Raw genomic sequence first — 72,089 nt, forward strand, 5'->3', positions numbered from 1 at the left:
TGAATTTATACTTATCTTGTATACACTTATTTATTTGGGGCATTTTATATGCATTATCTCAATGCAAATTGCTGTAAATACCTTCCAAATATTGTCAGGTCCTACAAATTTGCATTATAACCTCCTTTTTTTTTTGGAAACTCCCTTTTCCTTTCTACTTTTTCCATTTCCTATTTATTTCCACCAATGCCTTAAAATACTTGTATACTCAACAGAATGAATCTAGTTTTTAAAGCTCCCCTGATATGGGCTGAAGGTCTTTTCTTGGCACATTTTGATCATTGAATACTTCAAGTGAGTCCATTAATCTTTCATTTAAAATAAAGAACTCACACCTTCTATGATACTGCATTAGTGTGGTTACTAACAAGTTCATTGTTTTAAAAGCAGAGATCTAGTTCCCAGAAAGAGGAAACTTTTTATGTTTTCAGTCCATGCTATGTGTAGGCCACAGTGAGGATATCACATTAGTTACCTAACAATCACAACAATCTTGTGATCTAAGTGGCCGTATTCAGCATTATGAGAAACTTAGCTATTTAATGATGTAGCCAAAACCATGCATCTAGAAAAAATGTACTGGACTAGAACCAGGGGTGAATGAATCCAAGGCTAGAATATAAATATACATGCATATCTAGTGTTTACAACAAAACATACAAAAGAATTAAATGCTTCATCATCTATAATGATGATTCATGTCTGCTGGACAAGAATATGTTACTCTGGATAAGGTAATTCACTGAATACTACTCTGTGCTAGGCCATGTGCTAGGTGTTATTATTCATCATGAATATGATAAATAGAAAGGGTTGCATAGAAACACAATAGACATAATACAAAGAGACAAAAGCACAAGCACAAGCAGATATCTAGTTGTAAGGGTAGCACTGAAGATGGAATAATTGGCCTTGGGTAGAATGTCAGGGAAAGCTTTTCAGATGAGGACCATCTAAGCAGCTTCCCCCCAGAGAAAAATAACAACTAAAATTTACTGAGAACTCACTTTGTGTAGCACATTTTGCTAAGTGCTTTAATCCTCACAAGTCATTTAATCCTTAGGACTACCAGAATATGGTAGGTGTTCTTAATCCATTTATCAGTGATGGAACAAAGGCTTAGGTAGGTTGAATAGCCTTCCCATGGTCAGACAGCCACTGCGTCAGTCAGAGTTCAATGAGACCATGTTCATTATTCTCTATTATTTTATATTTCACATAAATATTTCAACTAGGTATTGAAGAACTGGAGGGCAGAAAGAGAACACTAAAATATAAAATACAGAACTGCAGAAAGCAGCTGACACTCCTAGGACTTGGGAAAGTAATAGAAATCAGAAGCTTGGAGAAGTAAACCCCCATGGAAGTAAAACTCTGTCCCATGAGGAGGAGGCACCAAGCAGTTGATGTTGGTTTCTTAGCCTGGGGTAGCCACCATGGAGCTGGGATCTAGACCTCTGAGGAAGGAATATAGCTGATGCTGTGCTCTGAGTTTTGTGATGACACTGGTTCTATGAGTACTAGATAAATGGCAAACTGGAAATACTACTGAAACTGGAACGAGCTCCCAATGGCAGGCTGAAGAAGCATTGCTGGTTGACACAGATCAGGAGAAAGTCAAGCAGAACACTGACAAGAAGAAAGTCTTCTTTTCTTCCATATAGCCTTCTGGTTTCCCTCCAGGGCTCTGACCAGGGAGCGGCCAGCAAAGGAGAATTGCAATGAACACTGTCCCTACCCCCTACCCCAGCATCATGAAGCCAAGTACAGAGAACTGGGAACTGAGAGGCAAGCGCTTAGCACAGCCACCTGGTCACGCTCTCATCATTGCCCTTCTACTATCCCCTCTACTGGGTGACTCTTTCACTCTTTTTCCTCTTGCTTTAAATCCCCAATACCTCTTCCTCCATTGTCACACTCTGATGATAACCTTGCTTCCTCTTTCACTTAGAAAAATGAAGCAAGCAGAAGAGCATGTCAGGCTGCCACCATTGAACTCGCCCACCAACCCACAGGGTTCTGTTCTTGTAGAATCTCAGGTTTATAGATAAATTACCCAGTCCCAAACTTGCACAATAGTATCCTTCCCCTCCTGCTTATCCATGCATACCATTCTAGCAATCCTGTCCTCTCTCTGATTTAGTGACTCTTGGTACCAATAATCCATGTGCTTACCTCTATTTCCCAGATTCCTTTCAGTTAGGCTGGACTTAATTCTGGCCAGTGGACTCTGAGAAGAAGTGAGATGTGTTTGTTTAAAGGTGTTGCAAATGACAAGTTTAAGAAGTGGTTCAAAGCCAGCATGTCTCTCCCCTCTCTCTCCTCCTTTACAGCAGAGGCTAAATGTTCCAAGTGCCATAATACGGCCTTCATTACCATAGACACCTGTATAACCGTGTGGAGCCTACCAAACCACTACTTTTGCAACCCCAGCCCAGATTTCTCTCCTGAACTGTAGACTCATAAACACTGCCTGTTTGACATCTTCACTTTTTTTTTGTTTGTTGAATAACTTGTCTAATTCCAGATTCCCAATCCTGCCCCATCCCATCCTCTCACCTTCCCCCGCTCTCTTTTTCTTTTTTTTCCCCAGATTTATTGAGGGATGATTGACAAATAATAATTGTCCATAAGATGTACAACTTGACTTTTTTGACTATGTGAAATGATAATGACGATCAAGCTAATTAACATCTCCATCGCTTCAGTAGTTACCATGTGTTTATGTGTATGTGTATGTGTGATGAGAACACTTCAGGCCCGCTCTCTTAGCAAATTTAAAGTATATAAGACAGTATTCTTTTTAAGACTTATTTACTGGGGCGCCTGGGTGGCTCAGTTGGTTGGACGACTGCCTTCGGCTCAGGTCATGATCCTGGAGTCCCGGGATCGAGTCCCATATCAGGCTCCCAGCTCCTCGAGGAGTCTGCTTCTCCCTCTGACTTTCTCCTCGCTCATGTTCTCTCTCATTGTCTCTCTCTTAAATAAATAAATAAAATCTTAAAAAAAAAAAAAAGACTTATTTACTTATTTATTGACACAGAGAGAGAGAAACAGCAAGAGAGGGAACCCAAGCAGGCTCCCTGCTGGGGAGCCCGGGGCTCAATGCGGAGCTCAATCCTAGGACCCCAGGATCATGACCTGAGCAGAAGGCAAATGCTTAACGCGTAAGCTACCCAGAGACCCCATATAATACAGTATTTTTAACCATAGTTACCATGTTGTAAGTTAGATCTCCAGAACTTATTTATCCTGCAGAAACAGAGACTTTGTACCCTCTAACATCTCCCCATTAACCCACTCCTCAGCCCCTGGCAATCATCACTTGACTCTCTGCTTTATGAGTTCAGCTTTTTTAGATCCCCATGTAAGTGGCATCATGTGGTAGTTGTCCTTCTATGTCCGGTGTATTTCACTCAGCGTAATGCTCTCAAGGTTCATCCCTGTTGTTGCAAAGGGCAAGATTTCCTTTTGTTAAGGTTGAATGATATTCCTGGGTCTGTTTGTACGTGTGCATGCAGCATATTTTATTTATCCATTTATCTATGAACAGGCAACTCAGTTTGTTTCCATATCTTAGCTCTTGATCATGCTGTAGTAAACACAGGAGTGCAGATGTCCCTTCAAGATATGAATTTCATTTCCTTTGGTTATATATCCAGAAGTGGGATTGGGATTCCTGGATCATATATACTTATTCTATTTTTAACTTTCTGAGGCTCTTCCATACTGCTTTCCACAATGGCCTCAGCTGTTTGCATTCATACCAACAGTGTGCAAGGGCTGCCTTTCCCCCACGTCCTCACCAACACATGTTCTCTCTTGTCTTTTCGATAATAGTCATCAAACAGGTGTGAGGTGATACCTCATTATGGTTTTGATTTCATTTCCCTGATGATTAGTGGAGCTGAACACCTTCTTGAATACCTGTTGGCTATTTGTGTGTGTGTTTTTTTTTAATTTTATTTTATTTAAACTCAGTTAATTAACATATAGTGTATGTTACATCATTACATCATGGACCCTCCTTAATCCCCATCACCTAGTTCCCCCATCCCCCCACCTCCCCTCCAGCAACCCTCAGTTTTGTTTTGTTTTTTCCTATAGTTACGTGTCTTCTTTTAAGGACTGCCTATTTAGGCCTTGTCATTTTTAAATCATGTTATTTGATTTTTGCTATTGAGCTATTTTAGTACCTTATATATTTTAGATATTAACCCTTTATCAGATGTATGATTCGCATATGTTTTCTTTTATTCCATGGGTTGTCTCTTCATTCTACTGATTGTTTCCTTTGCTGCACAGGAGTTTTTAATTTGATGTAATCCCACTTGTCTATTTTGCTATTACTGCCTGTGCTTTGGAGGGAATATCTAAAAAATATCGCCCAGGCCAATGTCAAGAAGCTCTTTCCCTATCTTTTCATTGAGTAGTTTTGGTGTTTCAGGTCTTACCTTTATGTCTTTAATCCATTCTGAGTTGATTTTTATACATAGTGTGAGATAGGGGTCCAGTTTCATTCTTCTGCATGTAGATCTCCAGTTTTCCCAACACTGCTCACTGAAGAGACTGTTCTTTTCCAATTGTGTGTTCTTGGCACCCTTGTCAAAGATCAGTTCCTTATAAATGCATGGATTTATTTTTGAGATCTCCATTGGTCTGCACAACCATTCTTATGCCAGTACCATACTGTTTCAATTACTGTAGCTTTATGATATGTATTTGAAGTCAGGGAGTGTGAAGTCTGTGTTCTTGCTGTTCTTGCTCAAGATTGCTTTGGCTTTTTGGTTCTTTTGTGGTTCGGATCTTTGAGGATTGTTTTTCTATTTCTGTGAAAAATGCCATTGGAAATCTGGTAGGTATTTCATTGAATCTGTAGTTAACATTAGGTAGTATAACCATTTTAACAATATTAATGTTTGCAATCTCTGAACAGATGGTGTCTTTCTATTTATGTGTGTGTACTTCAGATTCTTTCATCAGTGTCATATCACTTTCAGTGTGCAAATGTTTCCCCCTTCTTGGTTAATTCTTTTTCCTAAGTATTTAATCGTACCTGTTCCAGCACTAACATTCCAAGCTCATCTAATCCTCAAGTCACTGCCCAATATTTGCTATTGTATTAGAGACACTGATAGCTCAGTAACTGGAGAAAGAAGGGAAGTGAAATACTTCAAGTTCTGAAACAATCAGTAAGATTGCTTCAGGAAATGTGACTAATTTAATGATTGGACTGCACCTGAGCAATACCTTTATGAAATGTATTTTTCAAGGGAGAAGCAATGCAGGTGTGTTTATACTTCTCAGAGTTGATGCCTAGCATTTGAGTATTAATTTTTTTTCAGGATCTCCAGGGTTTAGTTATGCAGCCATTTCTCAATCCATGATAGAAGTAGAAGTCTTCTAGACTAATATAAACATACAAAAGCAATACTGTACTTCCTGACCTTGTGTCTGACATGTAGTTGATCAATAAATATTAGTAAAATGAGTTGAAAAATGAATTACGTGAGTTACCAAATTAATGAGAAGTCTCAGGGTAGGGGATTAGTAGTATTCTTCAAAATCTGTATGTTGAAGTGTCTCTACTTTGTGCAAATGTTTATATCCAGGTAAAACATTCTCCATCACTGTAGTATAAGGGGTAAATTCCAGAGTATTTAAAAGCTATCAAAATAATAATTATGATAAGAGGAAGGAGGAGGAAAGGAAGAAGAGAGGAGAAAATAAGGGGAGAAAAGAGGGAGAACAGTAGAGGAGATGGAGGAAAACAGTTATGTATCCTCATCAACTGTATTTGATCATAGTGCCTCCCTCAGAATTTTCTCTTTAGTCAACATTAAAAGTGATCTAATCTAAGACCCTGAAGAATCTTCTTTATGGCTTTGTGTTTGTAGGAGATTGAATGGAAAGAGAATCTGCTTCTGTTTATGAATTCAGAACTTACTGAGCCAAGGAAATCTGAAGTGTCCTTTCCCATTCCAAATTCATACAAGGTGCTGAACTCTGTAGGAAAGTGGAAACTAGAAAAGGACACTTCATCTTTCTAGGCCATTAATTATTCATAGAAAATATTGCTCTAAAGAAATGTCAACACAGGGTACTCATATTTTTTTGACTGTAAGCTTCTGCCACGTCAAAGACAAATGTGGAGTGGAGAATGGGGCAGCAACAGAAATTCTTGTTCATCATTTGCATGTATATGCCAGATAAAACCCATTCTTCATCTTTGAAAAAAATAAAAGACGGGATGGAAAAGAAACAGGGTATTAGCTTAGTAAGTGCCTACAGATTGCCATGTGAAGAATGCAGTTCAACTTCAAACAAGACCCCAGAGTCACATCTGATTCTGATTCTTTTGTACAGGTTAACTCACCGTGGTTTATAATATCTTCAGTACAACTGGTGCCCTTTCTTCTTCCGTAATACCCCAAAACCTCCTAAATTCTACAATCTAGGGAAATAACACTTGAAGGGCCCATTGGACTGTGTACAACAACCACATGGCTTCAATGACTTCAAATAGGATAATTATGTTTTTAGCAAATGGGTATCCCTTTGAAGGAAGGAAATATAGGGCAATTATGCTGAAACGTTGTCTCCTAGGGCTTGACTGACACACCTGAAAAGGGTGCAATTCAGCGTGACATCTCTCTTCACTTCCTGATCTTTATGGGTGACAAAGCACAAGTGTGTTTGTTTTTTACGACTGTCAAGGGGTATGACTGCCTCTGACCCCCATCCTTTCCTCACTGGGGTTTCATTGCAATGACCAAGATGATTTGAGAAGTGCCCCTGATTCTTAGATTATCTTCCATCTCCTTTAGCCCAGTCTGCTCCCTCAGGCTCTTTCCTTCAATAAAAGATTGAGAGTGGAGGAGGATTTTCTCATTAGAGTCCTGATTGTGTTATGAGAAATATTTTCTGCCATGATTTTAGTGATAAAAGATGATGACTTAACCCAAACTCTCTCTTTTTCCTGGTTTCATTCTAAACAAAATGCATTAACATTTTAAAAATAGAATTTAAACAGGTGTCCAGTAACAGAATGACAAACGTTAAGTGTGAAATCTGAAAGTTAGGAAACTGAGCCACATATGGTCACCTTTTTTTTTTTTTTTTAAATATCCGCCTGCGCTGGACTATTAAATGGTTTCATCACTGTCACATCAAGCAGGACTTGTAAAACTTGGGAGGTGGGTATTCAAAGACATTTGCTTAGTGCCTTTAATGATTTCTGTAATTAGTCTTTTAAACAGATTGCCCTGTGATCCAAAACAGGGAATACAGGGAGATGAGCTCAGAAAATCATTTCCTGAAGGTACTTCAAAGCTAACTGCAGAAAATGAGTCTTTGTGCAGGCTTCTCTGGCCCATAGTTCAGCGGGTGGGGCTGGAGCTGGAGAGCCACCTTCTCTAAGAATCTATCAGATGTATATGCCAGGTGGTGGGGTTTTTTTTTTGTTTTTGTTTTTGTTTTTGTTTTTTTTATGGACATATGAATGCTAAAGGTCTTTGTTGGCCCTGCAAAATTTAACAGATAAGAAAATGGTGCCTCCATGCCAATGACAATCTAGAAGCCAGAAGAAGGAACCACATCTGGTCAGGACAAACTGTGGCTAGGAGAAAGAAACCAAGGAAGGGACCCTCGCAGGAGCAGGGGAAAGGGTCCAGGAGATCCGTGACTCTGTCTTCTTGAGCTGAACAGCTGTACTTTGTTAATAAATGTACTTGAAGTGACTAACTCAGCATTTGCTTTAAAAAGTGGAAGTGTTCAGAGTGCATCAGAACGGGACTTCACTGTTTTAATGAATCCATGCCTCGCCCACTAGGCGATGCCCTCAGTAGACGTCTTTATCTCAGCAAGCCTCAATTGCTCCGTGAGAAAAAGAGCTGTTCACTTCTCACCAGTAATTCTGCCACTCTGCTGTGGGAGTTGTGCTGAAGACTCAAAACCTTTTAAAAGTGGGGATGAAATAAATGTCTGTGTTGGTGCCCACATAAATACGCACTCACTTCGTATATAATAATCAATAAAAGTGAAGATTTACTGAGTGCCAACCACATGCTATGTACAAACCTGACATCTTTAAATGTCCTAATGTATTAAATTCTCACACATCTGAATAGGGAGCTTTTACTGGTCAGGAAACAGAGGGACAGGGCATTAAAGTAACTCGCTCGAGGTCACAGAGCTAATAAAGGCAAGAGCTAAGATTCAAACTCAGGCAATCCAACTACAAACGCGATGTTCAAAGTACATACGTTCTCTCCTTCATGTCCTTCAACATTCCCATTTCCCATCTGTAACCGAACATATGGAAAGCATCAATTTCTTTTATGGGCCCTAACATCACCATAGAGTCCTAGATAAATCTTGACTGGGTGCTGGATGACAGAGAAGCATATTAAGGATGGAGGGTGGCAATGAAGTTGGCCTGATTTCCATACTGTGAAGAATAAACTGTGTTTCTTTGAATGATGTGAAAGATGTTTTGACAGCCAGAGAGAAGGCAAAGCCATAAAATAAAGAACTCTACTACACTACTCCAGGAATGTCAATGGCCTGGCATTCACAATCCCGGACTCCAGGGAAGAGGCAAAGGGAGAAGCTGACTTTCAAACTTGATGCATGGTTCCTAAAGTCTCTTGGTGTCATCTGCTCTTTCATCTTCAAATATTTAAAGTTCCCATGGCAGATTGCCTTACATTTTGACATCTACCATCTAGAGTTTTCAATCTAGCTGACGAAAGAGGCCGAATTTCAGGGAAATAGCAGGAGTTGTTAGGGGCCATAGAGCAATTCCTTTGGGGCAATCCCCCTACTTTATGATTCCTTGGCATTCAGTGTGTTTGGTGTGTTCCTGACATAAAAGATAAATGTGATCTCAAAAAGAAAGAAGAGCAAACAATTACACGAGAACCTGTGTGTTTGCCAGGTCTTAAGGGCTCTGGCCTATGCAGAACATGGAAAAGCAAAACCATTCAATGGCCTTTGAGACAGGAGAGATGAGTTGGCATGAACTATCCCTTCCATTTTGAGAGCCAGCTGAGGCAGGACCCATTAGAAACCTGAGTGGTTCTAATTCTGGTTGCCTAAACGTGCTTACTGAGGTGGGGGACAAGTCTATTTGTCTCCACCGAGCAGGGTGGATCGTCAGCAGAATGCTAAGTAGCTACTTCAGCAGAGCTGATTGATTTGCAGAGATGGCACAGATGTGACCTGCTCCGTCAAAGTCAACGTTTTTTTGGCCCTCAAAATTTCAGAAAAATACAGATGTAAATGAAAAATAATGACAAGGCTCACACAAAGCCCCACAGTCATTGCCTCGATTAATTATTTAATGGCTGCTAGGTCTCCAGCGCCCTGCTAGATGCTGACGATGACATAAAAATCATCAAAGGCGTAACTTTTGTTCTCTATAATATTAATAATGGTAATGTAAATATTATATAGGTTTAAAAATCAAAGCTAAAAGTTTCCTTTGCCGCATAGAAATAAAAATAAACAGGCAGGGGCACGGGCATGGTGCAGTTGATTAAGTGTTCAACTCTTGGTTTCTCCTCAGGTCATGATCTCAGGGCCCTGAGATTGAGCCCTGCATCAGGCTCCACGCTCAATGTAGAGTGCTTGAGTTTCTCTCTCCCTCTCCCTCTGTCCCTCCCACTTGTGTGCTCTCTCTCTCTCTCTCTCTCTCTCTAATAAATAAATCTTTTAAAAAAATTAACAGGTAAGAGTGCCTGGGTGGCTCAGTCATTAAGTGTCTGCCTTTGGCTCAGGTCATGATCCCAGGGTTAATTGACTCTCTCTGTCAATTAAATAAATAAAATGTAAAGAAATTAACAGGTAACATGAGTATACCTTCCATATACCAGGATGCTAGGATCATGACCCAAGCTGAAGGCAGATGCTTGACAACTGAGCTACCCAGGCAGCCCTGTTAAAGTTCTTTTAGACTCCAGCTAACCTTTAGACCATTCTTTGTCTAGAATGCCCTTTTCTTTATCTGTCTAGGGAAATTCCAGATATAAAGTAGAGTCCAAAGTGACTGTCACTTGAATGAAGCCTCAGTGGCCATGCCCACAGAGCAATGCCCCTTTATACCCCAATGTCATGTTTGCAATTCAAGAGAACTCCTGTAGGTATCTGGGTATGTGTCTAAATCCCCCACTCAGTGACCTCCTTTGGTTGAAGCTCTTTTATTTGTTTTTAAGATTTTATTTATTTATTTGACAGAGAGAAACAGTGAGAGAGGGAACACAAGCAAGGGGAGTGGCAGAGGGAGAAGCAGGCTTCCCACAGAGCAGGGAGCCCAATGGCGGGGCTCAATCCCAGGACCCTGGGATCATGACCCAAGCCAAAGGCAGATGCTTAACAACTGAGCCACCCAGGCACCCCTGTTAAAGTTCTTTTAGACTCCAGATAATCTTTAGACTATCTCTGGGTTTGTTAAAAAAAAAAAAATACAAAAGTTTAGGTTCCAAAGCAGACCCACTTACTCGGGATTTCCAAGGCGTAGGCCTGCACATCTTTTATTTTACCTTACTGTGTCCAGGTGGTGAGTTACAGTCAGTGCTGGAAGCATGGAATGATACAATGAATGACTCCGAATGAGAGGATCTTGCCTCACCAACCGCACTTGCTCCTCTCTCCTCCTTCATGTCCTCATTTTTTTTTAATGCACCCCTTACTCTTACGCACCCTCTAGCCACAAAGGCCTTCTCATTTCCTCCTGTGCACCAAGATCTTTCTCCTTGGTGCCCACTCATGCTCCTGCTTCTTCCAGAATGTACTTCCTCCTATAATTCACTTCTATCACCTACTTGCCTATTCAAGTCTCAACTTGGATGCTGTTTCTTCAGAGAGGCTCTCCACTGACTTGCCCCATTCTAAACCAGGCTCTCTTCTCTCATCACTTACCACTATTCGTAGGACGTTCCTGGTGGTTACTGGTGGAATGGCTGTCTCCCCAACAAAAGGGAAGGAACTCCACGAACACAAAGGCCATATTGACATAATTCACCAAGTCGATAGCCCACATTGACAAATTATTTTTGAATGAATGAGGAAATAAATGACATTGGTTGAAGTACTTAACCTCTGTGAGCCTATGTCATTAGCTATACAGTGATGGTATTAATTCTAACTTTCCAATGTTGGCATTCAAATAAAATGAGGTGACACATCTAAATAGCCTAGTATAATATCTGGGCAGTAGCTGGGACTCCAACAATATTATTGAAGACCTGGGAGTTCTTAATTCTTTGACTAAATTATTTTCCAGGTGACCTGGGATAAGAACCCTGATGTTCTGTGCCTCCTTGTTTTCTTATTAGGTCACACTACAGGAAGACACTCAAAAAGTAACAATTTCATGATTTTTCATCTGTCCGAAGCTTTTATACAGACAAGTAAAATGTCATTCAATAGTTTCAGACATTTTTTAAAATATTTTATTTATTTATTTGACAGAGATCACAAGTAGACAGAGAGGCAGGCAGAGAGAGTGGAGAAAGCAGGCTCCCAGTGGAGCAGAGAGCCCGATGCGCGGCTCAATCCTGGGACCCTGAGATCATGACCTGAGCTGAAGGCAGAGGCTTTAATGCACTGAGCCACCCAGGTGCCCTTAGTTTCAGACATATTAAAACATAATTTGGAAGCAAAAGGGAAAGAGGACCTTTCTAACCCCATTTAGGGAATAGTGATGTGAGTAGGAAGTACAAAGGTACTGCTCCCAATCATATTATACTGCGTGAGAGAGTCAATTTATAGTGCGGTCTGAGACCTCCAGAGTCCCCCTGAATTTGACTCTTCTTCTTTTGCTTCGCACGTTTTGGAAGAATTCCCAGGGGCCAACTCCCAATAAGACTTTCCCGACTTCAGTTTTACCCACTCATCCTCAGGATGCATTATTGAAGGGAGGCGAACTTTTTCCTGCCTCCAGTTACAAACAGCCGTTATTTCAGCCCCAGTCAGGGACAGGCTATACACACATTCCTGTAACTGAACACAGCCACCGATGAGTTGATGATCCAATTGGCTGATGAATCTCACTGGAGTTTCATTTACAGTGGGCGGAGCTCAATGAAGAAGGATAAAATGTGCACTGGACTGTATCATGAATTTCTCAAACCTCTTCCTTTGGTTCTTTCTTTCTTCTGTGTTGGAAACTGGAGAGCAGCATATAGGGGCCCATCGAAACCGAACAGTTGATGTTGTGACTGAGCTAGTCCCGGGGGTCTTCACAGAAAAAGCAGTCGGGGTCCTGGTCGGCTGGAGATTCCATCTGAATGGTGAGTGAGTGCACCGTAAAGCTGTTGCTGAGGACCTGAACAATCTCTCTCCGAACGGCCTGGCTGTCATGGCTGGCTGCTGTTGAGAAAGAACCACGGGGAGATGGGCACTGATTGCACACACCTGGGTGACTCTCCATTTCCCCCCTTCAAGTACTTTGTCTTGGACCCGATGGGGAGGGACATAAGCAGAGCACTCAGAAGAAGCCATATTGGCTTTGACAATCAGCACCACTCACACAGACAAGATGTTGAAGTTCAAGTGCAGCAAAGTACCCATCACTATGGGAACTCTCCCACAGTTCTCTCTGGGGTCTGGCACACTTAGCAGCTGAGCATAGAAGGGAAGATAAGGCCTGAAGAAAGGTAACACAAACCTGGTTTATTTCTCATACATCCCTTTCCACCAGTTCCCAGAGATCTCTGGGGTTGTAGCCCTTGTATCTCATCAACATTATATTATGAACATTTAGAGCTCCCCCCAGATTCTTCTTAGAGCAGCAACCTCACTGTCACCTTTCCTCTTGTCCCAAAATGTATCAAGAGGCTGTCAGGTTCCCTCCATAGTAACCTGATTGTTTACTAGACTCTTCCATCTGCAGTGAAATATTGGTGTCACGGATGCTATAAATTACCGGTAGCCAGATCTGAGCCTCTCAGCAGAGATGAGGTTGTCTAAGAAAGCAGAGTCCTCAAATGCCTGTTGCTGTCATTGCCGGGGCCTGCCTCTGACTTCTTGAGTTCTGTGTTAGCTGCCTGACATACCATTTCGCCTGAGCTGTCTCCTGAGGCAGTGAGGGAGACCCTCGCCACCTCTCCCCCACTGCCTATGTCCCCAGCCCAGGGACACAGAACGAACGAATTGCCTTCTACCTGAGAAAATGGTTTTTAAAATAAACCCAACATCCTAAGAATTATCTCCCATGATCACAGAATTTCTAACCATCCAGTGAGAGGAACCGCCATTAAACCCTGCTAGAACCTTAAGGAGGGGACCCATGGCTCCGTCCCCTTTTTATCTTCAGTGATAGGCAGAGCATCTTAGAACAGTAGATATTCAATGAGGATTTATTGTTGAATTCAGCCTTTATTTAACTGATTGGACACCAAGTCAAACAGGCGAGGTCTAATTTTCAGAGTCTAAGACCTTGAAGTCTGGGAGGCATTTAAACCATTTATTCTACCAGCTACCCTCAGGGGGTGGCTTCAGTATTGTTGCTACGGTAACATTGACAAGGGGTGTTTTCAAAGGCCTTTGGTAAAAGGAAACACTCTACTGTTGTTCTGGTGGGCAAGGGACACTAAGGGCAACTCTACAAAAAGGAGGGGAACTATTGAGCTTACGGGACGAGGACTGAACTCGGGTGGGGTGTTTAAGGAACGCACTGACCTGCAACAACATGAGCCGAGAGGATCACTTGGTTCATGGCTAGAGACCAGATGTGCAAGCCGTGCACCGACTCCACTCCGTCCACCGCCCAGATGCGTTCCTTCACCCCATCATAAGTCAGGTTCTTGGGCACCCCTGACAGGAGGAAAAAGAGGGGGGCTGCTTGTTATTTAATAAAGTACAGCTCATTCACATGGCTAGATAGGGCCACAAAATCTGCTCCAGAACATCAATGTGCTCCCCTTTCTCTGGTTTTTGACTTCAGATGCTTACGATTCGGATTCATGTGACTCAAAGAGTTTAACATCAAAGAACGTTTGCAGACTTTACTATGCAATACCCAACCATAGTAATCATTCTCTGTTTTCAGGGTGTGTTATTAAACCAACTGAGCTTTTTCTAATGATCTTTGCATACACTCTAGAAAGCAAAATGAAGAAACATGGGACTTGGTATCAAAGAATTTCAGGTTAGCATTCTGACCACAACTACCATGAATTTACTGAAATCTTGGAACTTCTCTGATCCTCAGCACATCTGTGATTTTTATAGGGCTGGTAAGAGCAGTAGGTACACTTGAGTTCTTTGAGGAGCAAATGGGAAAATGTCTGTTCTTTGTACTCTTGGAATGCTGTGTAAATAATGGTTATCCAATGGGTCACTTACTGAATTGTGTTAATAGTTGATACTAACATTGTAATGCCATCTTATTATTCAGTTTATAGAATTGTTATTGATTTAGGTACATTAGTCAGGGTTTAATGTCCGGATCTTATAATAGAAGAATTTGACATCAAAAGGAAGGGGGTGGGGCAGAGAGGAAGGTAGGGGCCTTGTCAGCCAATCAGCTATTGTTTCAGGCCACTGGAACTGGGGATCCTCCGGCCTTAGTCAAATCTTAAGGCAGAAAGATCACTTTTTTCAGACATTGCAAGGATTGTTATTTGGAAGATGAGAGGATATGAAAGTGTAAGTGTCCTTGCTTTGGATAGAGAGAAGCCGGGCCAATGGTGAGTTAGAATTATAGAACACAGCAGTTTAATATAAGTTTTTTTTGGGGGGGCGGGGGTAGATCAGCTCAACCAGCATAATACCAATAAAGCCAGTTGATGCAATAAATAAATCCCTGCCAACTAACGATGACCCAAAGAGGATGCTGTAGAAGAGATTTCTAAGGAGGACCACATTTTAGCTTCCACTTCAATCATATATACACAACACAAACACCTGCTATGTTTCTTAAAAATAAATATGCCTTAGCTCCATTCCAGTCATCCCGAAGAAAATGTCTATGGGTGAGGGTCTGACACACTTTCAAAGTGGCTCTCCACCTTGAAGGCACATTAGTATCATCAGAGGAGATTTTAGGAATCCTGATTACCAGGGTACACCCAAGACCGATTAAGTCAGATCCTCTGGGGATAAGATGAAGCATCACTGTTGTTACAGCCCATCTGGTACCTAACACACAGCCAAATCTGAGAACCATTGCATTAACATTTATGAACCACTGGGCAGCTATACCTTGCAGTAGTTTTCAAGCTTGGCTGCATGTTAAAAAAACATCAAAGCCAGCCCCCACCTGAGTCAGTTAAATCAGAGTCTCTGCATATGGGGCCTGGGCATAAGTATTTTTAAAAGCTTCCCAAAGGATTGAAATAAACAGATAATCAAGAGAAGCTTACTTAAAGGAATAGGGAATCCTTAACCCTCCTTTTCCAGTATTTAAAAACCTTGCTCATGGGGATTTCATTCTCGGGGCTAATACAGTTTGAGTTTAGTTTAATCCCACTTCATATTATTTAATGGAGGTAGCAAAGAGCATGTTCTTTTACTCTGTGAGCTGCACAAAGCTCAGGGCACTAGAAACAAATTAAAAGATTTCTTAGATTAGCCATAGAATGTGTATGGAGTCATGGTTGACATTGTTGTAGTGCAATGATAATAACGTACCTTTATTGAGAAACTACCATATGTCAAGGTTTCGGCTAAGTACTGTATTCATAATGATTAGCTTACTTAATAGTTATAAGGACTTTAATAGCTAATTATCAGTGTCACAATTCCTATTTAATTGGAAGAGAGGGAATTGGGAGTCAGAGAGGTTAAGAACCATTGCTAAGGCCAGATAGAGAAGGGGGACATCAGATTCTCATGTTCATGCTCTGAGTATGAAATGTTACACGAATGTTAGAGATTAAGTCTCACAACCCAGAGTTGACTATTAAGCCTAATGTGTCACCTCTGAGGAGTGTCATGTGACCCCCTGAAGGCCTGTTGTCATTGTCTCAGACCCTTGAGATGGAATCACAATCCCACTACCCCCTTCCCTCTTGCCTTGATTGTCTCTTTACTTTTATGGAGAACACAGATCTACTGTTAATTATTTTATTCTATAAAATAGTGTTGACAAGCATGAGAGTATGTTCCCACTGGCTTCAGTGCTCCATCATATACTAGAATTTTTTTTTTTCCTGAGGGCGAATCTGCAGACATATCAATGCACCCAGGAAAATACCCAAATTAGTGTTTAAAAAATAATTACCCAGACTAATAAATAGATGAAAAATCACTCAGTATCTCTTGTAATGAAGGGATGCATATGGAATCAATAACCTATAATATTTCACCTATCAGATTAGACAAGAATCAACATTTTGGTAATACTCGGTGGTGAGAATGTGAGGAAATGGGTATTCTCAAATGCTGTTGGTGGGAGAGAAATTGATACGGTATCTTTGGAAGAAATGGCAATATCTATCAAATTGTAAAATGCACATAGCTTTTGAAATAGCAATACCACTTCTAGGAGCTATGCTACAGATATACAAGCACTAAAAAATACATATGTATAGAATTATGATTACACTGATATTTCTAATATCCAGCAATAAGCAGACAGTGGAATATTTGTACCATGGAAAAGAATACGGTGTATTTCTGTATGTGCTAATGCGGAAAGACCTCCAATCAAAGAAAGCAAGGTGCAGAACAAAATATTGTATCAATGCATAATTCTGTTTGTATAAAAAAAAGACATACAGTATGTAAGTACATATACATTTCAGGTACATATGTATGTAAATGCAAAATATATTTGGACAGGTACATACCAACTTACTAGAGGTGTTACCCTTGAAGAATGGGATTGAGATTTCAAAGGTGGAGAAGTGGGGAAACTTCTTGTAATTTTGTACCTTTCTCTATTTTTAGAAAACTTCACTAAGTATAAGTATTCTAACAGTTATGGGGCCAACAGGACAAAACTCTTAAATGTGTACTTGGTAGTGAATGTTAAGAAAGTGTGGGCTTTGGTCAAGGCACCTGTGCTCTGAGGCTGTGTTGGCCGTATATCAAAATGTGCTGGACAAAAAAAGGAAAGTTCAAGCCAAGGTCTTGATATAACAGATCTGTTATATCTGTTATATCATCCAAATGCTTGATGTGATGCAAACCTCTAATTCTGATTAAATTTTCTAGTGTGCTTTAAGTAGTAACATAGTAGTACTCACGTAGTAACCCTTTAAGTGCCATGAAAAGACCATTCCATTGGTTCTCAAGGTGTGGTCGCTGACCAGCAGCATCAGCACCTTGTTAGAAATTCAAATTCTTGGGCTCTTCTCCAGACCTACTAGTTAGGAATATGGAGGTGGACCTAGCAGACCCCAAGTGATTCTGATGCACTAAATTGGGAACATTGCTGACCTGGTCTAACCAGGGTTTGAGGCAAGCCCTTTATAATAGTTGTAATGCTGCCTGCGAGAGAAATCATTCCACTTTTCTTAGGTATTTTCCCTATATTTAGTGAGGACCTTATATTTTTGCAATATCTCCCTCAATATCTGTCCTAAGCATTTGTACAAATTTTTCTACTGTGCCATATCATTTAATAGTTGCTGGAGGAAAGAGAAGCCAATTCTTTTTACTTGTTCCCATACGAATAAAAATCATAATATTTGTTTTCATAAAATTCCTTATAAATGTATATCTTCCTTAGAATGTGAATTAATGGTGAACATGTCTTGATGCCATTCCCTTCTGTGATTATAAGGAAGAGAAAACCTTGACCCTGGAAATAATAATAAAATCACTCCTACCTTCCATGAGTAAGATGGAAAAGTCCTTTAACACAGTGACGGTGCTGGCCAGAACCAGGATGGAAAAGACGAATGTGCAGATTGGGTCAGCCATCTTATAGTCTGGCTAGAAAATAAAGGGACTTCAGTTAACTGAATTCGGGCCTTCCGTGCAAAAAGTCTAATGAATAAAATAAGTAAACGTCCCTGCTGCTTTTTCACACTAGTATCCTTTCACCTCCCTGACACTTGACCTTCAACTCAGAGCCAAGACATCTTGGAGACTCAATCCTTCTTTATGCTTCAAACTATCCATGACTGAAGAAATGTCAAAAGTAAATTTAAGATGTACAGGGAAAGTATCCTTGAGTGTTCTCTCCGAAGGCCTGATCGGACTTTTCTCAAATTAATAGAAGCCCAGAGTATGGAATGAAAATACGCACAGGTTTATACAATATTCAATGGTTTTCCAGCCTTCCTCAGGATGAGAAGAAAGAGTATGTCCTGCCCAGAGGTTGCATAGGACCGAGGTTCAGCTGGAGCTTAGTCTTGGCAGTCTGGGGTTCGTTCCTTTCTTTCCCTCTTCAGGATGACATGTATTTGCAGCAAGCATCTTTGATTAAGTCCCAAGAGTATGAGCTGAGGCCTCATTCTTGCCCTGTCTCATCACTGGCACCCTTAGCTTCAGGCTGACTGACTTGCTCTTCTAACCTTGATGAAGTTCTGTTCCATAGAAAAGTCCATGCCACAGTACCTCTGGGAAACTCTCAACTCCACTAACCCATACAAGTTTGATCACTTTTGCCTTAAATGTAAAGCTTCCAATGATAACGTCTTTGTAATTTTTATTTGTGTGTTTCCCTTTTTTAGTAAAAATGATTGGTCCCTGCTAACTGGATGATCAAGATACAGACGACAGAGCTAAATGCCCTTCTTCTCCATTCCCCCCTACCTACACCCAACCCACTTCTATTAGTTCTTGATATATCTGTAGCAAATGTTTGTTTAGGGTCAGAGGCTCATCCAGAATCCATCAAACTTCTTATTAATACCCTCCTTTGGGGAGGAGAATTATCTTTCCCCATTGTGGGTGATATTGGTGGGGCAGTCGCTCGGTCGGGTGCTCTCCCTCCCCAGCCAAGCAGCAGTTAGAAGACCCAACCTTAGTCTGTTGGACTCTTTCCCCCAAAAATGTGAATCTCCAGCATAATATGGAGGAAAAATATTGGTTGAATCACATTCATGTCTGCATTGGTGCCTGGGCCAGAACGTGGATAAGTTTCTAAAATCTAAAATACCCAATGTTGCCCTTATTTCTACCTTGATTTCTGTCAAGAGTACATCTAGCAAATTTCATCCAATAAATATATCTTTGCTTAAGTAAGCTAGACATCTTTTCTGTTGCATACAACCCAAGAATCCTAAGGTATCCATGGTCCCATTGCTGTTCACCTTAACTCCGTGACAGAAGGAACTGCTTTCTGGAAATACTGTAGCCCTACAGTTGAAGGCACAGCACTTAGGAATTTGGAAAGGCCAAGTTTTCAGGCTTCAAATATTTGTATGCTTGTGTAAATCCTGCAGAGCAGTTAGTATAGGCAAATATAAGCTGTCCACCCTCATTTAAGTTAATTTTGACAGGTCAGCTTCTCTACTACCTAATCTATAAACTTAGGATGAAAGTGAGTAAATGCAAACATTCTCACCTTAAAGTAGATAATAAGTGCACTGGTTAACACACTGATGCTCTGAAAAAGATCTCCAAGGGCATGCACAAAAGCTGCCTGGACACTGGCATTAGGTTGCATGTCCTTGTGATTGTCACTGGGATGTCGTTGGTGCAGAATCACGCTTAGCCTGAAAGAGAGAAGGGTGTTCTTGGCACACATGAGGTTAGCTCTTGAAAACCTATGCAGTATAAAGGAGAGTTGGCAAGAGCATGTATTATGCTGGGTCTCAGGGAGTTGAAATATTAATGCTGTAAAATGTATATTTTGGACTAATTTGGAAAATACACGCATCATAGAATTTTAAATTTTTATATGAGGACAGATAACAAAATTCACCTCTGCTTTCTCTTCCATCTACCCAATGCTACTCTGGTTCACATGAAAACTGGAAAGCATCACTTCCTAGATAAAACTATTTGGCAATGAGGAGAGGAAGTATTTATTGAGGGTCTACTGAGTGTCAGGCACTAAGCTAGGCTTAAAGCTGAGCTTTGGTGGAAGCTAAATAAATGTACTGGTTTCAAATGCAAAAAGTTGCAGAAAGGGGTAGGAAAAAAATAAAATCTCATCAAGGTCAGATTTTTAAAAATATTTTACTTAATTTTGTGCATTTAAAAAATAATTTTAGAAGTGTTTATAATTATTTTAAGTAACATATAATGTATTATTTGCCCCAGGGATACACGTCTGTAAATCATCAGGCTTACACACTTCACAGCACTCACCATATCACACACCCTCCCCAATGTCTATAACCCAGACACCCAATTTTGTGCGTTCCTATGAGAACTTAAAATCTGAATAATTTTTTAATGGCCAGTGATGACAGTCATGTGTTTATATATATATATATACATATATATATATATAGCTATTAACAAGAAACTAAAATACAGTAATGTATTTTAAATATATATGTAAATATGTATGTAATTGAACATGCAAATGCATAGAGAAATATATAGAGAGATATATAAACATATGTATATTTTATATGGTCCTAAGAGTATGAGCTGCAGACTCGTTCTCTTCCTATATAGAACATATTGTAAAATTTAACATCTCCTATCCAAGTCAAGGAGATAAGTATTGGGCACTATAAATTATGTACCTGATTTCATTTTGGAACAAAGTTTTAAAAAATTATTGTTTAGTACCAGGTATCCCAGTCTATTCACCGGTAAAGTGTCTTGTAAAATGTAAGGTCATCACCATAAGGTAGAATGACTGCTATTTGATCATTACATAAGGCACGGTTTTTAGATAGTTGCTGCTATGGCAGAAATTCACCCTTAATTAATAGTTTCCACTTAAGAATCTTCAGACAGCCTGATTCGGCTGACAGTTAAACATACCCTTTTTCTAAGTCTATTCATTTGTGCTTATCATATTGTCATTCATTCTTTTACTCATTTTATTAAAAAAAAAAAACCAACTTCCTTTGGGGCTCTGGTGTGCAGGCACTGTTAAATGCTTGAGGTATAAAGTTGAGTAAAATAGACATGGTCCCTCCCCCCCAAGTAGCTTTAAGTATAATGAAGATGGCAGAGATTTTAAAAAGACCCCCCCCCAAAAAAAAAGACCCAAATACATTTTTAAACATTATAATTTTAGCAAGTCTACTAAGAAGTGGTGCTATGGCTAACAAAACAGTCAGACAAAGCACTCGAGTTGGATTGAAATTCTGGTTCTGATATTTCTGTACTCAGACAACACAGCATCTAGCATCACTTGAAACCTGTAATCCCAGCTCTGGGAGAAAACATTATAGTCACTCAGTATCTTTATCCATAAATAACTACTTACTTGCACAGGGAAGTTACCACTTTCCATTCCCTTGTCTTCCCAAGTATGAGAAGCACCTGCAGCATTAAGGTCAAAGTTCAAAAGCAATTGCAGTAAGAAGAAAATTTGGATGGTATCTATCTAGAAACTCAAACTTGATCATCAGGGTTCTCGATTTATGGGGTAGTTAGCTAGGTGTGTCCTTCATATTCATGTAGTATCAACACAACCTATATGACATAGAACTCTCATGAAATTATTAATATTTTCGTTTTCCCTGCTGTCTTGTGGACGTACTGTTCTCCTTATACAAAGACAATGTTATTGACCTCGAATCAGCAGCACATGTGCTCTGCCTTATCTGTCTCCTTGTGGAGATAGATTTGCATTCGTCTCCACACACTTTTTCTCCTGGTGCCAATACGAAACACATTTTCAAGTTAGCAGGATGGAAACAGGGATCTACTCAGTAATAGCAGTCAATACCCCTCTCAAAGTGGTTGAGAAAATCTCAGAGATTTTGAGCAATGATTTGCACAACAAGAAGAAAGGAGCTGAGGCAGGCACAAGGTAAGGGATTAGCATGAACTGAGGAGCTTTTCCAAAATGTACACTTTTAGATTTTCCCCTAATATCAGGGATTCCATTGTGCCCTCCCTTAAAAGACACTCTTTAAAATGCAATTCTTCTTCTGTCACTGTCTTCTTCACTTTCATGTATGAGCCTATCTCATTGCATGTATCATGTTGCATTGAAAGACAGATGATACATAGTGTATGAGTCTCTTTTTTGCTGCTATAACAAGTTATCTTAAGACTTTTGGGCTTAGAACAACATACATGTATTATTTTATAGTTCTGGAGATCAGTGGTATGCAGGACTCCATTCCTTATAGAGACTCTAGGAGAGAATTTGCTGTCTTACCTTTTCCAGCTTCGGGAGGTAACTTATATTTGTTGGCTCCAGGATCCTTTATCTTCAAAGCCTGCAATGCAGCATCTTCCCTTCCCTCTGACCTTAAGTGTCCCTCTTAACAAGGATCTTTCTGGCTACACTGGGCCTGTTTGGATAACCCAGACAGATGGGAGATTTCCCCATCTCAAAGTCCATCCTTAACTTAATCACATTTTCAAAGTTCTTTTTGCCATGTAAGTTAACATACTCAGAAGTTCCAAGGATTAGAATGTGGAAATCTTTGAGGGGGCATTATTCTGTCTACCACAGATGATTGATAAGTAGATGGATAGATAGATAGATAATACAGTTTTAAGTAGCATTGCCCAGAATCAAGCTATCAAATGGGAAGGAGCAAATCAACCAAAAAAGATCAAAGGCCTGGCCACAAAACCCCCTTATCATGAACAATCAGATAGTTCATCTGGGTCAGAGAACAGCAATATGGCAATGATCACATGTCCAGTAAGACATCGCATGTCTCATGAGAACGAATTAAGACTACTTGGATAAGGGAATGGACCAACAGGTAGACACTAAAGAGAGAGTTTAGCTAATACAGCTTAAGAAGGAATTTTCATGCAGTCACAATGATATAAAGATAAAATAAATTGCTTTGGAGAAAAATGAACTCCCTATTATTAGTTCCTTTAAAATATATGACACTGATGACTGTTTTATAGGGATGTCACAAAAGAGAATTCAAAAGTAGAAAAGGAACTGAAGTAAATAAAAATTTAAGAGACCTTCCAACCCAGCCCTCTGGGAACCCATAATGTGTTTGTGTAACAAAAAGCTAGATAGGAATAAGTCCTATGTCGCGTGGTACCATCAGCTGCAGGAGAGAGCAGACTGGTTAGGAGCTCGATTCCGGACCTGGTGGATCTAGACTCAGATCCTGCCTCCGCCCTACCCCGTTGGCAATTTATTCAATTTACCATCTTCACAAGTAGGAGGAATTAAACAAAAATAAACAACATCAACCCAAACATACCATCTGCATCCACACAGGGTTGAAGACAATGTCGATGGACAGTGGGTGGGGAGACTTACATAATGTTGGCTGCCACAGCACAGCCAGAAACTAGGATCATCACAGTCGCCTGAATCTGGTAATCAGGGTGGAGCAGCCGTTCGAATGCCAGGTACACCAAGACCCCAGTCACTACCCAGATGCACAGGATGGACAGCAGGGCACCAAGGATCTCTAGGGATTCAAGCACACAGACACCCATACACAAAGAATTTGCGAATCACCTTAACCTCCCAAGAGTCCGAAGGCATTAAAGTTCCCTGATGCACCCTGACCCCCACCCCAAAGAGGCTTTAAACTAGTTCACTCAGTGATTCACAAAGCGAAAGTGTGGATGGGTTTTGGCACTAAGATGAGGCACTTGAATGTTGAATTCACAAAACACCAGTGTCTGAGTTCAGTATGTTCCATATTACTAGGTAATTTCTAGCAAAATTTTAGAGCATTTAATTGCTATCTGCCATCGCTCTTTTCCTTGGGGATTTTAATTTAAACAGGTGCTAAAATGATTGAAACTTATTAGGGGATGAAATAATGAGACACAAAGAGTACAATGTGTTTAGAAATTCTTAATTTCGCCATAAAACATTTACAATTTGCCAGTACTGGTACCTTGTATGGAATAAAATAGTAACAAGGGAAGGCTTCGGAGGGCACTTGATGAAAATGAGTTTCATTTGCCAACCCAATGTATTATAAACACAGAGGCAAGCTCAGAGGTACATCAACACTCTGACTGCATTTTAAGAACAACATATGGAAAAGAAGTATGAGTGGAGACATTTACATGAATATTTAAAGATAAGATAGTGTTTAGTCTGCAGGCTGAATAAAGCACCTTTGCTCACTTAGGAGTTCTTAACACCTCACCCTGATCTTTAACTTAACCTTGTAAGTAGGTACTAAAAGCCTAGGAGGGTCTAGAAATCTCTGGCAGTCAGTGGCCAGGCACATTCCGGACTTCCGGCCTTCCCTCTTCTAAAGCAGAACAGTGTAAAATATCGCTTCCTAGTGTGGGGCTATTGTTTCCCAGACTTGAGTCATTTACAAAACACAACCTTCATGATTGTTACCACATCCGCATGGTGCCTGTCTTAATAGCCACTAAATTTTTTTTAATAAATTCACTTTTTGTAGTTAGCTTCTTCCTAAACGAAGCCATCCATGAAATTACATGTGGACAAGCTAGTTCACTTTCACCTTTATGTCTAAAGCAGTGCTGCCTCGTGTGGGAACCATCATCCCATGTGGCTGTTTCCACTTAAATTAAGTAAAATTAAAAATCCGGTTCTTCAGTAGCAGTAGCCACGTTGAAAGTGCTCTATTAGGGCACCTGGGTCATTCAGTTGGTTGAGCATCTGCCTCTTGATCCCAGCTTAGGTCCTGATCTCAGGGTCATGAGTTCAAACCCCATGGTGGGCTCCATGCTGGGTGTGGAGCCTACTTTAAAAAAAAAATAAATTAAAAAGAAAAGAAAGTGCTCTATGGCCGCATTATACTCTATATGATAGAACATTTCTTCTGAAGCAGAGAGTTCTAGTGAACAGTGTTTGTCTTCCAGGATCATGGGCTTCCATTCCCAGGATGAGAAAATACAAGCAGGATTCTAATTTCTAAGTTCTGTCCATGTTTACAAAACATCCTATGTTTGCAAAACAGCTTTGACCAACAGTATCAGAAAGGGGAAGGTACACGTGAAAATGTATACAGAAAAATGGCAAGTGCTCAGCCAAAGATACACGTTTTCCAAACGTAGCACTGTTCAGGGACTGGAAAGCATCTTCAGATCACATTGTCACAAATTCTTTTTATTGATGTTTCTTGCCTCCTCTCTCCCTCTCCTTCTCCTACTCTCTCTGAATGTTAAAGGAAAGGTAATTCAAAACACTTGTGATGATAAATTATTTGGTGTGAAATTAGAACTTCCTACCAGCCCAAGCTTGAAAAACCACAGCCCACACTGTCAGTATAAACGTTGTGATGTGTATCTAATGGTAGCTTTCAAGGAAGGCAGGCTCTGTCAGCCTTGCTCTGCCCTAAATTCCCCTTCACATTCTATTCTCAACTTACCTGTGGGAACTTCTTTAATTTCTCCAGCTGTCTTGGGCTCTCTGTCCCTTAGTTGGCAAAATGGTAGAAGCTTTATGTCATCCTCCCTCCCAGATGCAGAGTAGCCTAATGAATGGTATGGTGGCTGTTACCATACACTGAGACCTTGGGCTGGGGTGTTTGTTAAAGCCATATAGATGTTCTTATTGTCCCATTGGAGTAGGGGGAGCACAGTTTATCTTTTTGCCAAATCAACATCGAGAACACATGCTCCCACACTCACATCCTTTACATTCTGTACACCAACATGCCTCTAAGGGATTTTTGAACGCTTTCCTTTGTCTCTTCTGTTTCTACCCTTGGTCTGACTGCCCAGCTCCTTGGCCATGAATGCTCAGTGGTTGAGCTGTACCTGCCCGGTGCCATCCAAATGTCAGCTGCTTCGAAGGGGGCTTTGATGACAACCACAAGGAGAAGAGACTGAGCAGGAAACTGGTCAGGTCAATTAAGAGATGGGCAGCATCTGTGATGACAGCAAGACTCCCCGCAATGTGCCCACCTAGGGGAGGCAGAACATTCCATGGGATTAGGGACCCAGAATGCAACTAGTGTCACATACATACTAACCATAGCTGGTGAACGATGGCACAGACTCACAAAACTTTATGAGAAAAAGTCTTAACATGGATTCCATCTACCTCTTCTTCCCATTTGATAAGAAACTGACACCCAGAGAGTGTGTAGGATGCGAACACGTAGAAATGGATTTCAAGGGAGTGGCCATTCCTGGAAGAGCAAAGGGACAGAGATTGGAAAGTGTGGGGCACGTTTAGAGAACATCATAGTAAGATGGGGACATAAGACTTCAAAAAGAATATGAAAAGATGAGGCTGGAGAGGTGTGGGCTAGATTTGAAGAGTCTTGCACTTAAGCCTGAGGACCTCGACTTCTGTGTGTAACCCAGGGGCTGTGGGTTCCATCTGAGTTCATGATCCCTATTGTGAATAGTGGGGAGCAGTAAAGGAAAGGGCAGGCACCTTCTGCGGGGGTCCTTGAGTGTAATGACAACCTATTAACGTGTATGAAGAGAACCCAAGCAGTGGCAATTCTGCCTTGTCTTTCTTTCTCTTTGGTTTGCCTTCTTTACCTCCTCCTAGTTTTCCTTCAGGAAAAGACCTCCAGCCTCCCGAGTAGAAGTCAGAAGAAATTTTTGTCTCTTCCTTCCCAAACAGGGCTCGTTGTTGGAGATCAATCTTTGTTGCTCTTACTATTTCTCCCCCCAAAAAGCTATTGCTGACCCATTGTCCTTCCAGCAGCTGTTTATTGCCTGTGTATGACGAGGCAACAGGGTCTATCAGTCACCAGCCCCTCTATCATCAGACTCACCTTGTCTCAACTAATGATTTTTTTAAATTACATGTATGGCTCATAATTGCAATAATCCCCACAGACCACTGGCTCTAGCTGTAGTTAATAACTGGTTTGTCAAAGTTTAATGGTCTGAAGCAAAGTAGTGTTCAAGCTTGTTACTGAGCTGTCAGTGCAAAAAATCAGCATGATTCATTAGCCAAAAAAGCAACATTTTGCTAACAAATCAGCTTTTCTTCCAATTATCCTCTAACGTTGTTCTATCTGCCAATCTGAGGTCTGATAATAAAGCTGTGTTAATAATGCATTATTTCTTCCATGAAGAATGGCTACAGATGAGCAGATGAGCAGCCATCCACCATCTCAGCAAAGAACGATGGTGACAACTCCATGTTCTGGGCTCCAGTTGTAACTTAAGGCAAGGAAATGGAGTCCTATAAGGGCTCTTCAACAGGCTCAGCTGAATCATGAGGCAACTGAGTGAGAAAAAGAACTTGCTTTGGAAGAAGCATATTTATATGGAGTCCCGGGAAGTGAGAATCATTTTGCAACCATCATTGCTACTTATAAGAACAGTCCAGAAAACCATGAGCAATCATGCTGAGTCCTATGGAAAAAACTGGGTCCAAGAGATAGTTTCTGACTGAACTCGCAGTTGCTTCTGAAAGCGTGGGGTATTACTGACAATGAACGCAGCCACCCAGCTGGTATTTATTGAGCCCTTGCTGTGTGCGGTACAGGGATGGGGGGGTATACAAAGATAAAGTTAAACACATTGCAGTCCCCGTCTTCAGTGCCCTCATCGTCCAACATTCGCTGTGCTGAAGACGTCTGTGGTGGGCTGGAGGGTCAGACAACTGCTCTCCTCAGGAACACTGAGGAACTTTTCACAAGAAGGAGGGGTAAGACTGAGCTAGAAGGGAAGAGTTTTTCAGGAAGGGGTAAGAGCAGAAACAGCAAACAGAAATGAAAGAAGATGGGGCCGTTCGTCTGGGTGGCTCAGTGGGTTAAGCCGCTGCCTTCCGCTCAGGTCATGATCTCAGGGTCCTGGGATCGAGTCCTGCATTGGGCTCTCTGCTCAGCAGGGAGCCTGCTTCCTCCTCTCTCTCTCTCTGCCTGCCTCTCAGTCTACTTGTGATTTCTCTCTGTCAAATAAATAGATAAAATCTTAAAAAAAAAAAAAAAAAAAGAAGATGGCACCATTGTGGAAAAGCGAGAGGTGTGGCGTATGGGGGGAATAACCAGAAATAGGAGTGGAAACGTGGGTTGGGGACCCACTTGTGGGAAACTATATCAGGCTAAAGAATTTGAGTGTTAAAAAAAAAAAAGAATGTGAATGTTATCCTATGGGATGGGGTATCTCCTATGATTTTGAGGCGAGGTTGTGACATACTCAGATCTGTGTTGAAGAGAGAGATCTTTGCCGACAATGTGGAGGCAGACCTGGAGGGAGGAGAAGCTGGAGGTTAAGGCACAACAGTAAGAGCCAAGGAAATATAAAGAGGCCATGAGGAAGGCAGGAGCTCTCATGTATGGATTATTGACAAGATGGAGAAAACAGTGTACTGATAACAAGGCAGGAGAGGCACTAAAGACTAAGTTCTGGAAATGTACTCTTCTTAGGGCCTGTGGGGTGAGAGGACATTGGGGGAGCCATTGGGCCAGCATCTCATACTCACCTCAGGCTCAGAGAGTGGGTGTTAAGTACACAAGGCAAACTCTGTGGAGAACAGAGACATTCTGACCAGAATAAAAGAAGCAAAACTGACAACATTAGCCTGTGTCCCGTTACTGGACAACACTGCTGTCTGCTATAAATTCATATTTTTAAAATCCTTTAACTGTCTTATGAATAGCATTATTATACTATATAATAGTATATTAATAATATATATGATAAAAACATTATTATACTATAAGAACAAAATTATACTATCAAAAGCTCAATGCGGAGAGTTATTACTTAACAAGTATTTAAAACACACCACAGTTTGCATAGATGTGTTTGGACACTTTTTAAAATTTTTAATACCAGGAACCTCAAAAAATATAATGAGCCTAAGCCTCTGAGATACTCTGATGGTAGTACAAAGTAAGCCTCCTTATCAGTAAAGCTTGTGGTTATCAAACCACCCATAGCTCTCTCTAGGAGAAGTCTTGTACTCTGAGATACTTAACTATCTTTCTCAGGCCACTCCCAGCTCTGCTTTCCTGTCTAGCAATCCCCTGGGTCCCCCAACTCTGCTTCACACCCTAAACAATTCTCCTTCAGCACATCTCTCTCCAACCATTCTCAGTTGCTTCCAGTGCTGGCCATCCTTGAGCTGATTCTTGTGAATTCTCAGTGTCCATATGTCTGTCTTTTTAAATAGGGATACACATTTATATATGCATGTTAAGGCCTTCCCCTAATTAGGAATTTTCACAAGTCATCAGAAAGATTCCCAGTTCAACAGCTCCAAAGGCCCCTTGACAGCAGACACACTAATGCTCATTGCCTTTTTTTTTTTTTTAAGATTTTATTTATTTGACAGAGAGAAATCACAAGTAGGCAGAGAGGCAGGCAGAGAGAGAGAGGGGAGGAAGCAGGCTCCCCACGGAGCAGAGCGCCCAATGCGGGGCTCGATCCCAGGACCCTGGGATCATGACCCGAACCGAAGGCAGAGGCTTTAACCCACTGAACCACCCAGGCGCCCCTCATTGCCTTCTTTTATTGCTTCCACCAATCTGCTCTATGGCCAATTCTCTCTCGAAACACAGCCCCATGACCTGGTTCTAAACGTCAGTTATTTGGCAAGGCCTGCAGAATTAATCAGGTTCTCCAGCCAGACCTCATGGTCTTTCCTGAACCCAACGACCATTCTAGTTCTGCTCTTTACTCGCCATCTTTTATCTTACATCACTAACTTAGATAGACCTTAGAGAGGTCCAGTTGTAAGTCATAAATGCCTGACTCAAACCACCTTCAGCAAAAACAACAAAATGTGATTTACTGGCACACAAAAAAAACTGAGAACAAATCTGGGCAGGATTGGATCAAGTGCAGCCTAATCCTAAGGTTCAAAATACATTTGGGGGCTCTGCTCTCTCTCTATGATATTTATTGTCTTACTGGAGACAGACTACTTTGCCCTTAGCAAGGAAGGTTGGACTTGGGAAGCTCCAGGTTTATATATAACCAAAAAAAGCTTCCAGTTTTTTTGGTTACAAGACAAAAATTTAATGAATTGGTAGATAATCCACAGGGCTAAAGAGTTATTACATGGGACTGTATTAGAAATTTAAAATAGGTGCTGAAATGTTACATATTATCATCATCTGATTCATCTTCTTCCTTCAATGATTCCTTAGCATATTTCTCTGCCTCTTCCTTTATATCTTTTGGAACAATTTCATGTCTTCCTTTAGTTATTTCACCAACCCAGCTGAGATCTAGTTCAAAAGCTTTATCCTTAACTTCATCATGTACTATGTAAATTATTTTTGCAACTTCTTTAACAACATCACGGCAGGTCATTTCTTTCATCTGAAGTTTTTCTATTTCTGTCTTTGCAGCTTGCTTGGCTTTGCCAATGGCACAACCCCAATAACCATGTGAAACTCCTGATGGGTCAATCATGTAGAGCTGTGTACCATCATTCACACTGTAACACGAAACTGCAGCCAAAAGGTCAAACAGCACTGTAGAGTGTATACGCAGCAGAATATTTGTAGAGGATAGACAGCTTTCCCCCGCTATAGTCTCCCTATAAGAAAGACCCAGAGACTCTGAATAGTCTCACTTGGCATGTCATACCCAGCCTTGCCTCTGAGCATGAGTTTCTTGGTCTAAGAGCACTAGAACAGCAGTCAGCACAGTGAGTACGAGGAAGCTTCTGCAACAAGCAATCCTTGACCACTGCAAACAGTGGCCCCCAGATGAAACTACACATCAAGAATCACTTGAATTTCTCTCCAATGGTACATATTTCCTGTCCTATTGCTGACCTACCCACTGAAAATCTGTCCAGGCAAGGCTGATATCTACTGCCTCCTGGACCACGGCAGTGATCAGGTACTGCTCATGAGGCCCCTCCCTCTGCAAGGACTTTTCATCTCCCTCTTAGCCCACTTTTCAATTCCTACTCAAACTTTGAGGCCTGTCTCAAATCTCATACCCTGTATGAGGACCCTCCCAGATTCCCAAAAGTGACCAGGGAATAACAGTTTCTTTCTCTGACCTGGTCAAGAATGGCTTCAGGTGAGGACTGGTTGGGGTCTTGAATGAGGATTAGGGTTTTGATGAGTGTGGGCAATGAGGAGAGGCCTTTTCCATCCAAATAAAAAGACATAAGCAAAAACTACGGAGACTTTAAGATACAACAGTTATTTTGCACAGGATGGGTAAATAGGTGAAACAGAAGAGTCATTAGTGACGTCATAAAAGAAAGAGATTAATGGTCAGTTTGGCAGCCAGATGGTGGGATGACTTGAGAGTCAAAGTAAGAATTTTTCTTTTTTCTTCCGGAATGCCAGCGCATTTGAATATGTTGCTCTCTTTTCACTTGGGGTAGCCAAGTGGCCCTAGCACAGGGAGAGCCCCTGAACCAGCTTCTCCTGGCTACAACACGCCTGTGGGTCTACCCCAGTACAGTAATGTTTCCTGTGCTTGCCGTGTTGGGGGAAACGTGGTGCAACACTGAACTAGGCAAAGTGGAACCGTTGAAATTCTGAAGAGAGATTTAACATGACGAGAGCAATGTTTTAGGGAGATCAGTTCAAAATGAGTGCAGCTCAAATTCTAAATGAGTCTGTCAGTTTCCGCTTCATTCCTTTACTGACAACATCACTTTCTTCTGGCTCCAAACTGAAGCCAGACTAGAACTTATGGACTAATTAACGATTAAGAATGAGAGAGAAGAGGAAGATTGATTTGTTCCCTCCAAGTGAATAGTTTTTCATCCCCTCTCCCCTAAAAGTATAAGTCATTTTAAAGCAACATGACAGGGCAAAGGAAAAACACAAGGAGAAAAGTGAGTTTTATGAATGGAAGACCATCCCATTTCAGACTGTTGAAGAGACATCACCTGGGGAGAAGATGCCATCTGTTCTCAGCATCTACATGGATTCTGGGGACAGCGGAGAGGGAAAGTACTGGAGAGAAAAAGCCCATGTATACAGCTTGCCGACCTGTGTTTGCATGCAGTGATGCCAGTATTTTATCTGGAAAGCTATGCATTTCCAGAATACCACCTTTTTTAAATTTTTTTTATTTTTTTTAAATTTTTTTTTCAGAATACCACCTTTTTAAAGCCACATTCTGAATAGGTTCTGTTTTTTAAATTTTCCATTTTATCCATCTCCTACTTGAACAATAGAATACTGTCTATGATCTTATGAATTTAACTAATAAAATATATATATATATCTCTGGCATAAATGTCAGTGGATTTTCCAAGTGAATTTTTAGATTGGAACTAGTCGAAGTAAATTCTTAGCAACTTCATCAAGCTATTACGTTGGTTCCTTCAAAAGACTTAGCCTGGCTCTAGAAAGTATGTGGTATCAATTACTTTTATAATCTTTGACTGGAAAATTATGTGTCAACCCTGGGTTTTTCTTGGACTGCATGAGTCTAAGTTCTTTTCCAGTTTTCAGAAAGTATTAAAGTCTGAGTATGAATATATAGGTCATAAGACTCAAGAGGTTTAAGAAACCAATTAATTCTGATTGTTAGCTGTGATAGTACAAAACCAAACCAAACAAAAACAAAACAAAACAGAACCCCAAAACAAAACAAAACAAAACAAAAACAAAAACTATAGCAGGTTCTGTTTTCCTCCAGTCTTAGATTATCATTAATTTAGCCTACCTTTTGGGAAAAGGAAAATTAATCCAAAATATTGGTAAGAGTGTAACAGGTAATTCTGGTAATAGAGTAAGAGTTATGGTACCATGTGCCAGGGTGTTCCTAGTGTTCTTTTTTTTATTTGGGGAGGGGGAATAATAGATGAGCTACATTGCATATAAAAACGTTCAGACTAAGTTCATAACTAAACATAATTTTATTATTAATAAAAAGAAAGGATAAAAAGAATCAGAGAAATATACAACTCAAGATACTAAAACACAATAAGACACGACCTTGAAGAAAGAGGAACCAACAAATATTTTTAAAGCCAAAATTGTGAATTATTTGTGGAGCATAACAAATAGCATGGACGACATGGGGAATTAGAGGGGAGAAGGGAGTTGGGGGAAATTGGAGGGGAGGTGAACCATGAGAGACTATGGACTCTGAAAAACAATCTGAGGGTTTTGAAGGGGCGGGGGGAGGGAGGTTGGGGGAACCAGGTGGTGGGTATTAGAGAAAGCACGGATTGCATGGAGCACTGGGTGTGGTGAAAAATTAATGAATACTGTTATGCTGAAAATAAATTAATTAATTTTAAAAAATAGAAGAAAAATTTAGATTATAATATATTCTATACACACATAGACATACACATATAAATAATGTAAAGAAACTAGACATCTATCAAATTAAATCAAGGAAAAGAAAATATATGAATAATATTAAAATGAGAAAGTAGCTAGAATAAACAAGAGAATGTTAATGTGAAACTGTCATGTTCCAATGTATGGTAATAGATTGGAAAATTTCTATGAGATGGCTGACTTCGGAAAAACATAAATGACCAAAATTTGCTGGAGCAGTAGAAATTTTGAGTACCTCAAAAAATGAGGAGGAAGCTAATAAATATATTTTAAAAACTATTTCCAAGAATGTCTCCAAAGCTAGATAGCTTGCCAGGGACTTCTTTAAAAAAAAAGGAAGAGATAATTACAGTGTTATATAAATCATTTCCATTTCTTTATTAAAATAAGGTACCATTAAAACTAAACTTTTCATTTTAATATGCATAACTCTAATTCAAAAACTTAGAAAAGTAGCTCCAAACAAAACTATCAATTTCAATCATCAATAAAGATAAAAAATCCTAATGGATCAACGAGGGACCCAGATTGAGCAAGGCATTGAAAGAATGGTCCACCACAGGCTATTTGAGGGGCACAGTAATGACAGTCCAGGAATCTGAGCCCCTGAATTAGAATGCCTGCCCACTTACAAGGTGTGTTACTCAAGTAGAGTACTTGACTCTGCATTTCAGATTCCTCATCTCTGTAGTGCAATTAATAAGAGGAAGACCTACCTCTCAGGGATTTTGACAGGATTAAGGAAGGTAACACAATGGCAAACACTCATCACAGCTTCTGGCGCATAATAAGCATTAAGGAGATGATGCCAGGTGATTTCGGCATCATAATGATGGCATTATGATGCCAGAAATGCAAAGACCATATCATATTAGGAAATCTCTGAATATGAAACACATCAACAATGAGTCAAAAAATATTAAGTGTGTTTAAAAGAAAAAATACTTGATAAAAATCAATAAGTATCCTTGGTTATTTGTTAATCCTTTAAAAACCTCATTCACATAATGAAAATACTTACCTTCTCAGGAAACATTTCATTTAACGGCTAGATAATTGGACAGAAGATTTGATTTAGCATAAGATATTATGTAATATCTTATAAATTATGAAACATACAGAAGAAGAGATATAATTATTGAAAAAGAAGAGAAATACGTCTTTTTTGCACAAGTGCGTGTTATCTCCTAGGAGATGGGAGGATGGTTGAGAGAGGAACAAAGGAAGTGGGTTGAGATACATTTAGAAGGAAAATAATGCAGATACACTGATGAGTATAAAATGAACATGCAAAATGGAAAACTTTCCAGAATGCGCAAAGTAATGACCTAGAAAAGAGGACATGCAAAAAAGGAAGACACCGCTCACCTCTGGAAAGAGTAAATCAAACACATCCTAATAACCCTGGCAAGAAATATGCTGCCCCTTTATTAAAACATACAAATATGCCAACTAATTAAAATCACAAATTAGAGATAAATGGATAAATTGGGATAAATGGAGAAACATACCGTTTTCCTAGAGGAGAAAACTGAGTATTTTAAAAAGATTTGTGTTTCCAAATTAACTTACATTCCAGTAAAATCATAATCCAATTTTGGAGAGAACTGAACACAATGATTTTCATGTTTAATTAGAATAATAAACAGAAATAAATTGGCTTTTCCTTTTTTCTGTTAAACAAGGAATAGTGAAGAAAGATCAACAGATATTGTAACACATAGATTTATGTTAATTAAATGTGTTACTAATAACAGAGAAGAACAATACAGATCAATGAAATACCTTAGAACCAAACCCTTATTCTTTCAGAAATATTGATAATTGATTAAAGAAACATCAAAAATCAATGGAAGGAGTAATTAATTATTCCAGAAATAATGCTGAAACTTTGTTAGCCATTTAGAAAAAGAATTTTTAGTCCTTAGAGCAAATCTAATCCCACACTGATTTAAAATTAAAGGCAAAATATTGAACAACAAAATGGTGTTTATCTTCTCAGTAGACGGGAACCAAAGCACTAACATAATGAAAAAGCAATAAAAGAAGTTAGCTCAAAATGGAATGTTTGGTACAATTACATCCATAAAATTTAAAACTTATTTACATCAAACTAAAAATTTTAAAGTAAACAATAAACTGAAAAAGTACTTAAAACAAATATAAAAAGTTCAATATTCTAACTATATAAAGAGCTCCCAGAAATCAATATATAGCATTATAAACTTATCTAAAAGCAAATGAATGGGAGACATTAACAGGCAAGCAGGAAATGCATCAACACAGGGAAATCTAGATTACTAATAAGCATGCAAAAAATATTTTAACGGTAACCAAAAAAATGAATGAAATAAAGCATATTCACCTAATCATTAACAAAGATTTTTAAAAGATTAAAATAAGTTCTGGTAAAGATTTGGAGAATCATTCTTACATACAGCAGGCAGACATATGAATTGCTATCCAACTTTCTGGATAGCAGTTTGGCAATATGCATCAAGAAGTAATAAAAATATTTATATCCTTCAATCAATTTTCCACTGTTGGGAATCTCTTTCAAGGGATTAACCAGAGAGGCAGGCAGACTTTTATTCATGAGTTTTCACTGCAGCATTGTCCATAGCAGGAAAAAAAAAAAAAAACTCCCTGAATTTCTTTTCTTTTTTTTTTTTTTTAAGATTTTATTTATTTATTTGACAGAGAGAGGTCACAAGTAGGCAGAGAGGCAGGCAGAGAGAGAGGAGGAAGCAGCCTCCCCGCTGAACAGAGAGCCCGATGCGGGACTCGATCCCAGGACCCTGAGATCATGACCCGAGCCGAAGGCAGCAGCTCAACCCACTGAGCCACCCAGGCACCCCAGAAGGAAGCAGGCTCCCTGCTGAGCAGAGAGCCCGATATGGGGCTCGATCCCAGGACCCTGGGATCATGACCTGATCCGAAGGCAGAGGCTTAACCCACTGAGCCATCCAGGCGCCCCTTCCCTGAATTTCTAATAGAGAGATGGTTATGTAAATCACAGTGGAGCATATTATAGAATATTATTCAGGCATAAAAATGTTTTTGAAGAGTATTTGATGGCATGGTCAAAAGCATTCAGCATGTTCTCAGTTATGTTAAGGAAACGAAGTTATGAATAGAAAAATATATTGTACAAAAATACTGCACAATGTTATTAGAGGTTATTTCTCAAATGTGGGATGGTGATCAATTTTATTTTGTTTCCTAATATTTTCCACTGTATCTACAATGAGCTTACTCTGCACTTACTCAGTGCTTACAAAAAAAAAGGAAATCTTCCTTTAAAAGGGGAACTTGTATAACCCTCCTGCGGTGATATGAGGTTTTGCTTGTTTGCTTATTTAATCAGAAAAGTCCTTTTAAGTAATACTTACCCACGACCTCGGCAATCATGAAAACAAAGCATATTCCTGAAGCAGCACAGAGTTTCCACTTGGCGTAGACTTGCTTGTTTGCTCTGTTCTCTGTGGCCTTGGAGTTGTGGCAGTGATAGATGGTTCCTGACTCCAGCTCCTCTGGCTTCTCTCCAGGACATTGATCTTTATTCAAGGCTTTCTGCTGGACTTCCACACTGTGGATGAGTTTGACCAAAGCAAGAAGTGAACATGGTTGCAAACAAATACGTCACTGTCAGCCCTGCCCATTCTCAGAACTGATATTGGGACATCTGCTAACTAGCTGGGAAGTTGCTGTTCACAGCTTCTTCCACGAGAAATATCCAGTGTAAGGAACAAGCAAGAAATTTCCTTCAAATTCTCAACTACTAAAGGTTTTGCTTTTATTTACCCAAGGTCTTATTCAGTCTCTACCAGCAGTGACAGGTGAAGGGAAGCAGATACACTTTGATGCATTTCCTTCCAAATTACTGTGCTTTGAAAAGATTTTGGATCCTGTGTTACAAATTAAAAAAGGGGGGAGTGGGCAGGGCAATATTAGCTATGTGCATGGAAGCCAGGTTGATGATTCAAAAACTCACTATTAAATGCCAAAACTCTTCCATTCTTCTCCACAGCAACACTGTTAATAGATCATTTTCTCCTTCTCATGCTGAATCCACGTGGACTCTCAAAAACCCTCTTAACACAACTTTGCAGATGATCTCTCTCAATCTATCAAATCTGTATTGGGAGTTGAACTTACTTATACTTCCTTAAGCAGGCAGCACCTATCAGTTCTTCTCAAATATAAAGCATTATTTGGAACCATGTATAGAACTCTAGAATTTCGTAGATGGAAAGATTACATAGATAACATTAAGTCCAATCCCATCGTTTTTTACCTGAAGTAACAAAGTTCAGAGAGGTTAAGTAATTGCCTGAGACCAAGTAATCAAGAAACAGCAGAACTGGGATTCTAAGTCTAATGTTTTTTCCACTGGGTTCCACCCTGCCTCCCTACCGGAATTTCAGGACACCTGAAACCAACCTTTACTGATGCCAGTATCAATGTCCATGGATCTTGAGCTGATCAGACTTTCATTTCCTTAATAAACTTATTAGAAGACATTAATAAGATTCTTAGAATTAAGAAATTAGATTTCATGGCTTTGAAAGGTATAAAAAGAAAAATAAATTCACCTCCACTTGGAGAGCTCATTTGTCTTATCACCATCTGGAATTAAAGCTCTGAAGGTTTTGGCTTAGATTATGATAATTATTATGACTCTAATTATCATTATATTTGGGTTTTTCCTGAATAAACTAACGTATACATTCATTACAGAAAATCTAGAATTACAGAAAAGCAACAAAGCAAGGGGAAAATCACTGGTAACCTTACCTCCAAAAGATAATTATTACTGATTTTTTTTTTGCTTAGCTTTGTAATATATAAACACACTTTTTAAAAACATAATCAGAATGTGCAATTAGCATGTTTTTGGTTACAAGTACTGAAAACAAAGCTCATGCTATTAAATGGGAATTATTGGTTCTGCAACTGAAAACATCGAGATGTATCAGTCTTTAGCCTGATTTAGGAATCCACATGCATCGTTCTGCATTCTCAAGTATACTTTAACCGCAGGCTGGTTTTCCCCATGGTAGTGAAATGGCTGCCCCGGTAATCAGAATTGTGCCCCTGCCTCTTCTTATACAAGCAGAGAGCGTGTGCATTCCCAATATCTAAGCAAGAGTCCTGGGTTGCATGCTGATTTGGCCAAATGAGAACCAACCTTTATAGCCAGAGGAATGTGGACGGGCTCATTGGCTTAGACCTTGTTATAATCAGATTGGCTAAACCCTACCATGCTGACTCCTGGAGCTGAGACTGGGGTAGATGCTACCCAAATCATACGACTGCAACTCAGTGGGGACAGGCTGAAATGACAGTGTCACCCTAGGATCCTACTGAAGATACAGCTTTGGAACATGATTCTTAGCTAAATGTGTTGTTGCCATTTTCTCAATTTATTAAATACTCTACACTATTATTTCTAACATATAGAGAGCACTGTATCTAATAGAAATACGTCATACATAATGAACTGATTTCCTCTTATTTTTTTTAAGATTTTATTTATTTATTTGACAGAGAGAGATCACAAGTAGGCATAGAGGCAGGCAGAGAGAGAGAGAGGAGGAAGCAGGCTCCCTGCTGAGCAGAGAGCCCGATCGGGACTCGATCCCAGAACCCTGAGATCATGACCTGAGCCGAAGGCAGCGGCTTAACCCACTGAGCCACCCAGGTGCCCCCTGATTTCCTCTTATTAAACACTTCATTCTTTCCCAGTTGTTTGCTCATATAGGTGGGGCTGTTGATCTTTATGGTTAATCTTTACTCAGTATATTATTATCTTCTCAAAATGTAACTGTGAAAGGGGAATTATTTGGTCAACAGGTATCTCTATTTTTAAGGATTTTTGTATATATCACCAAATTGACTTTGGAATGTTTGTCCTGATAATGTTAATAGCACCAAGGATTTTGAACATTCTAACAGTTGCAAATAATCTCCTTTGCTGGAATAGGAACCATTTGGCAAAAAGCACCTAGACTATTTGTATCTATACATTCTTGCCTTTGCAATGTGATACATACCCTGATAATAACAAATACATCATGAAGCAGTGTGGGTCACGAATGACCATCAACTCAGAGGAGCCTGAGAACCAAAAAGAAAGCATGATAGAGGTTTCCTCTTCCTTCATGCTGAGAAGGCAACATGAGCAAGTCAGGGTCACTGATTGTTCTGACAGTATTCATACGACCACTGACTTGCTGATGTCATGTGAAGCTTTGCTTTATTTATATTTTTCATGAATCTTGTGGCCAGAGAAAACCAGGTGGTAAGTAAGGAGGAGAAAGAACTTATTCTGGAGCAGTGCAGAAGTCAGACCAAGGCAGGAATCCTACTAAGGGTACAGCCTCAGGGCAATGCCACAGGAAGAAAAGGCAAGAAACCTGGCCAATTTTTTACCTTTAAATACTGTTTTGTTGTCCTAGACTCTAATATTAACCTACTTTGAGCTGAGATTGCTCCTTGAAATACTAAGCAAGAGATCCAAAGTTGGGCTTCAGAGGCCCCATAAAAATTGGATCCTGTAGGATTTTTTTATGCCAGTTGATGTCATCTGCAAATAGTATTAAATTTTATTTCTTCCTTTCCAATCTGGATGCTTTTTATTTTTATTTTTATCTTACCTGTTTTCCCTGGCTAGAACACACAGTAAAATGGGCATCCTTGTCTTGTTCCTGATGTTAAGAGAAAGCTTTCAGATCTTTACTACTAAGTTTAATGTTTAGCTTCATGGATGCTTTTTATCAGGTTGAAGAAGTTCCCTTCTATTCTTTGTTTGGTGAATGTCACCATAATGAAATGCTGTTGAGTCTTATCGAATGCTTTTTCTGCATCTAGTGAGATAATCATATGGTGGGTTTTGTCTTTTATTCTATTAATGTGGTATATTACTTTCATTGTATTTCAAATGTTAAATCAAATATGCATTACTGGGATAAATCTGACTTTACCATAGTTCATAATTTTTTTATATCTTGTGTTCAGTTTGTTAGTGTTGGGTAGAGGGATTTTTGAATTTATGTTTATTTATAAGGTGTATTGATGTATAGTTTTATTTTCTTGTGGTATCTTTTTATTTTTCTATAAATGAAATATTGAAATATAGAATAAGTTGGAGAATGTTCATTCCTTTTTCTGTTTTGGAAGAATTTGTGAAGAATTGGTATTAATTCTACCTTATGTATTTGGTAAAGACCACCAGTGAAGACATCTGGATTTAGAATTTTCTTTGCATGGAGTTTCCTTATTACTAAGTTTTTGTTTAGTTATTTATTTGTTATAGATCTTGGATTTTCTGTTTTCTCTTGAGTTAGTTTGGTAGTTTGTATCTTTCTCTATCTTCAACATTTCATCTAATATTATATATATGTTATGTATGCAACTTACCTTTAAATCAGATAAGAGAAGAAAGGAGAGTAAATATGCTGTCTTTCATAATTACCTTTACTGATGCTATTTGGCTTTTGTGTGTTGATTCAAGTTAATGCCTGTTGTCATTTATTTTCAGTCTGAAATTTTTCCCTAGTGAGTCTGCTAGCAAAAAAAATTTTCTCAGTTTTTGCTCATCTGGGAAATGTCTTCATTTCACCTTTATTTTAGAAGATAGATTTGCTGGATATAAACTGATTGGTTGGCAGTTCTTTTTTTCTTTTAGCCCTTTGAATATGTCGTTCCCCTGCCTTCCAGGTACTTTGTTTCTGCTAGAAGTCAGATGTTGATCTTACTGAGGTGCTTTTGAATATGATGAATCTTTTTTTCTCTCTTGGTGCTTTCAAGATTTTTTCTGTGTGTTTTGCTTTCAGTATTTTCACTATAATATGTCAGAGTGTAGATCTGTTTTCTTTGATTCTTCTTAGAGTCTGTTAACCATTGTGGATGTGTAAATTAATACTGTCACCAAATTTTGGAAAATTCTAACCATTATTTCTGTGAATATTTTGAATATTCTCAAAATGTATTGCATATTTCTCTCCTCCTTTTTCTCCTCTCCTTCTGGTCTTCCCACTACATGCATGTTAGGGCATTTGTTACTTTTTCCTCCTTATTTTCTTCTCTGTGTTCTTATGTTGCATATCTGTTGATCTATCTTCAAGTTCACTGATTATTCTGTCAGTTCATATCTACTGGTGAGCCCCTTTAGCAAATTTTTTATTCTACTTAATGTACTTTGAACCTCAGAATTTCCATTTGGCTCTTTTTTATATAATTTCTATCTCTTTATTGACATTTTTTGATGAGACACTGCCATCAAATCTCTCTTTAATTTTTTAAACATGATTTCATTTAATTCTTCAATCATATTTATAATGACTACTCTGAAATCTCTGAATGCTAAGTCCAACATCTGGGCTCTTTTAAAGGTAGCTTCTATTATCTGCTCTTTTTACTGTGTTTGGGTTATTTTTTGCTGTTTCTTTCCAGGTCTTATAATATTTAACCTGAAATTGGATGTTTTAGATAATACACAGTAACAATTCTGGATTCTGATCCCCAAAGACCCATTGCTGCTGATGTTTACTTGTTTGCTCTATTATTTGCTTAATATTGCTTATTTGTCTAATTAAGTGGACTCTCTTTCCTCTGATGTCCCTTACATGAGGAATGTCTGTTATTCTTCCCAAGAGGGTGCAGCCTTGGCATACACAGAGTCATCTTTATCTCCTCCACCCAGCCCAAGGATGCTGATCATTTTAATCATGTTTGCTTTGACTGTCTCTTTCCATGGTCTCACTGTTAAGCTTCTGGCTGCTCTGCCTAAATAGGTATCACATCCAACTGTTGACCTACTTAGTCAGTTATTGATGGCTATCTTCAACAATGCCGTAAGGCATAAATTACTCCACAATCTGATCCAGTGAAAGCTGCTCAAGTTGCTATAACAAAATATCACAGACCGGATAGCTTAAACAACAGAAAGTTATTTTCTCATGGTTCTGGAGACTCAAAGTCCATGATTAAGGTGCTGGAAAATTCAATTTCTGGCAAAAGCTCTCTTCCTGGTCTGTAGACGGCGACTTTGCTATATCCTCACCTGATGGAGAGAGATCTCTGGTATCTTTTCCTCTTATGAAGACACCAGTTCTATCATATCAGGGCTCCATTCAAATGACTTCGTTTTACCTTAAACAGGTTTTTAAAGGTCCTGTCTCCAGCATAGTCACATGGAGTTCAGGCTTCAAAATTTGAATTTGGGAGGGAGGGACGTAGCAGGTTCCTTTAAGGGGGAAAAGTTTGAGGTCATGGGAAGGAGAATGAAGACTAACCAAAAGCCATTACAAAGCTCCTACACATGTGAGTAAAGCCATTTTAGAACTTTTTCCACATCCCAGACACCAGCAGCATACAGCCCCGTGACAAACCTCACTGACCCAAGAATTGTAAATAATAAAATGATTGCTGTTGAAGCTATTACGTTCTGAGACGAGTTGGTAGCCCAGCAGTAGATAAATGAAACACTCCTTTTGTGGAATTAGAGAATAAAAATTCCTTCAGGTTAAGTTTCTCAATAGCTGTTGACAATTTAAATTGAAACCTGATTATAAGTAGAAAAGAGAAGGAAGGAGAAAAGAGAAGGAGTATCAGAGGACAAAGTTGTCTGGGAATTAGGGACAGAAGAATATATATGAGAAAGGTGGTTGGGGAAGATGGTAAAGGAAAGCAAATAAGAAATCAAGGTCCATGTGTCCTCAGAGAGAAATACATTAGGGATTCAGGAGGCCACAAGGTGAAAATGTGTGGGAAGGAGAGGTGGAAGAGGAAGAAGCCGACACTAAATTTACAAACAGAAGGCGTGGGTTCAGATCCCAGCTCTGTCATAATTAGACATCTGACCTTAAGAAAGACACTTCTTCTCTTTGGCATTCAGGTTCCTAACTGGTAAAATAAGGGAGGGATCGGCATAAATCATCTCTCCCAGGTATAACTGTTTCTATATGAAAAGAAAATAAAGATGTGTTTGATAGTTAGTCTCATCAACATATCCTGAAAATCATACCCATTTAGGAAGGGAAAGAGACCCTATAACTATAAATGGTTGGCTTTATTTGTGCAACAGAGCATTAATGGTCTATTTTAATGAGAAGGGAAATAGTGTTATTTTGATAATGTAGAGATGCTCTATTAACAGTGCCTATAGTAAAAACAATTTGTTGTCTAAAATTTGTGCCTGACCTAACATGAGGTTTTGTTATTTGTGGTCTTAATAAATCACATCTAATAGAAAATAGTTCTTATAATGTGAGATAATAGATATGCTAGATTCTATCATGTATGTTTTATTAATTATTTTTATTAACATATAATGTATTATTTGCCCCAGGGATACAGGTCTGTGTATCATATATTTTTAAAACAAAATTATAAAGATCCTATAAAAAAGTCCCTTTGCAGTTGTTCAAACATTTGATGCTATCAAACACAATGTTGCTCCTCTTCAGAATATGAATTTAGTTCCACGAAACAAACACAAACATTACACATACTACTAATGGGTATGTATTCTCCTAAGCTCTGCTCCTAACCATGAAATCCTTTTAGATTTCCATTCATTGATCTGTACTAAGCATGTCTCTCTTTGCTCCTCATTCAGATTGAATTCCCCAAACACACAAAACTCTTATTCTTACATGTGTCTGTTTTTACCAGGCAAATTATCTCAGACTGGAAAATGTCCCCTAGCTCTATTTTCTATGAGGAGTTTTCCTAACCTTCCTCTAATTCACTTTCATTTTTCAGTTCTTACTCTATCACTTCTGAAATGCTTTCTCTGACCCCTAAAGTCTAGCTAACGCCTAAGTTCCTTTGAGATCTTCTCATCCAACACCTCCAGAATGACACTTCTATGGTATTTTGCAATTGCCTCTTTTCTATGTGCATTCCATGTTAGGCTCAAAGTTTCAAGAGGACAGAGATCTGAGAGTAGACGTGTTTTCCTCCTGTTACGTATCGGGTGTGTTTAATTAATAGTAGTTCATTAAGAGGATGATGAATGAATGTGGTACTGTGCATGTTGTACTGTGGAGCTAGTAGATGGAACCAGAACTACGTAGGACATTAAACCCAGCTATATTCATTATGGTTGTGTACATCTGATTATGGCATTTCATGATTAAGAAAATAGCAGTTGGTTTAAAAATCAACGCAACCCCAATTCTGTCACATAGTTGAAAAGCCTTAATTTTTTTCTAAATATAATTTAGGAAAATTTACTTAGAACTTTAAAAATGGGAAGAATCGAGGAAAAGAAATGCAAACAGATTAGATCATGTATGCCTGCTTTCTGAAAGATAAACTACAGATGAAAAAATATATCAATAAAATGTATCCTTTGTGTACTTAATAATATTTAAGGAATCAAATCCTACATTTTTCAGGATATGGATCATACAGGTCAGTCAACAGCTTATCCGATTTTGCAAAATGCCCCTGAGTTGCATAGCAAAAGTTTCTGATTTTGAAGCAGTAGGATCTAAGGATTGATTGAATACTGAAGACACAGAAAGTCATGAAGCAGAAACAGATATCGGTTACCTGTCTAGGGTGAAGGCATACATCTTAGTGGCTCTGTCATTCACAAGGTAAGTTCTTTCCAGAAACTCCATGGTGGTCAGAAGGAGAGCTTCTGCTGTTGTTTGTGGTTGTTGTGGCTTCTGCTGTTTTTACCTCACTGCCCAGTTTGGGAAGCAAAGCAGCCTTACAATCATTCACATACTTTCTAAAGAAAAAAATAAAAAGGCTTCTGGGCTTTAGAGTAACATTTACATCAATGTTCTTGGTTGGTGTGCCAAAATTTCAGCCTTCTTGGACCATCATCGGGTCTCATTCTCTCACCCACAGAAACTCCTTTCCTACAGACACCTGCAGGAAGGATCAGGTGAAGCCCGTGCGTGTGTGTGTGTGTCTGTGTGTCTGAGTGTCTGTCTGTGTGTCTGTGTGTATATGCGCGCAAGTGTGCTTCCGATGCTATCTGATTCCACTGTTTGCTGAGAGGTAGAGGAGCTCCGGGGCTTCCTGCTAATTGCTGTTGTAGAGATTTGGTCTTCAAAACACACCTGGGTGAGCTGTAGACACCCTTCTGGGCACTAGTCTAGTGTTTTTCCCTTTCTTTTCCTTTCCGTTTTTTGGGGGGAACCTCTCTCTCAACCTAAAGACATTTCTCCTGAGATTTAGTTCTAAGATGACCTCTAAGCAGCTGTCAGGATTTACTCTCCTCTCCTAGGACCATTTTCGGTTTTCACTACTGAAGGGAGGACATGGGTCATTAGTTGCTATGGTCTGTAATCTGAAACAGTTCTTGGTGTGGCAGCTTTGAAGCCCTTCTGAAAGGCAGAAAAAGGGCAGACTCAGCTTCTAAATAAATTACAGCCCTCAGTCATACCTACAAGAACTGGAATGATCTGTCTTCTCCCTGGCTAGGGTATCCTTTGTAGAGGATAAAAGACTCACCCAAGGAAACCCTATCAGGCAAACAAATCACAACTCAGAAACAGCATCTTCTGATTTAATCCCGAAGGACCTTCAACCCGCAAACTTGTAGGAATTCACATTATATTTCATTATTAAGCATTTTCCTTTCCAAATAAGATAAGGGACTATAACCTGAGGGCAGCAGCCCTTTGTGGTAGGCATTTGTGAGGAGGCCAAAGAGCATCCAAGACCTGTACAGATGCACAAGGGCAGACTGGAGAAAAGGCCATAAATCTATGACCACTGAGTCCTCATTTTCTTCTCCTTCTGTCAACACTCACTTTCTAGTGGGAAACTCAGACAGAGTAGTGGAGTCCAGGAATAGCCCAGTTGCCCAGCATCTTGGGAATCTGCACATCATTCTGAGAAAAAGTCTGCCACGATGGCTTAATGGGATAAATACTGTCTCTGAAAAAGAAAATGGGATTCGATGGCAATTCCAGCAGCAGTAAGAGGAGAGGTCACCTTTGCCCAACAGTGAGAGCATCAGGTGTCCTATCACATCTGCAGTGAAGCTGTACCTCGTGTTTAAGGTTTTGAATAGTCTCAGCCATAAGATAAATTCTAAGGTTTTTCTTATGACCCCATTGCCTAACCAATCATTAGTTTGGTTGGGACAGATGGAAACCAGAGAAATGGCTCTGGGAGGCCATTTTTTTCTTGCAGGAGAAATTCTGGGTCTGGCATTACTAGAATAATCCAAAGTATTTCCTTCTCATATATCCTTACTCTTAACTTTACAAAATAATAGGTTATTCTGTGGATACAAAGTAGGAAACCAGAAAAGAATTACTAACCCATCTGTGCGACACGTTGCAATGCTTTGCAGCTTGAATCATTTGTGAGTTGTTTCTAGAACATAGGAGAGAAATAGAATTCAAGTGAATGAATGTCAGATAGTGAATTAGGCTGAACTCCATTAGATGTAAGTGCAAAGGAAAGAAGATAAGCGATATTCAAATGCAGGAAAGAGAATGTATAGCTATAGCTATCAACAGGAAAAGAAATAATCTATAAGTTTGAGATTCTGCATCATAAGTTTTGTCACTAACACATATATAGATGCACAGACATATTTAGATCTGTTCATGATTCTGTGAGCACAGAGATACATACTAGGTTGTTAATGTGAATTTCCTACGGGGCAAGAAGAGAGTGAGGATATACGGGAAGTGTAGGGTAGGACTGATACAGAAAAGGGTAAGGTGAAGAAGAGAGGGAATGGGGACCCCAACAAAGGAGGAAAAAAAAACATGTGTTCTGTGATCTCTGCTCTTTATTTATAAATTGAAATATATAAAATTGCCATTTTGTAGACCTAATGCAGTCTAAAATCAGCAGTTCCCTATGATTTACTTAAATATATGTTCACACATATACACAAACCTATAAAATGTATATGTGTGCATGTGTGAACCATTAAAAAATAAAAAAATTAATAGGCATATTTTAAAAGTATTAAGAAATTACTTTCATCAAATTTATGTGAATTTCCAAGTGCTGCCCTTGAAAATAACTGCTCTAGTATAAACCAAAACTTCTGGTGTAAGTGGCATAAGAGTAGCAAACATTACAGCAAATAAAACTTTTGTGTTAAAAAAAAAGTAAGTTTTCCTGCTACAAATTTAAATGTAGATAAATTATGATTAAGAATTGCCTGCAGGGGCACCTGGGTGGCTCAGTGGGTTAAAGCCTCTGCCTTCGGCTCAGGTCGTGATCCTAGGGTCCTGGGTTCGAGCCCCGCATCGGGCTCTCTGCTTGGCAGGGAGCCTGCTTCCTCCTTCTCTCTCTCTGCCTGCCTCTCAGCCTACTTGTAATCTCTGTCTGTCAAATAAATAAATAAAATCTTAAAAAAAAAAAAAAGAATTGCCTGCATGTCACATTGTGTGAAACGTTCACCTGTTGGTAACTTTGTCATCTTATAAACTCATTCTAACTACACCATCACCCCCTTCCCCTCAGTATTCTGTCAGGACAATGTTTATGAAGAATTTCCCATCCTCTCTGACTAACCTTCGCCCTGCTCTGGCATGTGCAGAGCACTAAGGACCAATGGCCCTAATCAGACTGGCAAAATTCACAAAATATGTACTCTGAAAGCAACATGGATCAAAGAAAGAAAATCCTTTCTCTTTTTGACAACTTTGGTGGGCATTATGCTGTTTTTTTTTTCCAGTTTCCAAGGCAACCAGCTTCTAAACCATCCTGAATTACAGGTTGTCCTCTCCGCCCACTCACCATCACAAGCTTGTAGCAACTGAAGGGGCAAAATGCAATTTATAACAGTTACTTCTGGGAATAAATATCCTGTCAGCCACAAGAACATCACTGACATGACCGAAAAACTGGTTCAGCTCCCCAGCCCTAGCTGTCGTTGGCAACAATTTCTTTATAGGATTTTACAAGCAGTAACTAATACTTCTGCAAAAATAATTTACACAGGTGTCTCACACATCATTTTGATATTTCACTTGCAGAAAGGGTGTGTTTACGGAAAACCACCGTGATCCTCCCTAGACACTCAAGTACTGAGTTCTCAAGATTTGCATTCTCAAAATTTAAACTCATACTTCAGAAACAGTTCATATTGCTGTTGTTTGCATGTAACTATCTTTTAAAAAGAGACAGGAAAGTGATCTTGTTTTAAAATCATCATGTAGGTTTTCATTCTGTTTTGCTTTTTCTTATTTGTGTGGAGAGGCAGTATAGTAAAGTGACTTAATGCATGGGCTTTCAAATCAGATACACTTAATATCAGTTTCCAGTTTGACCATTTCCTTACATGTGTGACCTTGAACAAATCACCTGGCTTCTGTGGTTTTCAGTTTCTCATCTGTAATATGGTACATTAATGGAGTCCCTGTCTACAGAGTGCTTGTGAAGAGTAAAAGAGATAATGTGTATAAAAGCTCTTAGCCTAGCATCTGGCATATATTCAGTGTTGTGTAGAAGTGAGTTGCTATGGATTCAGCCATGTCTAAAATGTCAGTAAAATGTCCTGACTGTCTTAGAGAAATTGACCCCAGTCTTAGCATGAGGCTAAGAATTACCCATGAGTGGAAGAATCCACCAAGGAAGTAGAAGTTATTATAAAGAACACTGGGGGACTTCAACGTACCAGCCGCTATGACTTCAGGTCAATCCCTCAAGCTCTCTAGGGCCAATGTGTTCAAATAATATGTGATTTGTGATTTCTGAAATGAATGTATGCCTGCCTCGTTCTACCTGCTTAACAGTCAAGTGCAATTCAGAATGTGTCCTACATAAAAGAGGACAAAACAAGGAAGGAAATAAGAACTCAATCAGTGTAATCACCTGCTGAAGATTCTGGACTTCTGTATTCCCACACAGACTATACAGATATTATTTCTAAGCTCAGTGGCATTTCCTTAGCAAGGTGATTTTATGGTTATTACTACAGTGTGAGTTTTTCACAAGTTGCATCCAGGAATGTGAAAATAAAGACACTGAAAATTTAATTGGATTGTATTTTAAAGAACATTGTGGAAATTTCATTTTAATCTAATGTAAACATGTATAGAACACAAACCATTTCCTGATATTTCATACTTTATGTGAGAATGGACTGAGCCATCTGAGTTTTATTTTCTCCTTGATAAATTGGACTATATAACTCTTTCTTTTGCCACTTTTATTTTTTAAAAGATTGAGCTATAGAAATGTTTCAGTGCAAATGTAATTTGTATTTGTTGAAAAAAACTTGATAAAATATTGATGCTAAAACAAAGGAAATATTTTTATGAAGCTTGATTGATGCAAATAAATAATACAAAAATAAATTAGCAGTTTTTTGGTAGGGGAGAATATTGGGACTAGGTGGTTAAGATGTTTATGAAGTGTATGTATTATTGATGAGCCTCCTTGTCCCATAATTCCTTTTACAAGCACTCTGCAAACTTAATTAACCCCTAAATGCACTCTCCAGGATAGATTTGGTTGACTTCATCTTGCAAATTCTGAAGTAGTTATCTGCTGGCTTCACATTCTCACAACTATTTATGTTTCTCTCTCTCTCTCTTTTTAAGATTTGATTTATTCATGTGACAGAGAGAGAGAGAGAGAGAGATCTATCACAAGTAGGCAGAGAGGCAGGCAGAGAGAGGGGGAAGCAGGCTCCCCGTTGAGCAGAGAGCCTGATGTGGGGCTCGATCGCAGGACCCTGAGATCATGACCTGAGATGAAGGAAGAGGCTTAACCCACTGAGTCACCCAGCGCCCCTGTGTTTCTCTTTTTTATTTTGTTTACTTTAACAAGCAAGAGAGGATTCTAAGGACCTAAGCCATTACCTATGGCATTAGAATAAGAAAGATATAGGAAAGAATAAGAAAAGAAAAATCATGATTATTTCAACAGATTCAGAAAAAGTATTTGACAGAATACAGCATCTGTTTATGATTAAAATCTCTCAAACACGTGGACATAGAGGGATTGTATCTCAACATAATAAAGACCATATATATTAACCCCATTAGAGGTTAAAAGCTGAAAGCAATTCCTCTAAGATTAGCAAGACAAGAATGCTCACATTGCCACTTTAATTCAACATAGTATTGGAAGTCCTCACCAAAGCAATCAGGCAAGGAAAAAACAAAAGGCATTTAAATTGTAAAAGAAGAAGTAAAACTTTCACTATTTACAGAAGATATGATATTATATACAGAAAATCCTAAAGACTCCATAAAAAAACTGTTAGAACTGGGACGTCTGGGTGGCTCAGTCAGTTAAGCATCTGCCTTCAGCTCAGGTCATGATCTTAGGGTCCTGAGATCAAGCCCTGCCTCGGGCTCCCTGCTCAGTGGGAAGTCTGCTTCTTCCTCTCACTCTCCTTCTGTCCACTCTCTCTCAAATAAATAAGTAATCTTAAAAAAAAAAATCCTGTTGGAACCAATAAACAAATCCAGTAAAGTTGTAGAATACAGAATCACTACACAAAAATCTCCTATATTCCTATATATCAAAAATGAACTATCAGAAAAATAAACTTTTTAAATACCCCATTTACAATCACATCAACAAGAACAAAATACCTAGAAGTAAATTTAACCAAGGAGATGGAAGACCAGTATATTGAAAACTATAAAACATTAAGGAAAGAAATTGAAGAAGAAACAAATGAAAAAATATTCGGTGCTTATGGATTGGAAGAATATTGCTGTAGTGTCCATACTACCCACTGCGATTTATTCAACACAATCCTTCTCAAAATTCCAATGGCATTTTTCACAGAAATGGGAAAAAAATCCTAAAATTTGTATGGAACCACAAAAGAGGCCAGGTAGCCAAAGCGATCTTAAGAAAGAAGAACAAAGGGACGCCTGGGTGTCTCAGTGGGTTAAGCTTCTGCCTTCGGCTAAGGCCATGATCTCAGGGTCCTGGGATTGAGTCCCACATCCAACTCTCTGCTTGGCAGGAAGCCTCCTTCCCCCTCTCTCTCTGCCTGCTGCTCTGCCTACTTGTGATCTCTCTGTCAAATAAATAAATCTTAAAAAAAGAAGAAGAACAAAGCTGGAGGCATCACATTTATCTAATAGAGATTAGATTCTATCTAATATAGATTTCAAACTGCATTATAAATCTGTAGTAATTAAAACTGTGGTATTGGCGTAAAAACAGACATATAGATGAATAGAACAGAATAGGGAGTCCAGAATTAAACCCACACATACATGGTCAATTAATTTACAACAAAGGACCCAAGAATATACAGTGGAGAAGGACAGTGTCTTCAATAAATGGTGCCGAGAAAAACAGACAGCCACGTGCAAAAGAATGAAACTGGACCACTATCTGACACGATATACAAAATTAACTCAAAATAGATTACAAACTTGCACAAAAGAACTCCTAGAAAAACACAGAGCCAGTAAGCTCCTTGACATAGTACTTGGAGGCAATTTTTTGAATCTGACAATGAAAAACACAAAGTAACAAAAGAAAAAATAAACAAGTGAGACTACAACAAACTTAAAACCTACTGCACAGCAAAAGAAACCATCAACAAAATGATACAGCAACCTACTGAATGGGAGAAGATATTTGCAAATCATGTACCTGATTAGGGAATAAAGAAATCGTGCAACTCAATAGCAAAAAAAAAAAAAAGTAATAATCATTAAAAAATGGGCAGAAGATCTGAATGGCATTTTCCATAGACGACATAGAGATGGCCAACAGGTACGTGAAAAGATGTTCTACATCATTAATCATAAGGAAAATGCAAATCAAAGGCACAGTGAAGTATCACCTCACACCTATTAAGATGGTTATTATCAAAAAGATTAAAAATATCAAGTGTTGGCAAGAACGTAGAGTAAAGGGGACTCTTGTGTACTATGGGTGGGAGCGCAAACTGGTGCAGCCACCATGAGAAAAAGTATGGAGGTTCCTCAAGAAATTTAAAATAGAACTACGATAAGATCCAGCAATTACGCTTTTGGATATTTATGCAAAGAAAACAGGAATATTAATTCAAAAAGATATATGCACCTCCATATTCCATGTAGCATTGCTTATACTAGCCAAGATATGAAAACAACACAAGTATCCATCAATGAGTGAATGGATAAAGAAATTGTGGTATGTGTATACAATGAAATATTATTTAGCCATAAGAAAGAAGGAAATCTTACCACTTGTAACAACATTATGCTGAGTGAAATAAGTCAAACAGAGAAAGACAAATACAATATGGAATATCATGTGGAATATAAAATATCAACTCTATCAACTTAGATTTTTGTATATATGTAAATTTATAAATATATATAAATTATATATTATATATAAATTATAAATATATATATAAATATATATAAATTTATAAATATACAAAAATCTAAGTTGATAGAGGACAAATAGGTCATTACCAAAGGTGAGAAAAATGGATAAATTATGTTTATTTTTTAGTTTAAATGAATTTTTAAACTTTTTAAAAAGAAAGGACCCTTAAATTTTCCTTCAAATTGTTATCACCTGGTTTCTTGGAAACTACCAAAAAATGTAATTTCTTTTGAAAAATGGCAATGAAAAAACAATGACATTAGCAATCATTTTGGCCTACATGTACCATCTAGAGATACCATTTAAGGTGGTCAAGGAATTAGCTGTGTAGTTAGATTGCAGATGAATTAAAGATAATTTGGGATGTTAATGGCAAAAAAGGTAAATAACCTTATTCAGTCACCTTGAAGTTATCATCATTGGATGACAGAAAGTTAACCAGAAAAAAAAAAATACCCAGAAAGAAAAATAAATGTAATTGAAATACTTGAGCAAAAACATTATAATTTCAAACTTCTGTGAGGCAGAAGATTATTACGTTCTTTTGGGGCTAGCAGAGGGAAAAAATACATCATTTGCCTTTTTCAGGAGATAAAAATAAATTTTAAATAAACAAATAAATCAAATTAGAGCTTTAGCATGATTCATAGTTTGATTTTATTTAGAAGGTATCAAGTGACTACTATGTGCCGGCATCTCACTAAGCCCGAGGGAACAGAAGATAAAAGGCACAGTCTCAGGGAAGTGTGTGTGTGTGGGGTGTGTGTGTGTGTGTGGGTGTGGGTGTGTGTGTGTGAATTCATTTAGATAGGCTCTGTGCCAACCCCTGATGGAATTAATGATCCCCAACAGTCTCTTCCCTAAAATGATTACGGATCAACAATTCACTATAACAAACTGTTCTGCCGGTAGGGAGACCAAGACTAACAGCTCTAATCCCAGTGGAAGGGACACAAAGGACAATACTCAAGGCTACCAGGAGAGGCTCCCCCAAGGTGCGGAGCTTGCAGGATCTTGAGGATGCTGGTCCTTAAGAGCACTGTGTTGAGAGAAGGATCCTGGAGCATGGCTGGCTATGACCTTCATTTCCAGAAGGGTCACTTTCTGTCTTTTCAGCTGGTCCATTTCATCCAATTAGTTTTTCTTTCCCTTGCTGATTGCTTCTGGCACTTAGTGGAGACACAAACTGTCCCCTAGAGGGTGTGTCTGCCCATCCAGCCCGCTGCTCTCATGTCTAGGAGGTTAAGTTTTGCTAAAGGGTTTTAGGAGACTTCATGATTACCTCTTACCCATCTGCGTTTTGTTCTCCCTGCTCCTGTCTCTACTCTGTTAGAAGGGAAGGCACAGAGCTTGTAACTACAGTGTCGAATTGTCAAGGAAGGAGCCTACGGAGAAGGGCTCCTCAGGGTGGCTAATGAGTATTTGTCTCTGACACTCCACTTTAGAACATCAGTCTGCCTCTCAGTTCACGCAGAAAACTTCAATCGAACTAGGTTTTATTCTGGTTTTGGCTTTAAGACAACAATCCCATTGGTTTGCTTTGTTGAATCACCAGAATTTTATTTCTGTTGTTACTGTTTTGGACATTTGTTGGATGTTGGATGCTTGATATTATTATCTGAGCATTTTTATTGTGGCTGACAAACACTCGTATTGGTCTATCTGGAAAATTACTTCCCTATTTGAGCCTTTTGAAGAAAAAAGAAAAGGTAGACAGAAACATACTTTCTAGTGTTCCAGCTCCTTGATCTAAATATGCAAAAAGCATCACCGAAAACTAAAACATTGAATTCCTGAATTAGAGAGAGCCCCTTGTCATTATCTGGAATGCTACCATTTAATTTTTATGAGTACAGTTTACTTTAGTGAAGGCCTTGCGGGGACTTTCATCTTCAGAGGACGATTTTCACAGCAAGTCCCCAGATGAATGCCAAGAGAGCAAAGACATAGCTCATCTTCTCCTCTGAATCTCCAAGTCTGGATTTATTTGACTCGAGGCTGACAAGACTGCCTCTCAGGAGAGCATCCAGAAGACAAGACAAAAGCCTCCTGGAAGCTTTCCCCTGAAAGACGGAGCTGTTGCTTTCACATCAAACCCAAAATGCATCACGGGACGTCAGGTGGGTTTTCTGCTTGGAAGCACAACCACAAGGCACTGCTAGCTAATTCATCTCTTCTTTGGGTATTAACAGATTTCCATCTGGTGAGCCTACATTTTAAAATGTCGCCAATCTGAGCACCTGGGTGGTTCAGTGGGTTAAGCTGCTGCCTTCGGCTCAGGTCATGATCTCAGGGTCCCAGGATCTTGTCCCGCGTCGGACTCTCTGCTCAGTGGGGAGTCTGCTTCCCGCTCTCTCTTTGCCTGCTTCTCTGCCTGCTTGTGATCTCTGTCTCTGTCAAATAAATAAATAAAATCTTTAAAAATAAATAAATAAAAACAAAATGTCACCAATCCAACTGTATGAGTCTCTCCGCCACCATCAGGGAATGCGTTCTTGGAATTTGCACCCAGCACCGATGAGTGAGGTATCATATTACCTGTTGCAATCCTAAATTCCCTACTCAGTCACTCAGGCATTGGTCAGGGGCAGAGGATGGGAGCATGGGAGCTTGCATTTCCTTCAGAGGCAGTTAACTCCAAAAGAGAACAAAAATACGTATTTAGTTTTATGGACAAATATGTAATGTATTATTGAGAGTATTACATTTTGTAAGGGATTACTTAAAGCTTTAAATACCTAGAGTAACATTCCCCCTTACCCTTCAGAATTTAAAACTAAGATTTTTCTCTCAGTCTTCCACAGAATTATGATAATTCATCATTCACAGATAAAAATTTCATTTTAAACATTATAAATGCCCAGATTAAACCACCACAAAAAATAATATCCAAGGCACAGTGACAGTGTCCTCATATTTTAAATATTATTTATGCCACAAAAATCAATATGACAAAGCAGTATGAACAGTGTTTGATAGAAGTTGGTTAGAGTGGGATTTGGCGTAACTTGCATTTCCTAGTCACAAGTTAGTTTCCAAGAAAGCTGGTGAATAAGTAATGTCAGATGCCCCTTGGCCATTTTCTCCTGAAGGAAACAGAAGGAGAAATCGATTCTATGATTAATGTAATGTCCCAATGAATACTAATTCTTCATTACTTCTTAGAATCATCATTATTATGGATGTTGCTGTCAGCAAATGAAGAATTGTTCTTTTTAATCTGCTGTATACAACACAGCCATTTCTACCTTAACTTATTAATAAAGACCAACCCCCTAACTGAAGAGAAGTTTGCTGATTAATCCTAAGAGGAACACATTGGATTCATTGTCTGTTTGTATACATCCTTTCCACTGTTGACTGACCAGATTATAGGCCTTTGAACATTCCACTCTACCCTCTGTGATCATCAGCTACTAATTCGAAGTCTTTGTCAGGTAGATGTGATTATTTAATTTCTACCCAATGGCTTATTAGACAATATGGTATACTTCCACATATTAAATTCTTTTCTGAGGATATTTCTCCTCAGAACTATCATATTGGACACCTGAATCCAGCCCAACCACCCATTTTCACTGAAACTACTGCCAAATTGACTATGCTATCATGCTGAAAGCACCCAGTTAGTAAATTTGGGGGCTATAAGATCTAAGTCTTTTGCTGATTTTCAGCATGTCAATCAGTAGATAAGTTTGCATCTTTCTGCCCCAATTTTCTAACCAGAAAATTTTGAATGACAGTACTGAGCCACCTCAGAAGACTTGTGAGTAAAAATAATCCCCGTCATCCTTCAAAAGTAACAAAACTATTTCCAAGTATTTAATATTGTTAAATACCTTAAAATTTGAGAAGGCATTTGTAGATAAAAGAGATAAAATGTAGCATGAGATAAATAAATACCACATAAATACCAAATAAATACCACATAGATATGTGGTAAATACCACATAAATAAAATTGTAAACGTATTTTTAGTTTAAAAAGTAAGATATATACACAGTCAAACATGTTGAAAATTCAAAAAGATAGACAATAGGCGATATGTTCTCCACCAAAAATCCTAGGCTAAGATCCAGGAAATAAATCAGTTTTCAGAATATCCTGAATATCTTCATGGACTTGTTTGTGTGTTTATGAATAAACACACACACACACACACACACACACACTTTTTTTTCTTGTACAGTTCAATTCAATGCATATTTAGGACTATCTTATGGGCCTGTCAACAGTTAATTACTTCCATGTTATTTTTAACTATTAATAGACTGTGTTTTCTACAGTAGTTTAGGTTTACAGAAAAATTAAGTGGAAGGTACAGAGATTTCTCACATACCCCATGTCCCCTCCCATGCAGAACCTCCTCAGTTACTAACATCTTGCACCAGATGGTATATGTTACAACTGGCCCACCTACATGGACGCATCATGATCATCTTCGTCATCCAGAGTGCATGGTTTACGTTAGGCTTGCCTCTTGGCTCTGTACAGTCCATGGTTTGGATAAGTGTATAATGATATGCATCTACCATTACAACGTCCTGCCCTAAAATTTATACACAGACACTTTCTTAAGCCAAGTTTGTCCAGTTTTTATGAGGCTGCTGTTGAGTGAATGTTAAAGTAAGCATCAATAATGAAGCTATTTCCTTTCCTTTTGCCTTTGCTGGGAGACTCCCAGGCCTGTCCTCTACCTACTGGAGGAAGAAGATCTCATAGTTGTGGCAGCTGGTCCATAACTCCCCCATGACTCTGCAGCACTACACTTCCACACCCTCCTCCTGACTTGTTTACTAGCAAATTGAACAGGCTAAAATTCACAGAAGTTGCTTTCGCTGGGAAAGAAGAGAAGGAGAAAGCAAGAAGCTGGAAGAGAGAACTCAGCTCCATTGCTCAACCCAACAATTGGTGCATCAACCCATCCTCCTCTTCCTCCCAAGCCTTGATAAAATTCCCACTTCTGATAGCTAAGCTATAAGTTTATGCTAAGCTCCAGTGATTTAAACAGACATAATTCCTGCTGTCTGGGAATTTATAATCTAAAGGAGAACTGCCTTTGAAAAAGCAATCCATTTGGCACTGGGTGACATATCATAATAATCACAAGCTAGCAAACATGTCACAGTACTGCCAACATATTTATACTTAAAGAACATAACGTTCATTCACAAAACCTGAGCAAAGAGAGAGGATAAAAGTGACTATCACCAGCCCAGTTACCTTCGAATGCCAACACTAGAAATTAGAAACTCCTGTCTTAGACCCTTGGGTTCCTAGATCTGGCTCCATCAATCAAAAACAACATTACACATCATATATTATCTTACAGTTTCTCGCGGCCTTAAAAGAGAAAATCTCACTCTCCAGGGCCTGAAATTACAGACACTGAAGCTTTTTAACATTGTTCTGAACAGTTAGACAACTTAAAATGAAACATTCACTTTGTCACATGAATCCAAATATTTTCCCATCTTTCAGGGAAATGTCACAGGAAGGTGAATCTTTTCTGGCTTCATCTAATTGTGAAAGTAATGACAGTGCCCGAGAAATAATATCTCTTCCAACACCCTAAGGGCAAAATTATCCTCCTAGCTCTACACTGCACATCTCTTTTACAGAGAATTTCAGTTCCTCATCTTCAGCATAATGTTTACAAACACTCAGCAACTTTTTATTCAGTAGACAAGAGGAAATGAGAAGGCTCCCCCAAAAAAGTGATTTAACTAAGACATTAAGTAATGTGAAAAGACTACTTAGAAGTGTGACTTGCCCATCCTTGTCCCTAAGAACCTCCACACGAGACTTTGTCCTAGGTTTCAAAAATACATGTGGTACAGATGATAAACAGACTTGAGAGTTGTTTATCTAAACTGAACACCTGAGCATGTCATAGTGGCCTTAATGTAATCAACAAAAATCCAGAGGGCAGGTCCGGCAGCCTCTCTTCTAGAGAGCAGCATGTGTATAATCAATGGTAGACAGTTTCCACTGAACCAGTTATCTTGTTTTTAAAATTGGTACTCAAAAAAGTAAGCTCCCCCACCTGGAAATGGCCCCCTTAGATGCCTCCCTGATACTGCCTCTTCTTGGAACACTGCCCCCTCTCACTCTGGCTGCACACGGGTGTAACGGTGAAACGGTGTAACCTTCTCATGGTAAGGTCTCAGCTCAGATAATCTCCACCACAGGGAGCCCTTCTCAGACCTTCCTGTGAAAATCAGTGTGACCCCAGCCACACCCAGTTTCTCTCCATGTTGTGCTCTTCCTTTCCTTTAAAGACCTTATCACCATCTGTGTTACCCACACTATGTTGTTGGGTTTTTTTTCAGCATAACAGTATTCATTATTTTTTCACCACACCCAGTGCTCCATGCAAGCCGTGCCCTCTATAATACCCATCACCTGGTACCCCAACCTCCCACCACCACCCCGCCCCTTCAAAACCCTCAGATTGTTTTTCAGAGTCCATAGTCTCTCATGGTTCACCTCCCTTTCCAATTTCCCCCAACTCTCTTCTCCTCTCTAACTCCCCATGTCCTCCATGCTATTTGTTATGCTCCACAAATAAGTGAAACCATATGAAAATTGACTCTTTCTGCTTGATTTATTTCACTTAGCATAATCTCTTCCAGTCCCGTCCATGTTGCTACAAAAGTTGGGTATTCGTCCTTTCTGATGAAGGCATAATACTCCATAGTGTATGTGGACCACATCTTCCTTATCCATTCATCCGTTGAAGGGCATCTTGGTTCTTTTCATGGTTTGGCTTTGTTTCTGGTCTCATCCACTCCTATGAGATGTAAGTTCTTGGTGGGAATGAGTTCTGCTGTTTCACACTGTTCTGTCCTGAGTTCTGGGTAGAGAGTGTGTGGTATGTCATGGGTTAAAAATATACATTTTTTAAATCAATGAATGAAGGAATGAATGGATGGATGGACAGATGGAAAATACTGGTGAGAAATATTTCATAGTGATTTAGGGTAAACCATGAAGTCATGGAGAATTGGGTATCACTCTACTTGCTAGTGGGGAGCCTTTCTGAACCTTTTGCTTTCTTTCCTGTAAAATAAGAATAATTAGATTTTTCTTGTAGTTGTGAAGATTAACTGCAGTAGTTTATGTAAGATTCATTTTATATATAAAGTTTTTTATTAAATAATGTATTATTTGTTTCAGGGGTACAGGTCTGTGAATCATCAGTCTTACACAACTCACAGCACCATTTCATATATACTTAGTAGTAACTGCTTAATAAGTAAAGGATCTTCATTTAATACTTCATAGGTAAAGCCAGCCTGTAATCAGATAGGCAATTCTGCCTGATCGAATATAAAAACAAAAATCAGAAAGTAATTTTAGATCTAGTTGTCAAGTCAACTTATAAGAAGAAAAACTATAAGAGACAGGACTTTTTGTCCTTTAAAAAAAAACTTGGAGTTGGCAGGGGTATTAAGCTTGAAATTGTATTGCTAACTGGCATGTCCTAGCTTTATCTATGCTTCCTTGAAGGAGAAAGAAAGGCAGCAAGAGAGAAGATCATGCAAGCTGACACATGGAAGCAAAAGAGACAACCATGACATTGACTAGCTAAAATATCACACAACTAGATGCTATTTTAATTATTTTACCTTCTTAAAATATAGAAACTTTATTGTTTATTTCTCCTACTAAACTTTCAGAATATACTTTATTCTAGTGCTATGTAAGCTTCTAAGTACATTTGAACAGTATACATTTAAAAATATATGCGGAGAAAGCCAATTTATTATAGGACACGAGGAGCTCTGTATTATTTCTCATTGGTGCAAAACTAATTGGCTTTTCCCAGTCATTGCACAAATGTTTATTTTTCCATTTTATCAGCCTTATAATTGCAGCTGAGATGAGAAGAGGGCACAACCACCTGGCAAGTTTTTTGCATTTCTGAGCATCCCACCCATGTTGGTTTCCTAAGCCTTAAGAGCCACGCTGAGAGAGGTCCCCCCCACTCTCCCCAATGCCCCCCAGTAACGTGACCAGTTTCTCGTGTATATCTCCATCCATAACAACATTTGGTGAATTTTTTCCTTGAGTCGAAAAGAAATTCCTAAAGAGTCCTAAGACTCCAGGAATAGGAATGAAAATTGGTGGCATAAACTCCTGTTTCCTTCAAGAACCACACTGGACACACGCAAATCTGAGCTGGTGCCCCTTCATGTGAAGTGAGGAAGGAACAATGCAGAAAGTATAAGAGAATGGAAAAATAAAGAAATTTTTTAAAAAAAACCTAAAGCCCATAAGACAAAGTTACATTTCCAATTTTGAGGACTAGATTTAAATAATCTCAGTAAATGCAACAAAGAACTTTCTTAAAACACCTAGATTTCTTATCTGCTAAAAATCCTGGATATATGCTGATATAACCAACTGGGGGGGGGTCTTCTGGCCTTTGAGATATTTGCCTTGAACCCTACAGTCCATGGCCTATGGAAATCCAAGTACTTCCCTTTATTTTGGCAGTTTTCTTGAGGAATAGAAAGAAATGGAAGGAGTAGGAAGGTGTCTGATTCCAGGTTCTCCTTCCATGTAAACTATCTTCTTTTAGCAACATATAAAACCAAAAAAGACTCTCCTCCATTTTTTCACAGAAAAGAATCTGTGCACCCAGCACACTAATGAACATAGAAGATTTAGTGAAAATGGAGGCCAGAGGAGAAGGAGGAAGTTAAACTGTAGCCATGTGAAATTATGTAATGGGACCGTAAGCATCAGTATTCCAAAAAGATACTTCAGTCCCTGTACTAATGGGTTTAAAGATTTTTCACCTTTCACTCGCTTTGCCTCAGTCTGTCCATCTTGCTGAGTTCTGGTACTTCATTCTTTTTCTGTTCTTTTCTCTTCTTCCTCTTAGAATCAGAGCAAATACTTGTCCTCTCTTTCTGGACATGGAGGAAGACTTCTCTGCCCTCTTGAAATGGCATATGTTTATATTGCTAATTACCAGTGGGTTAAGGGGGAAAGTCATATAAATTACTTTCTGGTAATTAGACTTGTAATCTGAGGAGAAAAGTGCTGCTTTGTTGTTGTAAACAGTGGAGACCTATGGCTTGTTTGTTTCTGTAGCATAATCTAACTTCTTCCGTCTAACACAGTAATCTTATCACAAAGGTCTGGCACAACACTTTGCTCCCTATGGCAAAAGATTGCATTCCCTTAGATAGGTTTTACTGTCAGGGAATGACGACATAAAACAGGTTCTACCCTTTGCCAAGACTCCAAGCCTGAAAAGGGACCATTTTTGAAGAATTTGCCCACCCGTTCCCCTCTCTAGCTTTGCCTCTGCTTGTACATTGTCAATCAAGGTCCTAATAAATGAAACTAACCAGGCACTTGCTTCCCAATTGCAAACAAAAAGATGATAGAAGGAAGGTTTCCCTATAGCAAGTCAGTATATTGGTTGGATTAGCTAATACCTTGTGCTGTTTCTTTGTTCAGCTTCATCAATAGTTTACAGTATCTTCAGTGTCTTTCTGTGGTATGAACACATCTGAAAATGAATTGAGAAATCAAAATAAGCAACTATTGTGTGTGAAGTACACTAAGAATGACATGTGTTCTGCAATTAGCATGTGATGAAATTTCACAACTGTAAATGTACTAAAACTCCTTGAGGTGCACACATAAAACAAGTGAATTTTATGTTAGGTAAATAATACCTTAAAATGCCATTCAAAATGAATCCAGTGAAAAAGGTGATTGCTTTAAATAAAGCATAAATTCAAAAGTCAACTATTGACTTGTGTTGCAAGATTTTCATATTACTCTGCACATGAAAAAAGTACCACAAACTTCCATTTCAGCGTTTCAGGAAGTATGTTGATGTCCTCAGGGTATTAATGGCTAATAACAGAATTAGTTCAGGTTTCCAATTAATGTTACATTTAAAGGTTTCATTATGTTAGTTTAATATGGATAGCCTGTTTATGTAAATGCCATCGTTAGTGTCATTCTGATGTCTGTTAATGCATTGCATAAAATCAGGTAGATCACATATTTAAAACATGAAGGCATCTGGTCAGGGGAGTAGACCTTTAGTCTGTGTCATCTGGGTAAATGGGAAGGTTCGAATGTTGGCACATTCTATCAACTGTCATGTATTAAAACTTAGGTCCAAGAGAGGAAGTTTCATTTCCAGTGCTAAGAAGCAAAGAGTGAAGGTGGAGGAGATGAGACTGGCCTGAGGTACACACCTTAAGGTGAGACAGAGGATGGGGAAACTTCATATTAATTAATTCAGCAAATAAGTATGTGGTGTGCGCCTACTCCATGCCAAGCAGTGTGCCCTGCACTGATGCTGCAAGGGTCGCTGAGTCTAACAGATCACTCACTCTCCAAAGGAGTGTACATCCTAATGGTCGAGAGGGATGCCCAATTCAATGCCAGAGCCCATGAAGGCGAATGGGGACTGTGGTCCTCTGTGGAACAAAGGCAGAGTATTGTCATCAACAAGGCTCCCAAGGACACTGCAAGGCTCTGTGGTCCTCCACTTGTGGGAAAGGCCACTCGAGCTTCAGTGAGGGGTCAGGAAGCTCAGCAGTTTGCAGTAGACACCCAGAGCTGGAAGATAATACTGAGTCTTATTAAATGAGAATATGAGAATGTTTAAAATTGCCCACCTCCACTATGGGTTCATCTGAGGCCAACCGTGAACATCTGTCCTCAGTGAAGAGTTCTTATAGACAGTGAGCCCAGCTGGTAGAAACTATAAGGAGTACGTTGAGAAGAGGCTGTAGGGCAGTGGTTGAGGGGACCCTGGGAGCAAGAAACCTGGGTTTGAATCCCAGTTCTGCCACTTAGGAGCTAGGCAACTGGGCCTGGTTTCATTAGTTTTTTTATCTGTAAAAGGTCAATGATCAGAACAGTATCTAAATTACTAGATCGCTGTGATGATTAAAAGAGATGAAGTATGAACAGCACTTGGAAGACCACCTACCTTTCCTCAAACTCAAGACATGTTACTTGTTATTAAAGGATGCAAGGGCCTAAACTCTGCAGCTGTAAATGTGTCTTTTAATCTTACTTTCCCATGGAGGATCCAGCCATAAACCAAGGAGAATGAGTCTACAGGCCATGCAAAAGCCAGCCTTACTACTGCTTCTAAAACTTAGTTACTGGGAAGTAATTAGCTGGAGTATAAACACCCACTAATGCAGTGCTAGATGTAATTGAGCCCTCTAATACCCTGGTTTCTATTTCTGTAGAAGTCTACATACCAGAGACAACACTGTAGGAGCACTTCATATTCGATACCAATATAATATCGCACCTGCCCAGCACCACAGCTTGCATCACCTCTCAAGATGCTAGGCTTCCCGAGAACATTCTAGACAGGGACTGTATATGGTATTAACCATGCAGAATGGAACTTGGGCTCAGTGAACACATTTGTGACCCAAGGAGGTGATGCAAAAATGGGGAGCAGAGAGGGTTGCTGTACAGAGGAAGGAAGGATGGCTGAATGCATGGTCGGAGAGTAGGGTCCCTCTAAAGAGAATGTGTTCTTCTCACACTCCCCTTAGCTTCCTCTTTGACTGAAGTGGGCGTGGCAAATGGATTGGGAGACTTTAGCAAGCAGAACCCTGGCATTGGCCAAGCACCTCCTTTTCTTTCTCCTTTACAAACTCCGTCTGAGCTACAAAGACAGAAAGAGGCAATGCTTCCAAAGCACTCTAGCCCAGCATCGCTCTCAGATGTCTCCCAAACACTAAGCGGATGAACTACAGGTGGTAGAGACAACAGCAAAAGCTGTGAATTGCTTCGTGAGCAGAACACAACTCTGTGATGGTTAATTAGACCTCAACCCGCCAGTGCTGGTCCCCCGTTTACCAGCTCCACGTCCAGGTTTCTCTTAGCCTGTCAGCAGAGCCTGCCTCGAACCCCTTCCAGAGCCCTCTTACTGATAGAGGTAATGAAAACTTGGATCTGTCCATTCCAAATCAGGGCTTTTTTGTTCCGTGGCATGGAAGCTGCACAAAAGGGGGCGCCATATTTGATTTTTATCAACTCCGACTCCCCAAGGACATTAGGCCTCTCTCAGAGGCTCAGAGCCCTTTGCATTTTCCCAATACCACATCTTTGAGTGAGTGTCAACTTTTAGTGAATGGTTTGCATGATTTTCTTTCTGTATGTTCACCAAAGTTTTACTATCACCTGACAGTAATGCAAAGGTGAATGTCTTCAAATTGTTGTTCAGGTGATAAAAGACCAGACTGATGAGTGGTTTCACATATTAAAAAACAAAACAAACAAACAAAAAAAACTGTATCTTTCAAGTGAGGAGGTATAGGGAGAGAAGAAACTAAATATGTTTAGAGAAATTTTACACTTTGGATGGCTGATCTTTTTTAATATATTTGTGCAAAAAAATAAATAAAAGGGGCCCACTGTAAAATATTTCTCTCCATCTACATTTGTTTTGAGCTGCTATAGACTTTCAGGTTCTGAAAATATGACTTATCCAGTCTGGTAATGCATTAAGAATGTGCTGTGGCTTAAAAAAAAGAAAAAAAGAAAAAAAAATGAGCTATTGATCTTAGAAGATTTTAATTTAGATTATTTCACTTAAAAGTGTAATAAATGGCAGGGCTCATGTTGAATCACTAAGACAGCAATTATTTTAAGAGTATCAGTCATCTGTGCTTCCATTTTAATCAAATCTCTTTATAGAGTTTTTAGACAGTATTTGAAATAACCACATAGCCTGTCAGTGAAAAGGTGTTTTGAGTTGTATGTCAAAAGTTGAAGAGAAATTAGAAAGACAACTCTTCGTTTTAAGAGACTAATAATGACAGATGGGCAGTTGCTTTTATTTTATTTGTGAGCAACTGTTGTTTTGAAAGGCTTTTCTTTCTTTCTTTCTTTCTTTTTTTTTTTTTTGAAAGAGAGAGAGAGAGAGAGAAATGGTATAGTATCAACTAGAAAAATAACCCAGACTGTTTCTGAGTTAAATTTGCAAGGGATGAAAGTCTTTGAAAAATTAGGTTAAGAGCAGTTACATAATTTTGATGACCTCTAGGCAATGAATTCTTGGTCATGTTCATAAGAAAAAGGCAAATATAATAAAAAGAGAAAAGATGAGACAGACCCTGCTGTTAGCCTTAACTTACAGTTTTACCTTGGAAGCCAAATACTTCGTCTGAAAGGCCTTTTACCTCTGACATTTTCAGGCTTCAGTGAAGATTTCTTTCAGGCCTTCATCTCTTGAGCTGAGACCATGAGCCCTCCCTTAATCCTATAAAATTCATTTAGAGTCATCTTTCCTGACATCTGTACATAAAGCAATTCAAAACATTAGAATATAAATCACATCTGAGGGATTCATCTGAAATTCTATTTCACTGTTTAATAATTAAAAGTTGAAAACCTCTCTGTAGCTTTATCGCACTCTCTAACAAGAATAAATTTTCTTGATAAGGCACCCTCATCCCAAACAGTGGAAGCCGTTGGCATATTCTGACAGATGAGTTTATTGATTAATAAATTCTGTCCTCTGGGATGTGACTCCATGGTGGAAACTCTTACTGAGGTGTTGTTATATATTCAGTTCCTGAATCATCCGCCCATTTACAAGTGTGTGAATTTAGCATAAGCGCCTCCATTTTCTTGATCTTAAAACTGAGATGGGCAACAGTGCCCACTACACAGCGTTTTTGCAAGGATTGAGTCAGCATGAGTCAGCACAAACCTTGGTACACAGAGACCACCACCTATGTTGACTACTATTATAATTATTATTGGTTTTGTGTTGTTATTCAGAAGAAGCCTTATAGTTCACAGAAATAAGAAATTCTTTGCAAGAGAGGGCCTTCTAGGAGGACAAAAACAATAGTAGCAACAACTTCTTTTCATTATTTGCTGAGTTTTAGGCATTTCTGGGAGTGTCATACCATTAATTTTCAAAAGCCTAAAAACCACATCAGTGTTCTAAAATATTAGGATCATAGGCAACACTTGATGCGTAGAGAAGAGCTACGTGGTAGTGTCAAGAGTTCTGAAGGGCTCCTGACTGAATATTGGTTTCCTATATCCTTGACTTAGGCTTGAGCTCACTCACCCACATCCGAGTACTTTCTACTGATGAAATAATTGCCCCTATTCTAAGGCACATACTTGGAGAATAGACATATTAGGTCACTATTTCCTAAGGACAACTGGGTAAAAACTAAATCATCAGACTTTTCCAATTTCACTGTAATACCTACATGAGGAGAAATTTTGATGATGGCAAGAAGAAAAAGAGTGACCTGGATGACAGGCTACTCAACAGTGCGTGAGGTATGCTGGGAATAATGTGTAATTAATAATTCTAATTCTAAATTTTTGTATGAAAATCAAGCAGACCTGAAAGTAATACCTGTTAACTATTCCACTCTTGCATTCTGATATGTTTCTGGAGCACTAAAAAGTGCCAGTGTCTAGGGCACTGGAAATTTCCCGTAGTCTACCCTGTATTATGTCTAAACCATAGCCCTCATGAGCAGGATGTTCCTTATGCCATTGACAAAGGAGCTCTTCTCCCCTCTGTAAAATCTCTACAAACTTTCCCCAAGCCATTTACAATAAAAGCACACATTCAACACACTATATAAGTAACAAACTATAGAAATGATCCCTGAAAGTATAGTCTTTCCACACACTATATAAGCAAGAAGAATATGCTTGCTCTGCAAATGCAACTTCCAGATAAATCCTGAATCCTTCTTTCCTATCAGCTTACGCCCAAGCACCTCCTGGATTAAAAATATGGCACCACCAATGGCTTTACACCTGTGATGCCTCTGTCCAGAATGATCCTCTCAGATCTGGCCCTTTCTCATCACTGAGGTCTTGGTTTATCTCCCACTGCCTCACTGAGCATTTACTCAATGCTTGTAGAATGTGTAGAATGACTCTGTAGAATGTGGCTCCCCGTTCGTGCCATCCCCCCATCACATAACTTTTGAACTGTCTTCCACTTAACTGCTAACTGAAGTGAACCTATTTCACCTTTTTGTTTGGATGACATCTGCATCCCTTGTCCAAAAGGAATCTCGGGGAAAGAAAGGACTTTGTTTGTCTTTTGCCTGGCACATAGTAGGTGCTCGATGCCTATTTGTGGAGTGAAGTAAAATTGTGATTATGGAAGAATAATCTAACATGAATACTTACTGCTACTAAAAACCAATGCAAACCAAAGGGATCCAGGGGGAAGGTGCACGGGCAAGAAGTAATTACCCAAAAAGGACAAAGAGAGTTGGAACAGAAGACTGATGGGAGAAGACAGGGCAGGCAGAATGGTAGACAGTGTTGATACCTGGCAAAGATAACCTTGAGCAATTCACAAGTTTGCCCCATCACATGCTAACTGTAGTGGTTCTTGCTGGCTTTCCATTTAGAGAAATGAAGAAGGTGATTATCTTGGAGAGCCTAAAATAGACTTCAGACCTCCTTATTCTCATTCCTGAGACTGCTCTAGGCCTCCCTGGCAGTCATTCCAGAGGGCTGACTTAGTCATTTTCATACAGCTATGGGATGTATCTCCAGTCTACATGTCCCTTAAGGCCGAGAATCTGCTGAATGAGGGGAAGTGGGAACCTCAAACCTCTGGCTCACTGAACAGCCAGTTAATTCACTTTTTTAAAATGATGCGCTGTGTAATAGGAAGGCTCGGATTTATAGATGGCAGGGGTCAGCTTAGCTTTTGATGGAGGAATTCACTCTAAGCGATTACCCCACCGCTTAAGTGTTCAGTAATAAAACTTAATTCCTTCAGATTGATTTTCCACTTTCCATCATCATCAAATCCTTGCTACTCCACTGAGTATACTCCCTTGCTGTTCAAAAGCAAGGAATTCAGAGAGCAAGATGGGAGGAGGTATGAAATAGGAATGTAGGGCTTCAGTGATGGTTGTTAAACATTGTTTCTTTCATCCAAATCCTTGTCTGATTTCCTCTAATAATTATTTCAAACTGTAGATAAGCAGTATGTTGGCATTTTCCAGGAGAAACTTTCCAAAACACAGCAGAAAAGAAAAAAAAAAAAAAAGAGCTCAGATTCCTAAGTGGTATGTGTCTGAATTCTCTACTTTGATAGATAATAAAACAAGGTGTTTGTTCCCACCTGGAGCTAGGTCATCACTTTCTAGTGATCTATTAACAGTTTTCTACAACACTTGTAGATATCTCATAACCCAATGGCCCGAGAGTTTGCTAAAGGAGCAGGTGGTAAAAACGCAATCTCTAAATAATCTTTCATGTTCTTATTTTACAAATCTCTTGTGTTTTCCAAATCTACCCATGCTTATTGTCAGAACCTCTTTCAGAGCACCTACCTATTGTATCATGAGTTATAATTATTTTGCATATTATATCATCATCCTAAAATAAATACTCTGTGAGGGCGGGAACCAAACCTGCCATATCTCATGGTTTTTCCCAGGAGTCAAGCCCTCAATAAGTTTTATTGAAATGAATTGCATGGATAAAATGTCTGCTATAACCATTTCTGTAGTTATATAGCTAAAAAAGCCCTAGAAACTCTCTGCGTGCTGGCATGTTTTAGCCTAGAATCATAATGCAGGAACTTGTTCAATCATAATCAAACCCCAGTTCCTGGGCAGCGAGGCTCAATATTACAGAGACCTCTCTAAACCTTAAATGTCTTAATAGCAATGCCGTCTTTTGGATGGCACTAACACTGTGTAACTATTTTCCCAGTAGCACACAAGAGAGGAAGGGCAGATATTATTCTCTTCATTTTGAAGGTAATGCATTGAGTCATAGCCTAGATAGTGAACTGCTTTCATTGCATAACAAGCATCAGAGCAGAAAGTTGGCAACCCTTAGCACCTAAGTTTCTAGACTACCAGTTCATTCTTTTCCCACTAACCTGCACTATGACATATAGCTTCCTAATGCTGTCCTTTTCATACTTTCATGTGCATACAGATTGCCTGAGAATCTTGGTAATACACAAATTCTGATTCGGTATGTCTGAAGCAACACCTGAAATTTTGGATTTCTAATAAACTCCTAAGGGATGCTGGGTCTCCAGACCACAGTTTGAGTGGAGAGGTTCCAGTGGGCAGTGACCATGCTATCCTGTCTTTATATCTCCACTGCTTGACACATAGTAGGTACTCAACAAGTATTTATGACAGGGAAATAATGAATAACCAACCATGCTTGACCCACTTTTGGTATCACCAGTGTTGAGCAAATAGTAAAATACTCAGGAAATAAGTAATGAATTAAAGAATTAACTGAGCAGCCAATGCAATGAAACAAAGAAAGTGTTGACTGTGAAGAACTCCATGTGATCACTTGATGGTAAAACAAAAGGCTTTCAGAGAAGGAGCATCCTTGGAATACACCTCAGTGTTTGCCCTGTGCTAACTCTTGAGGCCAAAACAACTCAGTTTACTTATGTATTTTCATCCATCAGAATATGTTCTTGACCCTATACATAATATGATGACTTTTTCCAGGTGCTTTTTGTGCTTTGAAGACATTGCTCCCTCATACTTCAGCCAAGGTTCAACAAAGTATAACAATTTCCACATTCTAATTTTTGCCCTGAGGAAAGAAGTCTGAATTGTCCCAGTCTTTCCATCAGAGCTAAAATTAGAGCCCAGATCTTGTCACTCAGCTGATTCTGAAGGGGTTTTTCATATATGCCACTTCCTTACCTACACAGAGTTCCTGTGTGGTGAACAGGGTTTTATACTTCAAATGAAATATTTAACTGTTCTGAACTGAGTTATGAAATAATGGGTTCTATTATGAATAAGAGATGAATGTGACAGAACTTAATTAGAATTCTTTGAACAGTTGGTGAGCTAGAACAATATAATATACATTAAGCCATTTTCTAGAAATCCCATTCTGAAATCTGGGGCACAAGACACTCTGACACTTTGAATCTATCTCAGGAAAGCATGAAAATACTTATCATGTATAACAGCCTATGAATGGTGTTACCTCCACAAACTCCTAGGAACAGGACATTTTTCAGGAAGTGGGGTTTTGTGGAGACAATAATTAGAAGAGAGAGGAGTGGGATGGCCTGCTTTTCATAGAGGGATGTAGGGCATATGCTACTGCTTATATCCTAATCTCTGCAGCCCTACTCTTATCAACCTGGGACCACTGGGCTCTCCCCAATGCACAGATTAGCCCCATTATCTAAGACATTTCCAGATGTTGAGCAAGAAAGATATTTTTGGATTTGAGAACCCCAAACTCCTCAATTATAAAGAGAAAACTAAAAACAAAACAAAACAAAAAACCTCCACAGTCTGAGGGGTTTGAAGTGGCGGGGGGGTGGGAGGTTGGGGTACCAGGTGGTGGGTATTATAGAGGGCACGGCTTGCATGGAGCACTGGGTGTGGTGAAAAAATAATGAATACTGTTTTTCTGAAAATAAATAAATTGGGGGAAAAAAAAAAAAAAAAAACCTCCACCAGAAGCAGAGATACTTTGCTGTGCAGCTGTCTGAAATCATGTAATTGGGACTCAGGTTCCCCTCCATCTCTCAGCTTTGTGTTCCTCCATGTTGACTTCACTATCAGGAAGGTGTCCGCCTACTTCTCAGCAGCCCCAATGGAAAGAAAGTGCCTCCTTGGCCAGCAGTTCACAGGATTCACTTTAATTTGGTGAGCTTAGTCCACTTGCCCAAGGCTAAATAAACCAATCACCATCACCAGAGATGTATTCTTGGGCTGGAGTTTTGGAGAAGTAGCTCCCCAAAGGAAACTGGAGGAACTGTTACTAAAAAAAAGAAGGAAGGGATGATGAGTATGCCAGCAAGAGAGGTCTGCTATTATGTGTGATCTTTTCCTCTGTCTGAATTCTGATAATTAGGTCTCTCCTTGGTTCAAAAACCCAGTCCCTAGCTTGAACACCATTTCTGATAACTTGCTCCCAAACTTTCTTTATATTTGGATCTTGTCTTGGTAGCCTGCCTGAAAATAACAATAGTAATAGCTAGGAATATTTATCAAATACTTACTCTGGGCCAGAATTTGTGCTAAATGCATTATGTGTCTAATTTTATCATCCAAACAACTACAAGGATTTGTTTTATCTTAACTCTGGGTTTAGTTGAGACAGCTGGGGCGCAGAGTTAAGGAGCTTTCCCAAGGTAACATGGCAAATATGAGAGGACCAGGATAAAAAGTTCTGTTTGATTTCAGAGTCTAAGCAATTAATCACTGTACTCTGTCCTCTCTACATTTTCATGGACTTGTCTACCATTAATGCTTGCCCGTCTTATGGCAGATCACTTGATATCTTCAGCCTTTAGTATCCTCATCTGTAAAATGAGAAAGAGGATACTGGCCCTGATCTGCCTATGTCATTTCTTGGGGCTGTTGTGAGGATTTGATGAGGTGATGTACATGTAGCATTATGATTATGATTATTTCTTATGTAATTAAGCAAAATTGCAGATACAGGTATAGATTTGGATGTAGAAACACACACATCACCCAGTTCCCATAGTCACTCACTTCTGGCTCCCCTCAGAACACACAGCCTTTTCAGCCAGTTCCCTGATCCTCTCAGACCCTATGGGACTCCATGTATTTTATCACCCCCAAGAGGTGAAGTTTC

General features: G+C 39.2%; 1 protein-coding gene and 1 pseudogene across 1 annotated transcript; both read right to left on the reverse strand.

Annotated features, from left to right (window-relative positions):
* Positions 1–12,062: 12,062 nt before the first annotated feature.
* On the reverse strand, positions 12,063–44,791 carry SLC30A8 (solute carrier family 30 member 8). The gene is made up of 8 exons (XM_044246964.1): positions 44,721–44,791; positions 36,548–36,744; positions 25,723–25,869; positions 23,282–23,435; positions 19,466–19,616; positions 17,781–17,886; positions 13,684–13,818; positions 12,063–12,372 (listed from the first exon to the last, which is right to left on the reverse strand). Exons 1-8 carry the CDS (start codon positions 44,789–44,791, stop codon positions 12,227–12,229), a joined length of 1,107 nt encoding a protein of 368 aa, XP_044102899.1. The 3' UTR covers positions 12,063–12,226.
* Positions 44,792–67,046: 22,255 nt separating this feature from the next.
* On the reverse strand, positions 67,047–67,126 carry LOC122905616 (annotated as a pseudogene).
* Positions 67,127–72,089: the final 4,963 nt, after the last annotated feature.

Source organism: Neovison vison, chromosome 4, assembly GCF_020171115.1.
Source record: "Neovison vison isolate M4711 chromosome 4, ASM_NN_V1, whole genome shotgun sequence".
Lineage (NCBI taxonomy): Eukaryota > Metazoa > Chordata > Mammalia > Carnivora > Mustelidae > Neogale > Neogale vison.

Bases quoted from the DNA above. Each gene is read 5' to 3' on its own strand.
- SLC30A8 (XM_044246964.1), bottom strand. From the start codon at position 44,791: ATGGAGTTTCTGGAAAGAACTTACCTTGTGAATGACAGAGCCACTAAG. The intron at 25,870-36,547 runs GTAAGTATTACT...TGCCTCCCCTAG, and splicing joins CATGATTGCCGAGGTCGTGG to GTGGGCACATTGCGGGGAGT. The intron at 12,373-13,683 runs GTCAGTGCGTTC...CTTTCTCAACAG, and splicing joins CTCGGCTCATGTTGTTGCAG to CAGCCAGCCATGACAGCCAG.